This window comes from Rhinoderma darwinii, chromosome 1 (genome assembly GCF_050947455.1).
Source record: "Rhinoderma darwinii isolate aRhiDar2 chromosome 1, aRhiDar2.hap1, whole genome shotgun sequence".
Lineage (NCBI taxonomy): Eukaryota > Metazoa > Chordata > Amphibia > Anura > Rhinodermatidae > Rhinoderma > Rhinoderma darwinii.
Genome location: NC_134687.1, coordinates 336,737,618 through 336,809,706, shown reverse-complemented (window position 1 = coordinate 336,809,706; position 72,089 = coordinate 336,737,618).

Below are 72,089 nucleotides of genomic sequence, written 5' to 3'. Positions count from 1 at the left end.
GGGATAATAGACTTTCTATTTAGCCCATACTCCGATACATTGATTTCCGGAAAAGGCCGAACAGTAACGAAGCTGCTCAGCGCTCACATGAGCACTTCTGCCACTTCATTTTAGCAATTGGCGGGGGTCCAAGTGCTCGGACCCCCACCAATCACTACTTCTGACATGTCACTATTGACGTGTCAGAAGTCTGTCGAAAGTTTAGTTACACTTTAAATGTTCCTAGAAAGTACATTGAAAATTGTGTAACCTTTAATTATACAAAAAAAACATTAATTTGCTGAAACCGGACAACCCCTTTACGTTTATTGCTTTTATATTGATATAGTGATCATTATTTTGCCACATAACTCGGTTATGCCGCAGCTTCAGGTTAAAGACAGATAAACACAAATTACCCATACAAATATTCTGTTACTGTGATTCATAGTTCCCTATATAATGGAAAATTGTCCAGCTCCTGAGACACTAAAGCATTCCTATACCTTTACACTCCCAGCACCAAATTAGACTGTTGGCATGAAGTTCTTATTGTAAAGTATCGTACAGTGAAGTTCCAAAAAGTCTGAGGATGTTTTCAGCATAGAGCTGCAATATAATGTGGAATGCAAATATGGTAATGAGAGTATATACTATACCTAAATAATTAAAATGGTTAAACTATCTATGGCCATGTTCACAGCAGCATCCAGATGTAACATGTATGTGAGTGAGATTTGTTAAAATCCCATTCACATTCTGCGTTTGAAAACCTTGCTGCTTTTAGGGCTTCACAATGTGGTACCAGGATCATGGTTTTCCATAGAAGCAGTTTTGGTAGCATTTTCTTGAATTGTTTCTTAAATGCAATGGCAGCAACACCAGACACTTTCCACACTTATTCCAAGGCTGAGGACCTGTAGAGCCATTACTCAAGAGCAGAGAATAGGGGTTGGGTAGGATTTACAGCAGAGGAGCCGAATACCACATGTAGCATGTGAGGATTAAAAGTTAATTTCTCTAGTGTGGTTTGCAGTAGGATTGCCGACATACTGTAGGTATGTAGGGGCGTAACTAGGAAACACTGGGACGCATAGCAAACTTTTGACTGGGCCCCCTCACCTGGGTGCCACATACAGCCCACACTTGTAGATAGTGCCCCCGGTAGATAGTGCCATACAGCTCCCGCTGTAGATTGTGCCATACAGCCCCCCATTAGACCACAATCCAAAAGAAGAGGCAGCACTCCAATGATATAGAAAAATACAACATTTATTCACCCAACATAAAGGCAACGTTTCACCTTCCCATTGAAGGCATTTTCAAGCAATGAATGTGTGTGCTCAAAGCATTTATATAGTGTGCAAAAGTACAAATAGGCAATGTAAGATAATCAAACATGATTCATAATAAGTGCAAAGTGCAATATAATAATACAGAATAGAAGTATTGCAATTAATACAAAACATGTGAAAGATATGTGAATCAACAGTTAAGTATCAGATATAAACATATTACAAATACATAAATATGCAATAAAGTGTCAATTATAATAATAAGAGTTACAGCTGGCACCCTCAGTCGCCACGAACAACATACCTGTTCTAACTAGGAGAATTAAGGTAATATATTATCACCGTCATGACGTGCCGAAATCTCGGCGTTGTGAAAACGCCCTGTAGACAGTACTATATAGTGTCACCATACAGTGCTATACAGCCCCCTGTAGACAGTGCTATACAGCACCCCTTGTAGACAGGGCTATGCAGTCTCCCCATACAGTGCTATACAGCCCTCCTTGTAGACAGTGTTATACTTTCAAGTATCACAAAAAGGGACAACCGGTGGGGCGCGAAGCGCGGCAAAACTTTTTTCTTTTAAGCCACGCCTCTAATGCCACCCAATCCTTGCTCATACACACCCGGTTCAGCCCACACAATATCATGCTCTCATAGTGCCTCCAACACAGTATAATACCAAATAGCTGCCCGAGAGGCGTAGCTAGGTTCTCCTGCACCCGAGGCAAAGATTCAGATTGGCGCCCCCCCCAACTTATTTCCCGACATCTCCTTCCCCCTCACCATGTTTGCTTTCTCTACCAATCAATGAGGTGTAATTGTTTTTCACAATTTTTTTAATGTAACTCGAGTATAAAAGCATTTCTACATTTTACAAGCGATATAGTTCTATAATGTAATTAACATAAAAATAAATTAAAAGAAAATAAATTAAAGAGGCCACACACATCCCCCTGTAGTTTGTGCCACACACAGCCCCCCTTGTAGATAGTGCCACACACAGCCCGCTGCCCCTTTGTAAATAGCGCCACATTTCCCCCCCTCTTGTAAATAGTGCCACATTTCCCCCCTTTTAAATAGCGCCACACTCCCCCCTTGTACTTAGCGCCACACTGTGAACAGACCGGTGAGCGGTAGCCTACCGCTACCACTCTCCGCTCTGCCTGGTGTGACTTACCGGAGGAGCCGAGGAGGTCATGCGGCGCAGGCAGCGGCAGAGTTCCTTCTGACTAGGGTTGGTGACAGCCAGGGCCGGCCTTAGCTTGGATGGCGCCCTGTGCGGGACTCTTGATTGCCGCCCCCTACACAAACCAAAAATTAACCACATATATGGACATGCTGGAACATATATACTGTACATACATAAAGACACAGATATTTAGACCTACAGGCAAATATACATACACACATTCTGGAATACATACATACAGGTAAATATATAGACATACAGACACATATACGCACACACACCGGCAGATAAATACACAGACAGGAACATATACAAATACATAAAAGGCACATATATACAAACACAAAGACACATTCACATGTTGCCTGCAGTCCTATGTAACACCACAGATAACACAGTGATAACTCTCTAAATACAGATGGTAGTGTTACCTGCAGTCCTATGTAACACCACAGATAACACAGTGATAACTCTCTGATTACAGATAATGTAGTAATGTTACCTGCAGTCCTATGTAACACTACAGATAACACAGTGATAACTCTCTAAATACAGACGGTAATGTTACCTGCAGTCCTATGTAACACCACAGATAACACACAGTGATAACTCTCTGAGTACAGATAATGTAGTAGATGTAAGAGACAAACACATGCAGAGACACAGAGTCACACACACACGCACACACACTGTAACACATACACATACAAAGACAGAGACACACACTGTATACACACTACACACACATATACACACAGACACTCACCATGTCTCCTTTCTGACAGGTCAGGACGGGCTGTGGGCGGAGCTTCCTCTTCTGCTTGTCGGCTGTGTGTGACAGCAGAGCACAGAGCACAGAGCACAGAGAAGAGGCAGATGCTGGGTGGGTGCAGCACGGGAGTGGACCTGTCCCCTGACCTGAGTCATCTGACCTCATGTCACTGACGTGAGGTCAGATGACCGGTAAGGTGACTGGACTGGTCCACTCCCTGGCCATCACAGACCCCAGTCAGAACGCCGCTGTGTAATTTCCTGGCTCTTCCTAAAGCTGCTGCAGGTGTCCGACATATGGGGCGCCTATCAGCAGTTATCAGCTGCTCTTCGGCGCCCCCCCCCCTTCCCTACCAACTAGTTGCGCCCGGGGCACATGCCCCACCTGCCCCCCCCCCCTAGCTACGCCCCTGAGCTGTCCCCACACAGTATACTGACCCATAGATGCCCCATACAGTATAATGCACATACAGATGCCCCAAACAGTATAATGCCCACAGATGCCCCCACACTGTTCAATGCCCACACAGAGGTCCCCATGCAGTATAATGCCCAAACAAATTCCCCCATACAGCATAATGCCCCATAGCTGTCCCCATGCAATATAATGCCCCCATAGCTGCCCCATACAGTATAATGCCCCATAGCTGCCCCCAAAGCTGAATCCATAAAGCATAATGTCCCTATAGTTGCTGCCATAGGGTATAATGCCCCCTAGCTGCCCCTAGTGCCAGTGCCCTTGTAGATAGTGACACAGTGCCAATGTAGATAGTGCCCTTATATAGTGCAGCAGTGTTTATGTAGATAGTGCCACACCACCCTTAAAGATAGCGCCATCCAACACGTAGATAGCACCATTGGGACTCCCGCTATGAGCAGAATCACCAGCCAGAGCATAGGCCGGGGATTCTTCTCCTAGACGGAAGCCCTGACGTCAATGTCCATATATGGACAGTGACCTCAGGGGTTTCCTCTAGGAGCGGAATCCCCGGCCAGATCATCGGCAACAGGGATTCTGCTCTAGGAGTAGCTACTGACGTCACTATCCATATATGGACAGTGACATAGAGATTAAAGTAGCGCTGTACCCGGGGAGACCATGGCGAGCGGAGGAGCTCCCTCTGCTCCTCCGGTTTGAACTAATTCTGAAGATGGGAGCTGATGGTTCCCTGCTTCAGAATTGAGTTCAACTGTATCTGCATCCTGAGTTACAGTTGACAGCGGGACATACCGCCGGCCGGATTGTTGGGAGGTATGTAGCCCATGGCAGAGCAGGGAGATACCTCCCTACTCTGTTATAGCATTCAATAGCATCTGCGTCCACATTGAATGTGGAGTCGCAACCAGTAGCGGAGCCTCCAGGCACGGGGGTCCCGTAGTAGCCGCTATGGCTGCTACAGCGGTAGTTATGCCACTGTATGTATGATTAATCTAGTCTCCTCTACTCCTATCTAGTTGTGTTAGTGTTAGCAGTGTGGGGGGCCAAAGTCGTAACATACTACCTTTAAAGTTAATGTCCTGTTATGAGCTCAGAAATCATATGTAAGTCAGTGCCTGTAGGAGCTAATTGCCTGCTATTTATTTACCACACTGCTTGCTGCTTGGCTGGTTTTTAAGCTCTGCTCCATCAGGGCAAAGTTGTGAATTATGACTACAGCTTAGCTACAGCGCCTATAGGTAATCAGAGGCAGTCTGATAGCCACTACCTGTCTCATTATTGGTTCAGGGTCCTGTTCTCTTCCTCCATACTACTGCTCTGTCTCTTCAGATGAGCGGCTATGTGTAAACATCCATGATAAATTCCCCGGGAAGTCAGTGAATGTAGAGATAATTTCTATTACAGCAAGGGCAGAATGATTATAAAGTACAGACAACTAAACCACCAGTGACAAAAATAAATATTATCTGGTAAAAACCAAACTGACTGAGTCAAATTAGTCTTAGTAGGAAAGAGCATGGAGAGTTGCTTTAAAAGAGTCAGACTCTTGGAACCCCCATTGATCAGCTGACTGAACTTCTAGTCCTATTCAAGTTAAAGAGGCTCTGTCACCAGATTTTGCAACCCCTATCTGCTATTGCAGCAGATCGGCGCTGCAATGTAGATTACAGTAACGTTTTTATTTTTAAAAAACGAGCATTTTTGGCCAAGTTATGACCATTTTTGTATTTATGCAAATGAGGCTTGCAAAAGTACAACTGGTCGTGTTGAAAAGTAAAAGTCCAAGTGGGCGTGTATTATGTGCGTACATCGGGGCGTTTTTACTTCTTTTACTAGCTGGGCGTTGTGACGAGAAGTATCATCCACTTCTCTTCAGAACGCCCAGCTTCTGGCAGATCACGCTGTGACGTCACTTCCCCAGGTCCTGCATCGTGTCAGACGAGCGAGGACACATCGGCACCAGAGGCTACAGATGATTCTGCAGCAGCATCGGCGTTTGCAGGTAAGTCGATGTAGCTACTTACCTGCAAACGCTGATGCTGCTGCAGAATCAACTGTAGCCTCTGGTGCCGATGTGTCCTCGCTCGTCTGACACGATGCAGGACCTGGGGAAGTGACGTCACAGCGTGATCTGCCAGAAGCTGGGCGTTCTGAAGAGAAGTGGATGATACTTCTCGTCAGAACGCCCAGCTAGTAAAAGTAGTAAAAACGCCCTGATGTACGCACATAATACACGCCCAGTTGTACTTTTACTTTTCAACACGCCCAGTTGTACTTTTGCAAGCCTCATTTGCATAAATACAAAAATGGTCATAACTTGGCCAAAAATGCTCGTTTTTTAAAAATAAAAACGTTACTGTAATCTACATAGCAGCGCCGATCTGCTGCAATAGCAGATAGGGGTTGCAAAATCTGGTGACAGAGCCTCTTTAAGGGGACTGAGCAGCAATCCCTGGCACAGTCGCTACGGATGTGTACGACGCTGTGCCTGGGAATGAAGCTCAGTCCCATTCACTTGAATGGGAACTGCAATTTAATCTATGAAGGGACCGCAGTGTTTGTCACCACGGCCCATTCAGTTAGCCTCAGGATACGCCATCAATATAAAATGACCGGAAAACCCCTTTAAGGAATATGGATGAAAATTTGCCCCAAGTAGTCCCTCCTATTTGTTTGGTGGAAGACTATGTTGTCAACATATCTATACGTTCCAAAAGATTTACAGAATTGTCCATTGACTTAACACTGAATTTTTAAATATAAATGTACAGTATATTAAAGTATATTAAAGCAGAATCAGATTCTTCAGAAAATGTTAGTTGACGACACTAATCATTGTCTTATTGTCCTGACCATTTATTGTCCTGACCATTTAATTTACACTTTACCTACCTTAATAAGGCTACATGCACACTGTGCAAATTTTACTGCGTAAAATACGCACCAAAACCGCAGCAATTCGCAGGTATAAATCGCACTAGATCGAGTCTTTTTCAATGCGTTTTTTAGTGCGGTTTTTAAATTTTGATGCGTAAATCGGCGTGCTTTCATGCTGCAGGTTTTGTTGTGATTTTCCTCTGCACTAGTCAGATAGAATTCGCAAGCGGAAACACAACATAAATTGACATGCTGCGGATTTTAAACTCTGCACCACAGGTCAATTTCCGTCCCGAAAAGTACCGCAGCATGTACATGACATTTCCTGGAATCTCATTGACTTTGCTGGTTCTGTATTACGCTGCAGATTTCCTGCACGTAATACGCATTGCGTGCATGGACCCTAAAACTTTAGTGTGAAAATATTCTCCAGGACTTTAGAGTTAAGTTCCATTTTGACAAAACTAGAATATTATAAATTAATTTTCTCAAATCTGTGTTCAAAGATTTATTCTTAAAATTTACGCTATAGTGACACAATCTCCATTTTATCATTCAAATTGTTGAAAATTATGTTCAAAATGATACATTAAGCCAACGAATCAAACTTCACAAGGACAACAGAGCTAAAGCTGGCTCTCAGCACAATCCTTCCAACAAAGGATTTGTGGCATAATCATATACTGTTTTATTTGCTAAATACAATTTTCTAATACAAGGTCATAATAACTATACATATTGCGGTATATAAAATTTGTACTTTAAACCATTAACACCATGTCTTATGAGCATAATGCATCCTGATGCATTTAGATTAATAAAGTTAAAATCTACAGTCTAATGACATTTCTTGGCAGCATGTCCTAGTATGATTTGTATGTGTTGGTACATAATTATATTAGCCCTTGGCTTTCTAAAGTATACACGTGTTCGGCATTATCCCCTCCCTTAGGCCTGTAATTTTCCATTGTGAGCTTCAATGCCTGTCTATGTTTCCTCAATATATGATCTCCCCACCAAGATTTAGGGTCAGCCAAAGTTTAGAATGAGATACTTGTAATGGCACAGCTAAAGGCTATATATATTGTTTGATGACATGTTTCCTTTCTGTACATGTGTAATTACAATATAACTACATCTAGATATCATACATATAGATATTTAAATGGCTAAAGATTACATTCCAGGTGTCTGATGAGTCTAAATATGTTCCTTTGTTTTACTGAAGTTAAGGCTGCATATTTTTCCTTTTGAACCTAATTCTGTTTAACTTTTAGTAGGTATGTTTTTGGTTGGACTTTTTGGCACATAAAACTGGGCTGTACAAACACCAGGAGCTACGACTACATGGCTCTTTAAGAGCAAGTACAAGCTCCACTTTTTGACACATAAATAAAAAAATTACATTTGTTGTAAATTTACCAGATAGATGAACTTTAATGCCACATCGGTTTTGTGCTGACTAACAAGGGACCCCCATGTTTCTCACCCTAAATCAAGCCCACATGGAGATATGGACTTTCCAGGTTACATCTCGAAGGAGCGGTCGCTCGCTTGAATAGTCATCAATTGATCACATGCTGCTAAGGGTGTCAGACAGGAAAGAGGCAATGTTATTGATGAACAGGTCAGGATAACCAAGGGTCAATACCAGAAAAATTCAAATCTAGCCAGAAGATAGAATTGAGGTCAATATCAGAGAGTCACGTTCAGATGAGGTTTTGAGAGTAGGGAGAATTAAAAAAGTATTGGTGCTTGCAGACCAGAAAGAGGCACCAACAGGGAGGAGGAGAACAACACCTAGTCGCAGTGAGTAGAGAACAGACAGATTGTGCATATATAGCATAACAAAAAAGTAAAAATAAATGTTCAAGATTTGCACCATTTATACATACTGTACCACTTATGCCTACTGTATGTCCACATGCACGTATCTTCATAAAATCACCAGAACTAAAGAGACCATAAATATGGTTTTAAGGATTATTTTTTTTTAAATAATACACACAAACAATGTAAAAATAATAGATCAAAGTGTACAAAGTACATATAGACCACAAGCAACTGCATCAACAAGAGCTTCTGCTCTCAAAAATGCTGAAACAGAGGCCATGTAATATTTGACCACCAACCACGAATGTGTTAAAAATATATACTGCACACAACAGACAGCTACTATGCTACCAATATCTACATTTTTGGAGAGCGCAAAACAAACCTATTTATACACACAATCACCTTTCTGCAGCTGTGCATCAAACAGTGATTATTAACAAAAATTGCATGAATATTCAACTTTGCAACTAAAATGGCGTACTCAAACAAATGTGAGTAATTTATACATACCACACATGTCTATGTTTACAGGTGCGTGTGTTAAAGGCTATAGACAACTTTGGTGCCTTTTTTTTTTAATGTTGATCAACTTTGATTTAATTAGTATTAAGTTTAGATTAGGTCCAGAGGCTCACAGGAGCCACTGTAAGCCTAGCCGTCAAACAAGCTCACTGATAGATGTATAAACTTTATTAATGTTTGTGTGTGTGCAAGTGTTTAGTGTGACTTATTTTACACTGCGATCCAGACAATGAGAGGTGATAGGATGAGCTACTGCTCATCTTCTTTTCTGGAAAAAAAATACCCCCCATATCTGACAAATATGCTCTGTGACTGATAAGGGGGGTAATTACATGAACAACAGTTTATGTTACCACTCCCCCTAGGGTCACCTTAATCCATACAGGGAAAGGAGGAGAATCAGAGATTCTCCTCCTCTCCCTCCATGCTGTAAGCACGTCCCCGACTGGGCCGCTCTCTCTTCCTCCACACTGGGTACTCTAACTCAGGCTATATCGCAGCTAGAGCTAAGATTCTGAGCTTTAAAATAACACCTACATTTCAGCTCTATCTGCGATACAGCATGAGTTAGAGCCATTAGAAGCAAGTGTATGCAGCTCTGACCAAAACCACCTCTAACTAAAGCTAAAATCGTTATAGTCCAGGATGTACCAGATAGGTTCTTGGCTACTGAAGTGCTTCTCTGTCAGGACGAATGAGCTATATCCTTAGCAGGGAATCTATAAAAAGATTGAGTATCTGTCATTACAATTAAAAAAAATACTCCCTGTCCCTCCTTACGCAGCTATAGATGCGTATTAGATGTCGTACAGCATGAAATGTTGTGTCTAGCCTGCATATTTAGGGTTTTCCTCGCTCTCCATCATTCCTGAAAATGTTAATTTTCTCTCTGGGCTCTTCCTGTTGTGAAGCTGGAGGGTTGTGCTGTGTAACCAATCAGATGCTTACACGTCGTACCCCAGGGTTTTTTGCTTTTCTTTATAAATAAGCAGTTCACATACCTCTCAACTTTTTGGATGGTCAGAGAGGGACATTAATGGTTCATTGTGTAAAAGATCCATTTTGTCATGCATACTAGTCCTTCTCAATTAATTAGAATATCATCAAAAAGTTGATCAAACAGTGGACCAACACCAGCAGATGACATGGATCCCCAAACCATCACTGACTGTGGAAACTTCACATTGGACCGCAAGCAACTTCGATTGAGTGGCCCTCCACTCTTCCTCCAAATTCTGGGACGTTGATTTCCAAATGAAATGCAAAATTTACTTTCATCTGAAAACAGGACTTTGGTCCACTGTGTTATATCAAGTCCAGAGTCAATGCAGCGTCTAGCAGGAAATTTTAGAGCACCTCATGCTTCCCTCTGCTGACAAGCTTTATGGAGATGCTGATGTCATTTTCCAGCAGGACTTGGCATCTGCCCACATTGCCAAAAGTACCAATACCTGGTTTAACAACCACAGTATCACTGCGCTTGATTGGCCAGCAAACTCGCCTAACCTAAACCCCATAGGGAATCTATGGGGTATTGCCAAGAGGAAGATGAGAGACACCAGACCCAACAATGCAGATGAGCTGAAGGCCGCTATAAAAGCAACCTGGGCTTCCATGACACCTCAACAGTGCCACAGGCTGATCACCTCCATGCCACGCCGCATTGATGCAGTAATTCTTACAAAAGGAGCCCCGACCAAGTATTGAGGGCATATACTGTACATACTTTTCAGTAGACCAACATTTCGGTATTAAAAATATTCAAATTTTCTGAGACACTAAATTTGGGGTTTTCATTAAATGTTCCCATAATCATCAACATTAAAAGAAAAAAATGCTGGAAATAGATCACTCTGTGTGTAATGAATCTATATAATCTATGAGTTTCACTTTGTGAATTGAATTACTGAAATAAATAAACTTTTTGATGATATTCTAATTCATTGAGAAGGACTAGTATCTATATGATTGAATGTTGTTTTTTTGTTTTGTTTATTACCAGAAAAAGCTCTGAATTTGTTGTAGGTTCAAATTGCATGAATTATTTAAATATAATCTAAGTTGGGGTCTAATATGCACTTAAGAAGCAGACAGATGCTTTCTGGAGTTATTTAAAAAATGTACTATTGCAAAACTACTTCTTAGGCCAAAAACAGGGACACGTAAAGAGCAAAGTGGGACAGAGGGATTTGGGTCAAAAGTAGGGACTGTCACTCCAAGAGAGGGACACTTGGGAGGTATTAGTTCATGTGAATAGAATAAAACGTTTCAGTACCCACTGTACAAGATAGAATTTTCCCAAGTAAAAGTAGACATGTATTCGATTACAAAATTTCAATCGACCTCACAAGATTCACATGAATAACCTTAGCCCTACCTCTGTGTCTCTCTATTTTAATTTCATTATTTGATTGGAGTGAGTCATTTATCATGTCTGTTGTCTTACCTTTAGGCCTTATTTACACGAGCGTGTGCGTTTTGCGCACGCAAAAAACGCGGCATTTTGCGGGCGTAAAAGGCACTTAACAGCTGCGTGTGTCATCAGTGTATGATGCGCGGCTGCGAAATTTTCTCGCAGCCGCCATCATTTTTACACTCCATTTGGATGTTTGTAAACAGAAAAGCACGTGGTGCTTTTCTGTTTACATTCAGAGAATGACAGCTGTTGCGCGAACCACGCAGTTCGCACGGAAGTGCTTCCGTGAGACCTGCGTGGTTTTCACGCACCCATTGACTTCAATGGGTGCGTGATGCGCGAACAACGCAGAAATATAGAACATGTCGTGAGTTTTACGCAGCGGACTCACGCTGCGCAAAACTCACGGACTGTCTGCACTGCCCCATAGCCTAATATAGGTGCGTACGACACGCGTGAAAAGCACGCGCGTCGCACACGCGTATATTACGCTCGTGTAAATTATGCCTTAAGGTGTTTTTTGAGGTTAGAGAAACATGTCCAGAAACAGTGCCACTGTTGTGCATGGGCTGTCTGTTATTGCAGCTCAGCCCTATTTGCTTGACTTATTGTTTATGTAATATGACTCCCACTTCTCAATTCCAAGAAAATAAATGCTTTAATGTTGAAACCACTTCAGTATAGTTGGTTCCATTGGTTCATGATGACTTTCTTTACTGCTTATATAATGAATGAGACAATCTGTAATTTTTAATACTTTTACCCCAAATATCTGTCTATTGAAACGGAGAAGGTTTAATAATGGATAGCCCATAGACAATGCGCCATGTGAGCTTTCTACAAGACACTTTTAATACTTTGTTGCTTAAATTCAGTAGAAGTTTTATGCAACAGAGGACAATCAAATGCTTTTACCACTGAATGTATTATTGTCCATTATACCTCCCTCTAATTCTTTGAGATCATATTTTTTCTCGCCTTCATATACCCACTCAGAGACCTTATCACAACCTAATTGCATTCTATTATCCCATATCGATTTCTCCCCAGTAAAGGGGTATTCCCAGAATCAACAATTATCACCTATGCACAGGATAGGTGATAGTTGTCTGATGACTGGGGCTAATTGCAGGAACGGTTGTAACACCCCACTTGTTCCTCCTCATTGCGATATATTCGGTAGTTTCCATCATTCCCATAGACTTTGAATGGAGCGTCAGCACACATGCTTAATCGCTGCTCTATTCAATGTCTTCCTCACTGCTATTGAGCAGTGAAGAGGTACCTTAGGGTTCAAGAACCCCGTTCTCACGTTCGTTGGGGCTCCCAGCAATTGAGCCCATAGCGATCAGACAATTATCACCCATTCTGTGAGTTTGTACAAGCTGTTGTTGCTCCTAGACGCTTCCTGACTTGTGCCAAAGATGGCATCTTATGTCAGTACCACACAGCTCTTCAGTATGATACATACTACTATCAAGGTTTGTTTTTTAAGATTGCATGGCTGTGTGCTTGACTTTATGCTTCTGTTTGCAATAAGTGTGGCTTAAAGGTAATCTGTCAGCAGTTTCGACCCCTCTGCTGAAAGTATGACCATACTTGTGGTCATGCAGGTTGCATGACCAAGAAATCTACACTTTCTGCTCTGCTCTGAATGACGACTAGAGCAGTTTCCTCATTGGATGCAGGAAGAGACTCTGATGCACTACACATGAAGGGGCCATCTCTGTGGCATCTGCAATCGGGCTGCTGGGGGCATTGAAATGTAGATTTCCTGTTAATGCAACCTACAAGATCATCACCACAGGTATGGTTATGCCGAACATATGCCCCATTATACTGACACCCTTTTGGAAAACATCTAGCTAATACTGGCCCAACTCTATGGGCATGTTTTACATCTAAAACCTAAAAATATGCCATCTTTTATGCAGCCGTTTTAAAGCAAAGGGAATCTTGCATGAAAGATAGCATAGAGGCACGGTACTGCTGAAATTAACTAGATCACATGATTCTTTTCATTTTCCAACCGTCACTTACATAATGCGATTTGATTAACCAGTTCAGGACCGGGCTATTTTGATCTTTCAGGACCAGACACCATTCAGCCATTTTTAGCACGCGTTAGTTAAATGGCTATAACTTTTTTTATTTGTTGGGCTAGCGACGTGATTTTTGCGATTGTTTTTCCCGTAGACCATGCAGGTTTCTTTTTTTTATCATTTTTATACACATCCTATTTGCTATTTTAGACTTTTTAGGCTTAAAGTTTGAAAATAATAGTAAAAAAATAAGCTTTTTACTTTTTAGCAATTTTTTTTGTGTAATAACCTAGTTTTACCATAAAATAGACCTTTTATTTGTGATCGGGTATTTTATGTGTATTTATTATTAATTTTTTTTGCACTTTACTTTACTTTTATTTTTTATTACTATGGTCTGTCCCTCAAAGGTCAGAAAAGAACTTTGAGGGACTTTATATGTCAGAGAAGCCTCGCAAAATGCGAGGACGAGCATTTACGTCTGAAACGAGGCAGCTGTTTTCTCCTGAAAACAGTCTGTCTTTTTAGACGTAAAAGCCTGCTACAGTGTGCACATACCCTTATTCTTGCATAAAAATGCCCAAACTATTGTAATAGAAACAAACAATATGGTTTACAAGGCTATTTCATGTTTAACCCTTTCAGGACCAGACTAATTTTCATTTTTATGCTTTTTATTTTTTCATTGACACAGCCATATGAGGGCTTAATTTTTACGGGAAAATTTTACTTTCTGATGGTACTATTTAATATTACGTGTGATGTACTGGGAAAATGGAAAAAAATGCAGAATGGGGTGGAATTTTGAAAAAAAAACAGCATTTTCTTATGGGTTTCGTTTTTACGGTGTTCAATGTATGATGAAAATGACACATTACCTTTATTCTGCAGGTTAGTACGATCACGGTAATGCCAAATGTATATAGTTTTTGTTAGATTTTAGTACCTTTAAAAAAAAATTAAAGGTTTGAAAGAAACAAAATTTTTGGGGAATCGTCATATTGTGACCCCCCGTAACTTTTTAATATTTCTGTGTACAGAGTTGTGTAAGATGTCTTTTTGTACATGGAAAGATGTAGTTTTTATTAATACCATTTTAGGGAATGTCTGGCATTTCAATCACTTTTTTATGAAAAAATTTTGGGGGGTTGATGTGGCAAAAAAACTCCGATTCGGCCATTTTGACCTTTTTCCCCGCTACGCCGTTCACCGTATTGGAAAAATATTTTTATAGTTCGGGCATTTTTGGACGCGGAGATGCCTAATGTGTTTGTGTTTATTTTTGCTTAATTATTTTTCTATATCTGATCTAGGGAAAGGGGGGTGATTTAAATTTTTATATTTTATTTATTTTTTAATTTTTTTTTTAACATTTTCAAAAACGTTTTAAAACATTTTTATTACTATTTTTTAGCTCCCCTAGGGAGCTTGAACCTGCAATTATATGATCGCTTATAACAATATTGCACTCTATGGCAAAAATAGTGCATTGCTATTGAGATACAGGCAGGTCTCAATAGCAATCTTCCTCTAGCAGGGCTGGGAGTGTTCACAAGGCTCCCAGCTGTTATAGGAGTACACGACTCCCGCGATCTCGCCACAACGGACACCGGCATCTGAGGGGTTAGATGCTTGCGATCAGAAATGTTTCTGATCGCAAGCATTGCCGCTGGGTCCCTTCTATGCAACACAGCAGAGACCCGGCGGATATTGCGCCCGCTCGGCCGCCATTTTTAAAAACCCCTTTCCCGACATAAATCTACAGATTATTGACGGGAAAGGGTTAATTGACAAATATATAAATAATGATCTTTATATAAGAGACTCATGCATTGATACTCTCTAATCCATTTAATCATCAATATATAATGTACGGATGCAAAAAAAAATAAAAAAATATATAGCTGTAATTACTAAATAGTATATTCAATGCCTAAAAATACAGAAACTCAAAACATACAATTCTCATCTGGTTTAAATCCATTAGCAAAAAAACAAACAAACAGTCCATTTTTTTTTATCAGGTAAAACAAAAGTTACATGACACTTACTGAAGTAACCAGGACCAGGTTCTAGCCACCTCCATTCATTGGTTAACTCAACACATCACCCAGCTGGTGATGTGCTGGGTTTGGCTTTTTTTTAGAAGCAGTGGTTTATATTTTGTATCTGGCACGTGGCACCTCAATAGTAGCATGCATATTACATCTATAGCACTACTGTTACACTTATAGCACGCATGTCCCCTGAGGAATCTGATAGTAGTGTTAACTGAAATGCGTTAGGACTTGAGGAATAAAATTAGCTTTTGATACTGTATAGCTATTATTTTGCTCCGATCTGTGCACATCTACCAGGTATTAATTGGGTTTAGTTGTCTTTTGCGATTAGAATTCTTTTTTTTCTCTATTTGCATGTTGCTCATTGTTTGAGGGGGATATGTAAGGAATATAATCCTATGAGGGGTCGCCCTTGTCAAGGCAGGCAAACCATTTATTTATGCCATATGGTTATTGTACAACTAGGGACAGCCTTTGTTCCCCTCCACAGTCATACTCGGCCCTGCTTTGATTTATTTCTTGTTTTTTTCTATATTCAACTTTTGGAAAAAAAAATGTGAAATTGTTCTTACATATTGTATGTGATCCTATTTCATGATTTTAAGATATATTCATTAAAGTAATACAGTATGGTCTAAGGCACTTGTAGGCCACTTAGGTCACAAAGAGAGGCACCAAAAGCAACGGCCTGCGATACTGTCTGGATCATTCCCATTTGTAAAGGAAGCAATTAAACCAACCGTACATTTCAAGGAAATCTGTAATCGGTGGGAGTCTGACCCCTTGGACCCCCACCAGTCAGCAAAATTAATTCAAGTGAATGGGATTAAGCTGCTCTGTTACCTAATAACTGTTGTGTGAGGTGTCTATTCTAAAGGTCCATTTATAATGCATTTTCGTCCACTTTTAAATACCTGCACAATCCAAGAAATAGGTGCAGTGAGTATTTTCATGTATAAAAAACTAAATGAAAGATAGGTATCTCCTGGATTGTTCCTGGTCTATATGTATATTTAAGAGAATGCAGCATAACAATTCTTGAAGAATCAATTACATTAACAAACGTACTTTTTTTAAAGAAAAATTGCTCTACTTTATACTGTGCATAATAAACCAACAATACGTCTCAAATATATTTTAAAAACATATGATGCATAAACTTCCAACAAAATGTGAATATTAAAAATATAAAATATTTAAAAGCAAGGTTGATGGCAAGCCTTTCTTTTCTCCCATGTATACTGACTAGACCCTTAAGCTGCTGTCCATGGTGCTGAGTGTTTAATATATTACCCGTGTCTCAATATCGTGTCGCAGCAGGCAAATACTTAAACCTCAGAGTTCGTATACTCCAATTGCTTTATTTCTCAGGAGATATTGATTACAAGTAACAGGTTACAAGTAAATCATTCATCTTAGATAGACATTATTGGAAATGGAGATAAATGGAGATGAATAAGTGGAAGCTCCTTAACAGGAAGATGTGTGTACAAATAGTCATTTTCTGCAAAATCATAGTATCCATATCGATTTCAATCCTCCTGCCTTTGGAAAGTCCCATAAAGGCAAACATATCATGTTGCTTATGTTAACGCGGATATTATGGAATATAATGTTGATTTATTCATGTATTACTAGCCCACATTCCACATGAATTACACATTCTGAGTACTTTCTTAGTTACAAATATTTTTTTCTTGTTTCTATTAATACAAGCATTCCCTAATATCATTAAGAGGTCTCTAGAAGTGTTTTTCTTCTGATCAAGAACCCCCAACATGTCATGTTTTCAGGATTTCCTTAGTATTATATTATCAAAGATAATATAATTATTGTCAGTGCATCAGCTATTGCCACAAGTATTCACTCTATGGGATATCCTCACCTTTTGAGGGTACTTGAGGACAGTAGTTGAGAAACACTGGTCTATGGGATAAACTTTTGTAGTGACCCACTATTAAGCAGTAACTGAGGTACATATGTAAACTGAATATTGTAATAAGAATGTGAGTCTAAAGTCAGCATCATTTTGGATAGGTCTCATTATCATCATGGTGTATTAGACCAATGGGTGAGTCTATAATGATGGTTCCCCCGATCCTTTACTATATTAAGAAGCTATGATGAATATAACTTAAAAAATAAAATTGACTTGTACGTAATTCTGTAAATACTATACAATCCATAATCTAAACACATACTTTTTGATACAGTTATGGTGGTATCATAAGACATTATTAACACTAGTGTACTCTTTGTACCCTCTATGTACCCTTATACAGAGAGATAGCAAACTGAGTGTATCATTGTCTTTTACTGCCAACAACCTTTGTTATAGTGGGTATTTGTTATCAGTGGTTATTCTCAGATTTTTTTCCTTGATTAATAAGTATCCCTATATGGATTCTTTAGCTGTCCCAGACCCTTAAAAAGGTTAAATCTCTCTGGTTTGTGTTCACATCAACTAATTCTAGCTAGTGAAAGTCATGCAGCCAGGATAGTGAAGCCTATTTGAGTTTTGTGACCCAGATTTTTAACAAACAACACTACAATAAGTGAATTATGTATTAGGCTAAGTTCACACAAGTGTTAGTATACGTTTACCTCTCTTCCGTCAGAGGAAGAGAGGATCGAAACATTAAACGGAAAGGAACGGTTCCGTTAGAGTTACCATTGATTTTAATGGCAATTCTTTTGTTTCGGTTGCTTTCTGTTTGTCTCCGTTCGCTAGGTTTCCGTTTTTTTGAATGGAAACAAAAGTGCAGTCTGCATAGCTTTTGTTTCCGTTAAAAAAAACAGAAACCTAGCGAACGAAGACAAACGGAAAGCAACTGAAACAAAAGAATTACCATTGAAATCAATAGTAATTCTAACGGAACCGTTCCTTTCCGTTTAATGCTTTGATCCTCCCTTCATCGGACAGAAGAGAGGTAAACGTATACTAACACTTGTGTGAAAGAAGCCTTAGGCCGAAGTCACACAAGCGTGTTCGGTCCGTGATATACGGTCCGTATGTCAGCAGTATTTCCCGGACCGAACACACTTCAGGGAGCCGGGTTCCTAGCGTCATAGTTATCTATGACGCTAGGAGTCCCTGCCTCGCTGCGTGAAAACTGTCCCGTACTGAAAACATGATCACAGTATGGAACAGTTTTCCTGCAGAGAGGCAGGGACTCCTAACGTCATACATAGGTATGACGCTGGGAGCCCGGCTCCCTGAAGTGTGTTCGGTCCGGGAAATACTGCCGACGTACGGTTCGTATATCACGGACCGAACACACTAGTGTAAATACGGCCATAGTGTTTTACCCTTTTAGTTGATTTCTGATAAATCATGTATTGATTTTTTTTTGTATCTTTTTCCAATTGTATCTGTGATATCAAAATTGATCTCTAGTTTGTCTCTCTAAGTCAATGACACTTTGGCCACATTTTATTTTATATGTGCACATGTCCGTTAATGTTAAATAAACAACAATCATAGCCCTTCTTAAAGTAGAAAAGGGTGTTTTCCTAATAGTTGTTTCATGTACTCATCTAGGAACATAGCGTACAATTTTTCACTGTTTGCCAATGGCTGCTATGCTAACAGGAAAATTATATTATTTTATATTTATGATAAGAAAAAAATCTGTGCTTCATGTCTTACACTGATGGAGGCTTAATCGAGTGAAAGGCAAGAGCTGCAGTTTAACAAGGAAATCTTGTCATTCCAATGCATTCTTGTGTAAATGGAACCAACTTCTGAATACAGTCCAAATAGAAGCTTAAGAGCAGACACTTGGGTCATTATGAAATTCAACAGGTGCATTTGGATTCAGCCAAGAATACCATTCATGGATAAAGAAAGTATTGTGTCCATCTCTGTACAAGCATTTAGTTTAATACAAAGTTACAAACCATGTTCTGAAAATTTGCAGAGTTTCCAGGTGAGATTTTATGCCGTTATTCTGGTTAAGAAGGGGCTCATCCCTTATTAGTTAACTCATAGCTTAACATATGTAAATATGTATTTAGCAAAACATACCCATGTGACATATTATATAATATATTAAACAAGATAAACATACTATTCCCCTGATTTTGAGGCTGAGACTATGCAGTTAGAATATAAGGCTGGGATCACACTGAGTTTTTTGCAGGCGGAAAATCTACCTCAAAATTCCGCTTGGAATTTTAAGGCAGATTTTGCTCTGCCTGCACGCCGATTTTCGCTGCGATTTTCGCCCGTGGCCATTGAGCTCCGCTGGCAAAAAACGCTGCGAAATTATGCTTTGTCTGCCTCCCACTGATGTCAATGGGAGGTCAGAGACGTAAACGCACGATGATAGGGTATGTCGCTTCTTTTTCCCGCGAGATGGTTTTTCCGCTCGCGGGAAAAAAACGCCTCCGCTTCCCATTGAAATCAATGGGAGGCAATTTCGGCCGTTTTTTGACGCGTTTTCCGACGCGGTTTCCGCATCAAAAAACGTCAAAAGACTCAGTGTGAACTGGCCCTAACAATGGTCTCACAAAAGTGGTTTTCCAGCAGTTGTGAAAGCCCTGAAACCTGTGTGTATCAGAGCTTGCTGTGGGTTCTATTGTAACAGTTATTGGAAAGCCAGAGGTAGTAGACCACTGGACTGGAACATTCAAATAATTGTATTTATACTAAATACAAGTATGTTTATTTCAATTATTTTTTTATTTTATTAATTCTTTTTATTATAGATTTTGTGAGTACTTTGGTCACGAGAGGGCAGCTTCAGTTGCTGCACTATTACCATCTGAACATATATCAGCTTTCTTTCAAGATAAACAACTAGGAGCCTTGTAATGTTCTTACATATTTCATAATAAATTAGCAAAATCTTTATAAAAAAATACAAATTTAAAGGTGACATTCCCACTAAATCTTGGCTCCTTTCACATGTATATACAGAGAAGACGCTGAACAGGTTGCCAATTACCAATTTCCTTAGTGAGCAGGGGTTGTCGCTATAGGGGGTGTAGTGGTAGCTGTATTAAAATGCCCCTCTGCCACATAGGAAGACAGCAAAAATTATAAATAGCACATGGTAGGTAGGGCCCTGTTATAACTTTTACATTGGGGCAAGGAGCTTCAACTTACTCCTCTGTTACTAAGTAGTGTTAGCTCCCATGGGAGAGGTCCTATTAGGGTGGATTCGCACGCAAAAACAGATTTTATTGACGAAATTTCTGTGACTGAAAATCAGTTTCATGCATCTGAATGGAACATGTAGAAATCCATGCACCTGCTGCAGATATAACCCCATTCAGATGCATGAAACTGATTTTCAGTCGCAGAAATTTCTGTAACAAAATTGGACGCATGTGACTGCATCCTTGGGCAAGGATTTGACATAGGGCACTAAAATTTCTGCTGATCCCTGCGCAGAATAGCCCCGTTGTAATTCAATGGAGCTAATCCACAACTTTTTTGCACATAAGTGGTGTAAACGGAGACTCAATCACAAGGCATTCCTCTAGTGCTCCATTAGTAGGTATTGCCTTTATAATGTTAAAATAATTCTTTCATTTTTATTAGTAAGCAATGAGTAGAAAAAAATGTAACTCGGCAAACAACTTGTTGTCAGACAGATCACTTACTCTGTAAATAATGCAGCCCTAGTGACCTAAATGTTTCATTATAGAATAAAGAAATAATCCTATCCTAATATGATCCACAAGCTCTATTACATAGTCTAAAGGGTGGGGTGGAGTAATATGTCCTTTGGGGAATTTAATCTTAAAAATGACTGGATAAATTGCAGCTATGAAAGTGCTTATACTTTGCCAAATTACTGTTAAGGGTTTAGGTTTCTATGTTATCAGTGTTTGGCTGAAGTTATGAAATGTTTCTCAGTTTTGAACATGTAGAGAAGAGAGATACAACTCAGCTACTGCACATTTATCATTTTTCCTCCATTTCTCTTGGCAAGCAGAATTATAAAGACTGTTCTGTTTACTTACCAATTATCATGAGCTGGAAATGGAAATAAAGTGGTTACATGAAGTTCTTGCAGTAGTTGATATGGGTGTGGAGATAAAAGGGATTTAGTTTAATAGCTGTGCTAGGGAGTTGGAGTAACTGAACCCTGCAAGTAAACAGTTGAGTTTGTCAAGACTTTAGAATTTCAATTAAAATGTGATTTATAGTTCACCATCAATTTTTAAAGAAAAATCCTTTCCGGAGATAAATGGTTTTTGATAATGTAAGATGCGGTGAAGAAGTTGGAGTATATGTATATGTATAAGTATATGTATATAAAAGAAGGCTTTTTTATACCATATTCTAGTATCTAAACATTTTTCCAGAAGCTAATATATGAATAATAATAAAAAGTGAATGTAAACCATGCCTCCATATCGTTCATGATGACGTGTTTATGAAAGGATATTTCGTATGGAAAACACAGAATATGAGTGGCATTCAGAGGTGGCTTCTGAGTTAATGAGATGTCCACAGATGCTTAGCTTATCTTATAGTGTATTTGGCACTTTAAATTAAAGGCATATTTTTACATGCTTCAAGAAGCAATATGACTAGCACAATAAAGAAATGACCCAAAACGGTGAAAAAATTATTGTCAAATACATGTGCAATGTAAGCAACGTGACATGACATGACATCCTGTCATGATGTCACACAATGGGGTAGATTTACTACTGTGTCTGGGTCTAGCATGTGTCCAAAAATATGCCAATGTTTGCACCTCACTAGACACTTAAAATGAGCCAAAGTGGACCAGAAAAATGCAAAAAGACTGGCACAAAATTATGGCGCAAAATAAGTCTTATCACAGGTGGTATAAGGGAAAAGAATGTGTCCAAAATTATCATACAGCATGCCCCACTGTAATAAATTTATGAACAGTAGAGAGAAAAACAGGTCCGGAGATATCCCTTGGCGCTGCCCAATGATGTATCAGTTTGTGATAAAATATCTAAAAACACTTGGTAGATAGCAAATCATTTATTGAAAGATGGGCCAAAAACGTGTTTCAAAGCCGGTTATGGACTAACATGGTATATAATATTGCATAAGGAGGTAACAATGGGTAGATTGCTAGGGAAAAGGTATAGGAGTCTAATTTATTAATCAATAATCAATACCCCAAACTAAATTCAATTTTTCTCATTTAATTACATACTCTACTTTTCTGACTACTAATGTTTGTGTTTTGTAATGCTGGACTAGCACCCCGATCTTCAAATATTAACTTTTTAGACTAAAAAAAACAACTTTCTTATATTTAGATATAAAGTTTGCATTCCAAGGAATTTCCTAATATGCTCTAGTTGCTAAATTGATCCTTGTTGTAGTACAAGTAATTATGCTGCTAAGAGTATACAGAAATGCAGGTACCTCAAAACTAAAGTAATGCTATAACACGTAATATCCTTTTTCTTACAGGTTGAACACCTTAGACAACTCCATTCTGTTGCACATTTCTTTAGGAAACAAAAAGCTTGACCTTTGTTAAACCACAACCATGTTGTCTTTTGCCAAGTGAGAGCTTGTAAGGAGAGGCAGATTGAAATAAATTCAAGAAGATCTGTGGGAAAGAAAGAGCTACAGTTGATGTTAGGCAAGCCATATGTCAGTGGATAGACAGAGTGGCTTCATTCTTTCTCTCTGTCCCTCTCTAGTTCTTTCCATAGGCCTCTATTTCTTGGCTTTTCAATAGATTTTTTTATTGTCTATTTACCATTTGGTCTTTGATGCAGTAAATGGACTATAACATTTAGAAAGAGTACATTGTGTTATTTCTGAATTTAGCCAAGCTTGGTTTTATTGGATAGAAAGTACAAACAATTTGTTTTCTAATAAACATCTTCTTTTTTTTTTGCAGAATGTTGATTGTGTTGCATTTTAGGACACATATATAAAAAGTATTCTATTAGTAAAATTGGAATATTTTTATTTAATTTTATGGGATATTTTCACCAGCTTTATTATAGTAGAGTTCTATTAGTATTATCATTAGAGTTCTATTATAAAAAGTATATATAGGTATACTTGCCTTTAAGAGTTCATAATAATTATAAATTATTAGAGCAACAAGCATAAAGATACATATATGAAACACTGAGTTTCATTAACCCTTTCAAGACCAGGCCAATTTGAGTTTTTCATTTTCGTTTTTTCCAAACCCGCCTAAAACCCATAACTTTTCTATTTCTTCGTCCACATAGCCATATGAGGGCTTGTTTCGTGCGGGGCAAGTTGTAGTTGTTTATTTATTGTACCGCATAATGTACTGGGAATCTGAAAAAAATTATTTGTGGGGTGTGAAATTGGCAAAAAACAGGGATTATACCATATTTTGGGGGTTTTGTTTTTACGGCGTCAATCAGGCGGTAAAAACAAAATATTCACCTTATTCTACAGGTTGATACAATTACGGAGGTACCAAATTTATATGTTTTGTTTTATGTTTTACCACTTTAAAAAAATAAAATAAATATTTGCTAAAAAAAAAAATGTTTTGTGTCGCCATATTCTGAGAGCCATAACTTTTTTATGTTTCCATCAATTTAGAGGTGTGAAGGCTTAAATTTTGTGGGGCGAGCTGTAGTTTTCACCGATACCATTTTAGGGTACATGCGACTTTTTGATCACTTTTTAAACCTTTTTTTTTTGGAGAGCTAAGGTTACCAAAAAAACGCAATTTGCAGGTTTTATATATATATTTTTTACGTCGTTCACCAAGCGGGTTAAATAACACTATATTGCAATAGTTTGGACATTTACGGACATGGCGATACCAGTTATGTTAACTTTTATTTTATTTTTTAACATTGCTTTAGGGAGAAAATTGGAAAAGGGGTTATTTTTGAACTTTTAATATTTTCTTTTTTTGGAGGACTATAAAGATCTTTATTTAACAGTTTTTAACTTTTTTTATTAGTCCCCCTAGGGGACTTGAAGCAGCAATCATTGGATCGCTTGCAGGATATACTGCAATACTAATGTATTGCAGTATATTGTGATTCTGACAGTCTCCTTTGAAGCCCTGCCAGAGGCAGAGCTTCAAAAGAGTACAAAGATGGCATATGCACTCAGGCTGCCATAACAACCACTGTAAATGGCCGATCGTGGCACACGATGGCATATTTGACAGGGCACCACCCTGATTCTAACAACTTAAATGCCGTTGTAAAGGATCTGCCAGACACAGCTTCTGTGTCGACGCCCGTGGTTAATCAGTCTGCATCTGCTCCTAGGTCTGATAGAGTGACTCGATCTTCTACCACTCAGGCTGGTAGGCTGAGGAGTGGGAGAACCTATCACAGCCTGGCCAGACGGTTCTAGCTCCCACCCTCGGTCTATTTATACCTTCATTTCCTGCTCTTCCTTTGCCTGTGATTCTGTCTTGTTTCCTGGCTCTGCTGTTCCTGCTAGCTCTATTGACCTCTGCTTCAAATTGACCCTGGCTTTACTGACTACGCTCCTGCTCTACGTTTGGTACCTCATACACTCCTGGTTTGACTCGGCTCGTTCACTACTCTTGTTGCTCACGGTGTTGCCGTGGGCTACTGCCCCATTTCCCTTAGCTTCTGTGTACCGTTGTCTGTTTGTCTGTCGTGCACTTATTGAGCGTAGGGACCGTCGCCCAGTTGTACGCCGTCGCCTAGGACGGGCCGTGCAAGTAGGCAGGGACTGAGTGGCGGGTAGATTAGGGCTCACCTGTCTGTCTCCCTACCCCGACATTACAGCCGTGGTCGCGATTGACCGCTGCATTTTAGGCAGGCGGAATCAAAGTGATCTTTGATTCCGCCCGTTGCAGTGAGGTGTCGGCTGCGTAACACAGCAGTCACCCGCTAAGTATGGAGCGAGCTTCGCTCGTGAGCGTGCTCCATACTTCCCCTTAATGGCTGTCACGTACCAGTACGTGACATGTCGTTAAGGGTTTAAAAGACTATTCCTGACAAAAATAAGGAAAATGGCTATATAGGATATTCTTCTATATTAGTCAAGAGACATTGAAAGCCGTACAGGAGCTACTGAAAAGTTTAGTGAACTTATGCAGAAGTTAAAAAGCCACAAGCAGTTTTTGTATGGTACGGGCATTCAGACAGGCAATGTACTCATAGAAACATTTGATTTCTTCCTGGTCATAAAACACCTTTTAATTCATTTTGAATCATGTATAAGGACAGTAGCTTCACAGATCAATGCCTACACCAAGTTTTTGATGGGGCTCCAATATTTTTCACAGCAAGTTTAGTCCTGTATGTTTTATTTCTTCCCCCACCCCTTTTCTTCTTCTCTACTTTCTTACTTGTTTCTTTTCTTCTCATAAAGTTCGGTTATAATTTCTGACACCTGGACACTCCCTAAGCCTCATTATTATGTGGTTTGACAGCTAGAGGATCCAACCACCAAGGGATTTCATTGTAAACTCACAGAACCCTTATAGGGACGGGAAACAGATGATCGCTACTGTTCAAGCTGAGCAATGAGGGTTTGCTAGTTCGGAGCATCACAGATGTACAGTTTGATTGTTATCTTTTTCATTGTTTTTCCAACGTAGGAAAACGTGAATTTAGGAGACGTATAAGGGATCACTGTGGAGGTAGCGAGGATGCGATATCAATGGGAGGAAATTGACGAAGTAGCGCTCATATCTGATTGGATATCCGATGACCGAGCCCCCAGAAGAGGCGGAGCTAACTCACATACAAAAAGAACGTGTCTTCAAGCGCTCGCTGCCTTTGCCACATTATCTGTCAAGCCGTTATTCTCAACATCTCCCTGACGAGCCAGTATTTAACTGGCGAAATGCGTAGGATCTGGAGCTCTAGTTAGGAAAATTGACTTTATAATAGGGACAGGTTCCGGAGACAACAGGGTCATTCTTTTCAGAACGAGTGCCCGGTGTGTTGTCAGTCAGGGTTTAAGAATAGACTTAAGGGACAGGTAGAATACCATTGAGTAACTCCAATGATCCTGAGCAACCCTGCTGTGCTTTTCAAGGAACGTAAACTAAGTATTCGCCAAGTTGAATACCGACTGCTGTGTATGTTATATATCATAAGAGTATAATTTATACTAACATTGTTATTCCATTTTACATGGGTCAAATTAAAAGTTACATTTTATACACTATTCCTTCCTTTACATATTTGCTTTAAATTTGGAAGGTATAACAGGAACCAGCCCATTGATTACTCACTGGGAATAAACAATCAGGACTCTAGCTGGGCCACTCAAGGACATTCACAGAGTTGTCCCTATACCACTCCTGTGTTGTCTTGGCTGTGTGCTTAGTATCATTGTATTGTTGGAAGGTGAACCTTTGGCCCAGTCTGAGGTCCAGAGCACTCTGGATCAGGTTTCATTAAGAATATCTCTGTACTTTGCTCCATTCATCTTTCCCTCAGCCCTGACCAGTCTCCCTGTCCCAGTCGCTGAAAAACACCCCTACAGCATCCTGTTTCTCACAGTCTGAGAGTCCTTTAGGTGATTTTTTACAAACTCCCGATGGGCTTTCACGTGTCTTTTACTGAGGCAAGGCTTCTTTCTGGCCATAAAGCCCAGATTAGTGGAGTGCTGCAGTGATGGTTGACCTTCTGGAAGTTTCTCCTATCTGCACACAGGTTTTTTGGAGCTCAGCCACGGTGACCATTGGATTCTTGGTAACCTCTATTACCAGGGCCCTTCTCCCCGATTATAGTTTGGTAGGGCGGTCAACTCTAGTAGAGTCCTGGTTGTTCCAAACTTCTTCCATTTAAGAATGATGGAATCCACTGTGCTCTTCGGAACTTTGTACCCTTCTCCAGATCTGTGCCTCCACTCAATCCTCTCTGAGCTCTACAGGCAGTTCTTTGCTCCTCATGGCTTGGTTTTTGCTCTGATATGCATTGTCAGCTGTGAGACCCTATATAGACAGGGGTGTGGCTTTCAAAATCATGCCCAATCAAATGAATTTACCACAGGTAAACTCCAATCAAGGTGTAGAAACATTTCAAAGATGACCTGGAGAAATGGGATTGCCTCCAGAGCTAGATTTCAAGTGTCATAGCAAATGGTCTGAATACTTATGTCCATGCAAAATTTGAGATTTCCGTTTTAATACATTTGCAAAAATTTCTAAAATTCTGTTTTCACTTTGTCATTATTGAGCGCAAAATGATGGGAACAAAATTATATATTTTTTTGTTTTAGTACAAAGGCCTCAACATAACAAAATGGGGAAAAAATGAAATGGTGTGAAGACTTTCTGAATGCACTGTACACAAAGCAGCATAACAAAGTTTGTGTGTACCTTTTGTTATATGTCAGTATGTATTAAGTTTCTACAAAATTTCATATATAAATTCTGGCATTTCTTTTCTTCAATTTAATCCATAAGTGTACGACCGCAAGACTGTATCTTCATGTCGGCGTCTCCCTCCACGGGAGACGCTGACACACACTGCTGCAGCGCTCTCCTGTGTCCCGTAGGGTGCGCGTGTGCTCTCACTCCCGGCCTTAAAGCCTATCCAGCCTTCTCTGCCTCAGTCACTCTCTGGACTACCTTTACATTATGCGGGCTTCTCGGATGTCTTCAGCAAAAAGGAAGCTGAGGTTCTTCCTCCTCACGATCCTACGATTGTCAATAGAACTGCTTCCAGACGCCTCACCTACTCGTGTACCGGTATATCCTCTCTCCTTGCCAGAGACCCAGGCCATGTCGGCTTATGTCAATGAAAATTTTGAGAGGTGGTTAATTTGGAAGTCTACTTCTCCGGCCGGAGCCGGGTTCTTTTTCGTAAATAAAAAATATGGATCTCTTCGGCCCTTTATCAATTACCAGATCACGGTCAAGAACAAGTATCCCTTGCCACTAATCTCGGAGCTCTTTAATCAAATACGTGGAGCCAAAATTTTTACTAAGCTGGACTTACGACCCCTTGAAAAAGCTGACGGCGAAACGTACGTCGTGGTGTCTTGTTGTGGTTTGGGGCTGATCTATTGAGGGGCAGGCATGCACAATACTGGTTGGTATCTGAAACGAATTTGATCTTGGCTTTTGGATCTCGGATTACTCTTTTGACTTCTTCACCTGTACTGTATATCCAGTGATTACATATTCATGTATCGATACATTTTTGAAGTGTTCTCTGTACAGTGCTGTTAATACTTAGATATTATACTGCCCAATGTCACAAGGCAGGGTGTGGACCCACTCTGCCGTCCCGCGTAGCGGGATGGCAGCTGGCCAAACAGGTATGGTACAGAGTCTATAGTCCAGAAAAGGGTACCTGAGGCAATGTAGACAGCAGCAAGGCAGGCTCGGCTGGGACCAGGCAGCAGGCAGACGTCAGGCGTGGTGCAGTAGAACAGGCGTGGAGATGCAGAAAAACACGACAACAGCTCAGCACGGCAGTAGACCAGGATGGTACAGTTAGCACGGGATACAGGATACAGGTATGGGGAACACTGGGAAGCTGGAAGACACTTAGGAGACCATTTGCAAGACAGACTAAAGGAAACAACAACACTCAGGCGAGGATAAGAAGGGCGGTGACCCTCTTATAGTCCAGGAATTCATGAGTTGATGATGATTTTCAGGTGCGCGCGCTGGCCCTTTAAGAGCTGGTATGAGCATGCGTGCACCCTCCGGGAGACAGGCTCGATACCCGGAAGTGTGTGCCAGCGCCTCACAGGGGGGACGCAGCAAGCAGCAGGACATCCATGGCCGCGGTCGTCGAGGGGTAAGTTAGAACGACAGACCGTGGCCATAGATGTTACACCCGATCACATGTATATGTAATGTGATGCATTTTCTGATTCCTCATACCACTACCACACTTTTATTAAGTGTTGTTTTATAGTGTGTGTGATGGTTTATGTATGTTTTTATATAAATACTTTCTAAATAAAGATATTTTTTGATAAATTGGTTAGTGCTTTACTTGTACTACTGGTGACTTACATTTCTAGATTTGTTGTCTATATATGTCTTGATAGGTATTCTATCTCTGGACTTACGTGGGGCTTACAACCTGGTCCGGATTCTTCAGGGTGATGAGTGGAAGACCACATTCCACACCCGAGACGGACACTACGAGTATCTTGTGATGCCCTTTGATCTATGTAATGCTCCAGCAGTATTCCAGGAATTCATGAATGACATCTTCCGGGATCTCCTCTGTCTGCGTGGTGGTGTATTTGGATAACATCCTGATCTAGTCATCAGATCAGACAACGCATCGGAAGCATGTTCGTCAAGTCCTGTTGCGGCTAAGGGAGAATTGTCTATATGCTAAACTAGAGAAATGCTTCTTTGAGAAAAATTCCCTGCCTTTCCTGGGCTACATTGCCTCTGATCGAGGTCTCAAAATGGATCTATGGAAGGTGAAGTCCGTCTTAGAGTCGCCACGTCCTCAGTGCCTTCGGACCATACAGCAATTTCTGGGATTCGCAAATTTCTAACGGCTGTATAAACTTCTCGTTGCTGACTGCTCCTTTCTCTGCTCTTACTAAGAAGGGTGTGAACGCTAAAGTGTGGACACCAGAGGCAGAGTCAGCATTTAACAGCCTCAAGAGTGCCTTCACTTCAGCCTCTATTCTCCATCATCCGGACATATCCCGACAGTTAGCTTTGGAGATTGACGCTTCCTCTGTTGGTGCAGGTGCACATCTGTTCCAGAGAAACTCCAAGGTTAAGGTAGTGGTGTGTGGCTACAACTGGAGACTTTTTTTCCCCCGCTGAGCGCAATTACACCATTGGGGATCGGAAGTTACTGGCCATCAAATTGGCCTTGGAGGAATGGAAACATTTGCTGGAGGGCGCCATACATCCTATCCTCATCTTTACCGACCACAAGAACCTTACCTATCTCTAGTCTGCTCAAGCCAGGGGGTTGCTGTTCTTTGCCCGATTCCAGTTTGTGCTCCACTTCCGTCCCGCTGAGAAGAATGTGAGGGCCGATGCTCTGTCTCGGTCGTTTGAGATGGAAGACTCTGAATATATTATAGATCCTTCCAGTGTTATTCCCGTCAATCCTCTGCAAATAAGAGACATTCCTCCTGGGAAGACCTTCATCCGTCTTGCAGAAAGGAGAAAGATTCTCTGCTGGGGACACAGCTCCAAACAGGCCGGGCACTCCGGCGTCCGTAAAACTCGGGACCTAATTGCACTCCAATACTGGTGGCCCACGCTGTCTAAAGATATTGTGGACTTTGTCTCCTCCTGCTCTGTCTGTGCCTCTAAATAAGCTGTCATTCCAGACATGCTGGCCTGCTCCAACCGCTACCAGTGCCCGATGCTCCCTGGCAGCATATTGCAATGGACTTTATTACGGACCTTGCTCCTTCGGCTAGATGATTCTTCATCCTTTACAGCCAACATCCACGGCTTCCTCTTCCAGTTCCTGCTACATCTCAGGCACCCGCTGCTAACTCTACATTTGGGGACTTTCTTCACATCTGGCAGCTAACTATGTCATCTATCCTATAGGCAGTTGAGTGCATGAAGAGGAATGCTGATAGGCAAAGAGGAGAACTTCCATCAGTTTCCCCCGGAACCAAAGTCTGGTTATCTTCTAAAAACATCTGCTTAAAAATTCCCTCCTACAAATTTGCTCCCAGTTTCCTCAGACCTTTTGAAGTCCTGCAACAAATAAACCCGGTGTCCTATACACTTCGGCTGCCTGCTATCCTAAGAATACCCAACTCATTTCATGGGTCCCTCCTGAAACTTGTGGTCCTGAACTGCTACATTAAATCTCCTCCTTCTGCAGTTGCTCCCAGCAGTTCCAGGAAAAAATATTCTTTCTGGTGGACTGGAAAGGGTTTGGACCTGAGGAGAGGTCCTGGGAGCCGGAGGAGAACATCAATGCCCCAGCTCTCATCCAAAAGTTCCTCTTATGCTCTGCAACTAAGAATAGGGGGTGTAAGGGGGTACTGACCACGGGCACGTCCCACTTGCCGGCAGCCGCGACCGCGGAACTGTATTTTAATGTCGGCGTCTCCCTCCACAGAGACGCCGACACACACTGCTGCAGTGCTCTCCTGTGTCCCTATGGTGCGCGCGCGCTCCCTCCTGGCCTTAAAGGGTCAGCGTGCACCTCTCTAAAGTTTCCCAATCAACCCAGTGGCACCGTGGACTTTAAAAGTGGCTCTGCCCTTCCTCTCCGTATCTGAGCGTTGTTTGTATTCCTGTGTTCGTCTATGCAAATGGTCCCTTAGTTGTATCCTGCTCCCAGTGTTCCCATATCCTGCTTCCCGTATCCTGTTTCCTGTTGCTGTGTTTGTTCCTGAGTCTAAGCCTATTGTTGGAGTCATGTGTGCCTCATCTGCCACGTCTGGTGTCATCTGCCAAGTCCGTTGCCATCTGCCGTGTCCGGTGTCATCTGCCACGTCCGGTGTCATCTGCCATACCAAGCATCATCTGTGCCTGCTTCACCACGTGTCTGCTACTTCGAGTATCTGCCTGATCATCTACCCAGGTGCTCATATCCGAGAGACTTTTATTGATTGTTGTTTGGCCAGCTGCTTCTCCCCTACGGCGAAACGGCCAAGTGGGTCCACATACCCTACAGCCGTGACAACTACATGTGCAAACGTTTACTTTTTGTAATCATTTGGAGGTAGAAAATTTACAAAATATGCTATATTTCATTAGTAAAAGTAAATCATATTTCTAATTTGTTTATGTGATATATAAAGTCTTGTGTTTTATAATATTAATTGGCCAGTATACAAATCAGGTTACAATCTGTTTAAAGCAAAAATTAGATAAAGTTCTCTCCTTTAGGCACACATGCTATATTCTTGATCTTCTAACTCTCTATCCCTTTTTTATGAGAACTCCACTTTTGACTTACATTGGTATGATCGATTCCTAAAAGAATTTTCTTTCTTGTGACGCCCTCCATGGTATCACAACAACTTAAATTGAATGCTTTATATGGAACTACAACTTCCCTTCGACAAACACACACATCAACCTCCACCCCTCTCCCCCACCGATATATTTTCTTGTTACTTATTGTTACATTTTATAGACAATTGTGTAACGGGGGGGGGGACATAAAAAAAAGACTATTACAATGTGAATGTAAATGGCTTTGGCGACTCAACACCATACAACCCAAAGGACTCAATGAGGCAATGGGTTTTGCGGCGTTTATTTGACCATTGGCAGCTATACGTTACAATTTAATAATTGTTTGTAATTATTAGTTGGATTTTTTGCAATTTCTGTGCTTTTTAATTATTTGTGTTTGCAATTTAATCTGTTTAGGTCCTTTATTAGAATACCAAAATTATACCTGATATAAAAATAAAGTCAATAAACAGCAAAAATGACAAATATAAATATCTTTATTATCCCATAAGGGAAAAATTACCCTCAAAATACATACATTTAAAACACAAGAAATTAAAAACACCCCGGATTGGAATGTCTGACATATCCTATTATAATAGCCTTAAATGTTACAATGTGTGAAGCTATAAGATATTGCCTGAAGATCAGAAGTCTAGAATGATCAACTACCTATGGCATAAATATTTCACAATTGTGGATATATAAAACCACGTCAATATCTGAATTGGCTATTTATTTACCTGGGGTGGACATGATGAAACTACCCGATCCGAGGACCACCTCGACGCGCGTTTCGCTTCCTTCGTCAGGAGAGAAATATGCTAGTTGTTTCCCCTCTATAAGGGGACCCACTGCTGAAAGTAAAGGGAATTGATCGTATCTATGCTGGAAACCGTGGGGGGGATATTATGAAAAACCTTCTAAGAAAGGAAATGAAATGGATTGTTACGCTAGATACACTGTCCCCAAAGGGTTTGAACGAATCACAAAGTTTTGCATCCTTTTTGTAATAATTTTGTTTAAGACTAATGCTGTTTTTATTTGTTGCTAGTGTCAAGTGATTGGATCCTTGTAAAAAGCGAATATCGAAGATCTTGAATTAAACGGAACTATGTTAAAGACAGAATATGCAGGATGATATGAATTTCTGGAATATGCACACAGTTGTTCATACAAATATATGTATGTATTTTATAAATATGTCTCTCTGTGTATAGGGATGTAGTGATATGGGGAGTGTATATATGTTTATATACAGATATATCTCTTATACTGCCAGTTTATGATATAATACGGAGACTGTGGAATATTTATATATGTATATATGTTTAATGCTGATAGAATTGGGTCAATATATATATATATTTATAATTACTTTGGTTGTATGTTAATAATGAGTTTGTCTGACCCTATTTATTTTAGGTTTGGGTTTTTGTATTAATGCAGAATGTAATTTTACTCTATATTATTGTATATTTGTACAGTTTCTATATCATGTATAATTTAAGTATACACGGTGTGTTTAAATTTTTTACATATTAGTGTTCTGATAGTATGTATTTAATTTTTTAACACATATTTATATATTTTTATATTATGAACTGTAATATTGTTCTAATCTCACTATATAATTACACATATAATTATGTTTATGACAATTTTATGTTATGTGTATAATAATATATTCACTTTATCAATGGACCCGGGATGCTAATCTTGATTGGAGACCATAATTCCTGTTGGTAGGGTGGCTCTCTGATCGGGATTATCACCCACGAATCCATTGACTTACACTTGTGCAATTTATAATTATTATTATGATTGTGGGTCTGTCCTGGTGTTTTGATGATCCTCTTATTATTATTTTTGGTTTTTATATATACACGTTGTTATGTTTAATATTGGTATATTTATGGTAAATTATTCATATTTCATGGAACAATAGGTGTTGTAGTGTTTCATAATGGTTTTAGTCATGTATATAAAAATTTGGATATATTATTTATTTACTTGTACATTTATGAATTGGATATTTATTTATTCATTCCTTTATTTATGTCTTTTTCTATAGCACTTTTTAGTATCCCTATACTATGGGTAGATGTATTTAGTATTTCTGCATATGTTTTTTTTTGGTGCTTTACAAATTGATATCACAATTGACATTTTCCCTCTATTTATAATATGCTTCTTGTTCTACTCACTGGGTACTTGATGGGAGCGCGTGCGGGTCGCGTGATCTCTTATGCGCCGGACCGGAAGTTGTCAATAGGTTTGAGAACGAGTCCTGGTTTCCAGGTACAACTGCCGGCCATGACGCGGATGGTCTGACGCATGGAGATGGGCGTGATCTGTCATGCGCCGATCAACATCAGCTCATTTGAGCTTGTACTTATAGAGGGGAAACAACTAGCATATTTCACCTCCTGACGAAAGAGGCGAAACGCGCGTCGAGGTGGACCTCGGATCGGGTAGTTTCATCATGTTATATCAGGTATAATTTTGGTATTCTGATGAATTGATAGCTATACCTGATGGTATAATGCATGCTTAAGATACATTTTTGTTAAATAGGTCCTTTATTAGTATACTTTTGAAAAATTTATTATTTTTTTCAGAACCACGTGTATATATATATATATCTACGTCAGAAATCGACAAACAATATCTGAATGAAGGTAACGTAATGTCATATTGGACTATTGTGTTTTCATATTATACTGTATGCATAACAACATTTTTCTAGTTTGTTGAATTTCATGTGTTATTTCACATTACTACATACTCTATATGGTCTATAAGACTCTACATGGACTCTACGCATATATGAGCAGATTTTGGCACCGCATATTATAGTCTGCTTATATATATTTCTTTACCTTTCACACACATTCTACCCTTTAACACATTTTTTTCTCACCTTTTCACCTTTCCCTGTACAACTACAGGAGCGGGCATAATTATCACAATCCTATGTATATAATTCTTATTTATTTTTCGCACATTTTTATATATTTCATACACCTGGTAGAATATGTGGTATTTATCTTATACCATAAACACCCTTTGTTCGCACGCATCGTCTTTATAATTGTCGCTTTATATTATGCGCTCCATATACATATATGTGATAATTGTAATATTAATCCTTTCTGGTATTATGTGGTTTCAAACGCTGTTTTTATTTATAAAGCGTATATACACACATTTGATTATTATCATTTTTTTCATTTTCGCACTTATTTCTAGCTTCTACATTCACACTTTGATTTTTATACTTTTTCACTTGCACTTATATTCCATATGGATGTACAATTGCCTCGAGCATATGTATTTTCAATTGTTGCGAACTTTGTATATATATATTATATATATTATATATATTTATTTGCATTGTGCACAGAGAAATAAGTATTTGATCCCCTACCAACCATTAAGAGTTCAGCCTCCTCCAAACCAGTTACATGCTCCAAATCAACTCTGTGCCTGCATTAAAGACAGCTGTCTTAAATGGTCACCTGTATAAAAGACTCCTGTCCACAGACTCAATTAATCAGTCTGACTCTAACCTCTACAACATGGGCAAGACCAAAGAGCTTTCTAAGGATGTCAGGGACAAGATCATAGACCTGCACAAGGCTGGAATGGGCTACAAAACCATAAGTAGGACGCTGGGTGAGAAGGAGACAACTGTTGGTGCAATAGTAAGAACATGGAAGACATACAAAATGACTGTCAATCGACATCGATCCGGGGCTCCATGCAAAATCTCACCTCGTGGGGTATCCTTGATCCTGAGGAAGGTGAGAGCTCAGCCGAAAACTACACGGGGGGAACTTGTTAATGATCTCAAGGCAGCTGGGACCACAGTCACCAAGAAAACCATTGGTAACACATTACGCCGTAATGGATTAAAATCCTGCAGTGCCCGCAAGGTCCCCCTGCTCAAGAAGGCACATGTACAGGCCCGTCTGAAGTTTGCAAATGAACATCTGGATGATTCTGAGAGTGATTGGGAGAAGGTGCTGTGGTCAGATGAGACTAAAATTGAGCTCTTTGGCATTAACTCAACTCGCCGTGTTTGGAGGAAGATAAATGCCGCCTATGACCCAAAGAACACCGTCCCCACTGTCAAGCATGGAGGTGGAAACATTATGTTTTGGGGGTGTTTCTCTGCTAAGGGCACAGGACTACTTCACCGCATCAATGGGAGAATGGATGGAGCCATGTACCGTCAACTTCCTTCCCTCCACCAGGACATTAAAAATGGCTCGTGGCTGGGTCTTCCAGCACGACAATGACCCGAAACATACAGCCAAGGCAACAAAGGAGTGGCTCAAAAAGAAGCACATTAAGGTCATGGAGTGGCCTAGCCAGTCTCCAGACCTTAATCCCATTGAAAACTTATGGAGGGAGCTGAAGATCCGAGTTGCCAAGCGACAGCCTCGAAATCTTAATGATTTACAGATGATCTGCAAAGAGGAGTGGGCCAAAATTCCACCTAACATGTGTGCAAACCTCAACATCAACTACAAAAAACGTCTGACTGCTGTGCTTGCCAACAAGGGTTTTGCTACCAAGTATTAAGTCTTGTTTGCCAAAGGGATCAAATACTTATTTCTCTGTGCACAATGCAAATAAATATATATAATTTTGACAATGTGTTTTTCAGTTGTTTTTTTTAAATATAATCTATCTCTCACTGGTAAAATTAACCTGGCCTAAAAATTCTAGACTTTTCATGTCTTTGACAGTGGGCAAACTTACAAAATCAGCAAGGGATCAAATACTTATTTCCTTCACTATATATATATATATATATATATATATATATATATATATATATATATATATATACACGTTTTGTGTTGTTTTATATTATTTTATTTCATTCTTCCAACCCCTTCTTTCCTTCCCCCTTTTCCCATCCCCTTTTTTCTTTTCTTTTTCCCCCTATAGTTTTCTTTTTACGTTCTGATCTCTACAACGATTACGAGATATAGGCTTTATGAGTACCTTCAAATACATTAGCCATTGTTAGCTTTTTTGAACATAATTTGTTCTCTCCAGGTTGTCGTCATCCACCTTATGCCGTTTTTCTCGGTGTAACTTGTGATGCATGTCCACTCTGCATCTCCGGTGACACATTTGGAGTTGTGGAACTTCCTCCCCACCTCTGGGTTGTTGTTTGTGCTGCACCATGGCAACGGCGCACGTCACCGCGCTAACACACGCTCGCGTGCCCCGTGCACATGCTGCGGCTCTTTCACGACTTCCGGTTGGTGGGCCGGACATGACGCGGCGCACATGCGTCCAATAACTATACCGGTAAGCACATTTTTATTATTATTCTGGACAAACACCTGGTTTCCTATAATATCATTGGCTTAATTCTCTTTAAAAAGCAGTCTGTAAGTGTATGGCGCCACCCCCAGATGAAGGCAAGGGCGCCGAAACGCGCATCGGGGTGGACGTCCATCACATTTCTCCAGCAGCTCATGGGTCAGTATGGTGACATTCTATTACCTATTTTTGCATATAGACTAATATTTTATATATATATATATATATATATATATATATATATATACACATATACTCTACACCATTTTGCATTTTGGGCTTTGTTAATACTTTAGTCTGTCTGTATACGATATAATCTACTATCTGGCCTCTATATACATGCGATGTACCACTCTCTAGCAGGAGTTTATGTGATGTCCGTCTCTCTGTCAGTGTGTCTGTGGACCTTTTTATATGTTTTATTTTAACATGTTCAATAATAAAAATATATTTTTTTATATCTTGATATAATACACATGCATTATTGCATCTTTGTTCGTTTCTTGGTCTGTATATCTAGTGTTGATGCAGGCAAATACTAAGTGTCTCTGATCCGCCCACCTTATGGTACTATATTGGTCTGATATATAAATTATTTGTAAATGGTGGGGGATCACTACTACACCGTGTTCCAAATTATTATGCACATTGGATTTAAGTGTCATAAACATTTCATTATTAGTTTTTCAATTAAACTCATGGATGGTATTGTGTCTTAGGGCTCTTTGGATCATTGTAATCAATCTCAGACACCTGTGATAATTAGTTTGCCAGGTGTGCACAATCAAAGGAAAACTACTTAAGAAGGACGTTCCACATTATTAAGCAGGTCACAGGTTTCAAGCAATATGGGAAAGAAAAAGGAACTCTCTGCTGCCGAAAAGCGTGAAATAGTGCAATACCTTGGACAAGGTATGAAAACATTGGATATTTCAAGAAAACTTAAGCGTGATCATCGTACTGTGAAAAGATTTGTGGCTGATTCAGAGCACAGATGGGTTTGTTCAGATAAATGCATAATGAGGAAGGTTTCTGCCAGACAAATTAATAGGATTAGGAGAGCAGCTGCTAAAATGCCATTGCAAAGCAGCAAACAGGTATTTGAAGACGCTGGTGCCTCTGGAGTCCCGCGAACCTTAAGGTGTAGGATCCTCCAGAGGTTTGCAAGTGTGCATAAAGCTATTATTCGGCCACCCCTAAACAATGCTCACAAGCAGAAATGGTTGCAGTGGGCTCAGGAATACATGAAGACTAATTTTCAAACCGTTTTGTTTACTGATGAGTGCCGTGCAACCCTGGATGGTGCAGATGGATGGAGTAGTGCATGGTTGGTGAATGGCCACCATGTCCCAACAAGGCTGTGACGTCAGCAAGGAGGTTGCTGAGTCATGTTTTGGGCTGGAATCATGGGGAAAGAGCTGTTAGGCCCCTTTAGGGTCCCTGATGGTGTGAAAATGACCTCTGCAAAGTACGTAGAGTTTATGACTGACCACTTTCTTCCGTGGTACAAAAAGAAGAACCTTGCCTTCCGTTGCAAAATGATCTTCATGCATGACAATGCACCATCTCATGCTGCAAAGAATACCTCTGTGTCATTGGCTGCCATGGGCATAAAAGGAGAGAAACTCATGGTGTGGCCCCCATGTTCCCCTCAACCCTATTGAGAACCTTTGGAGCATCCTCAAGCAAAATATCTATAAGGGTGGGAGGCAGTTCACATCAAAACAGAAGCTCTGGGAGGTTGTTCTGACATCCTGCAAAGATATTCAAGCAGAAACTGTCCAAATACTCACAAATTCAATGGATGCAAGAATTGTGAAGGTGATATCAAAGAAGGGGTTCTATGTTAACACGTAACGTGGCCTGTTAAGTTTTTTTTTGATTGAAAGAGCTTTTGATTTCTGTAAATATGACCTCCTGATGCTGCAAATTCAACAAATTACCATTTTAGTTCTCTTTACAACCTTTAAAATGTTTTGATCTCTGTTGTGCATAATAATTTGAAACAGTGCATTTTGAGTTTTTTACTTCTAAAAAAAATCTGTTATCATTAGGAGATTTGTTCAATAAAATTCGCATTATACTCCAACGGTTGATGGCTTGAAGATTATACTGACTGTCATTTGCATCGACTATTTAGGAAAATCAGCGAAAAATAACATTTACATAATAATTTGGAATGCGGTGTACATCCCTTTTTCGGTTATAATTGTGTAATGGTTTCCACCACTACTTTAATAAAAATTGCATTGTTAATTTGTGTTTACTACTTAGACCTAATAAAAATATATCCTAAATAAATATTAAAACTAAAAAATACTTATAGCTCATGATACAAAAGAACCAAAAATTCAAAATGTCTGCCAGCTAACACAACCTTTCAAAGTGGCTGTGACATTTGGAATGGGCTGACATTTTAAAAACAAAGGTCTGCAGTTCTACCACAAAAAAAAAAGAGGATATAAAGTCTGGCACAGAAATAAATTGCTATTTCTAGCTACATTCTGTTTGTATTCACGGAGTAATTTAAACCACAATATTTCATGGAGAAGATAATTTTTCTCTGGACAGCTTATATTTTCTGCTAAATTCATTACGATTTTGTGAACACCAAAAGCAGCAAGGTTAAAAATCTGACATATTGGGGCGTGGCCTAGAGGTGAATGTGAGAGGACGTGTGTGACCGGAGCTCCTGCTGTACTCATCCGTTAAAGTACATATATCCCGTAAAACTCGGGGAAAATAGCTTCCCTAGGGGCTTACCAGAGTCTGGAGGTGGAGGAGCACGAATACCCGCTCATAATGACGCGCTCTAAGAAGCAGAAGTCGCCGCCAGCGAGTCCCGGGTCCCGCGCTCAAGATGGCGCCGAGGAGAAGGAAGGCCGCAATAGAGGCCTCCGGCAGGAAGTGGTGGAAAAGCTGGAGAGGTTCGCCCGCACGCCGAGAGCAGGGGGGGCGGCTGCACAGCAGCGAAAGTCGGCTGGAGATCAGGCAGCTGGAAGCTCATCATATGGATCCAGGTATTCTCCTTTAGCGGGGGACATGAGAAGTGAGGAGGAGGAGGAGGAGGAGGAGATGAGTGGCGCCATGCAGGATCAGCCAGGTGCTGGAGGGAAAAGTGGAGTAGGGAAGGAGGAACCCTCCCTAAAGGACATTTTGGCAGCGGTGAAGCAGAATTCTATGGTCCTTAATACCTTAGCAAATCAGATGGGTGGATTGAAGGAGGACATTTTGCTGCTCAGGAATGATTTGCAGAAAGTTGCGGAACGCACCACTGCCGTGGAAGGGAGAGTCTCAGACATGGAGGATGCGATTCCTCACATAAAGCAGGATGTACAGGCACATTCGCAGGCAGTGGCGACATTGATGGCTAAGACAGACGATATGGAAAATCGGCTGAGACGAAATAATGTGCGCCTTGTGGGGGTTCCGGAAAGAGTGGAGGGAACGAATCCGGATGACTTCTTCGAAAAGTGGCTGATAGACACATTTGGTAGAGAGGAATTGACCCCTTTATTTGCGGTGGAGAGAGCGCACAGGGTGCCGACCAGACCTGGCCCTCCCGGAAGGCCGCCGAGACCGGTGCTGATAAAGATTCTACATTATAAAGATAGAGACAAGATCCTGAGGAAAGCTAGAGAACGTCAAGACATCTCCTTTAATGGGGTGAAAGTGTCCTTCTTCCCGGACTTCTCTTTGGAAGTACAACGGAAAAGATCACAGTTTATGGATATAAAAAGACGACTAAGGGCATTACAAGTGCAATATTCGATGATGTATCCTGCCCGTTTGAGAGTGGTGGCGCTGGGCACAACTTCCTTTTTTGAGACACCGAGAGAAGCGGTTAGATGGTTGGATAGCCATGAAAGTCAGCTGAGACCGGCAGAGGGACGGCGTTGATCCGGAACAGACCGGCTGGCAAAAGGAGGCTGGGGATGCAGGACTGAACCAGGTGTCGTAGGAAAAATTGCAAGATTTGGCATTTGATTGGACTTGGAGTTGGAGGGCATGGTTGCGGGGACCGCGGAAGACCGGAAGAGGAGGAATGTGTTTACGGACATTGAGGGGTATTGATATGCTGAAGGGATGGTAGTTTATTTGAAAGAAAATGGCAGCGGGAGGGATGGTCAGTTAAGCGGGAAAAGCACATAACGAGTTATGGCATTGTTGAATGTATGGTGGGCGGAGTTGACCTGCCGATGTTTGTTATGGGTAATGGCAGATACGTTCTGTTGCCCCAACCCTTGGAAAGGGGTAGGTTTATGGGGGAGGTTGCAGGGGGGGGAGGGGAGGGTGCAGGGGGGGGAGGGGAGGGAGGGAAAAAAGACCCAGCCGGTCGGATATGTAAAATTAAGAGAACAGGATAGGAGGAGCTGTGATATGTGGAGGGATGATGGGATCACTTAATTGTTTGTCCTGGAATGTACGGGGCCTGCGGGAAGCCAGAAAACGACAGGCGGTATTTGATTTTATTAGGAAACAGGAGTCGAGGGTGATAGGACTACAGGAGACACATATGACTAGGTATTCAGTTTCCATGATGCATAGGGCCTGGGTAGGCCATAGTTTTCATTCTTACCATACTACATATTCAAGGGGGGTGAGTCTTCTCATACATAGGGCAGTGCCATTTGTATGTCACGACTCCTTCCAGGATGGGGAGGGGCGGTATGTGGGGGTACACTGTACTTTGTATCATTGGAATTGTGTGTTGGTGGTGTTGTATGTACCCCCTCCGTTTTCTAGTGGATGTATCAAGAAAGTGGTGGAGGAACTGGCTAGGTACCCGGAGGTGCCGTTACTAGTGATGGGGGATTTTAACGCAGTATTGAATACTAATATGGATAAATTTGGCATGACAGGGGGAGGTGTAACAGCTTTTGGCCATCTGGTTGCGGAAATGGGCTGGCGGGACATATGGAGGGATAAACATCCAAATAGCTTTCAGTATTCTTGTGCGTCTTCCACATATCAGTCTTTATCCAGGATAGACTTAATCTTGTGCTCACCGACAGCGGTACCATTTGTAGCTCAGATAGAATACTTGCAAAGAGCGTTATCGGATCATTCTCCTGTGTTAATGAAGGTAGAGACGGAGGAGAGGACAGGGCGGGGGCAAGGGTGCTGGAAACTTAATTCCTTTTGGCTAAAGCTGATAGACAATAAACAAATTTTAAACCTCATAAAGGAGTACTTTCAGTTCAATTCAGGAACGGTACCGCAAGAGATACTGTGGGACGCGATGAAGGCGTGGCTGAGAGGGGTGTTCATCCAGCACATTTCAGCAGTAAAAACACGGTCTAGACAATTAGGAGAAGCACTGTTGGGAAGGGTAGAGGAGACAGAAAGGCTGCATATAATAGATAACACAACAGACACATTGAAGCATTGGGTGGAGGCGCAGCGGTTGTTAAAGCAACATCAGTTGGAGAGGGCAGATAACAAAAGGATGTTTTTAAAACGCCAATACTATGAGGAGGGGGAAACCACTGGACGGTTACTGGCAAGGATGGCGCAGGCTCAGAGGGAGAATAATTACGTACACACCATTAAAGGGGAGGGGGGGAAGTTGGAGACTGATACAGGACAGATTTTGAAAGTGTTTCAGCAGTTTTACTCAGATTTGTATGCCTCTAGGGCAGAGCACACGCCTCAGCAGCTGGAAGAGTATATAGGGGAGATAGAATTTCCTAGGTTGGGGGGGGAGGAGAGAGGGACATTGGAGGAGCCAATATCTCTGGAGGAAATACAGGCGGCTATAGGGATACTAGCCAGTGAAAAGGCGCCGGGGCCGGATGGTCTTCCGGTGGAAGTTTTTAAGGAATATGGGGAGGAGCTTGTGCCGCAGTTACTGGCCACTCTTTTAGACAGCTTCAATAGGGGGCGGCTTCCAGAAACAATGTATGAAGCGACTATAGTAGTTCTGCCTAAAGAGGGGAAGGATCCTCAACTCCCGGGCTCTTATAGACCAGTCTCACTGCTGACGGCGGATATTAAAATCATGGCGAAAGTATTGGCGCTTCGACTAGCTAAAGTAGTAGCTGGGGTGGTACACGGAGATCAGGCCGGTTTTATGCCATCCAAATCGACGGCGGTAAATCTGAGGCGGCTGTTTTTGAATCTACAAGTTATGCCGGATAATCGTGGGGGGAGAGCCATAATATCCTTAGATGCGGCCAAAGCATTCGATTGTGTGGAGTGGAATTATTTGTGGTCAGTTTTGGAAAAAATGGGATTTGGCCCTAATTATATAAAATGGGTAAAATTGTTGTATGTAGCCCCGACAGCAAAGATAAGGGTGAATGGGGTGTTATCGGATCGGTTTGCGCTGGAGCGGGGAACGCGTCAGGGATGTCCATTGTCCCCATTGTTGTTTGCGTTGGCGGTGGAACCCTTGGCGTGTGCAGTGAGACAACATGAACAAATTCAGGGGTTGAGATATGGGGGGGTGGAGGAAAGAATTGCATTATACGCAGATGATATGCTGCTATTCATGGCGGATACCGAACGCACATTACCGTTAGTGATGGCCCTAATTAAGCGGTTTGGGAAATACTCAGGACTACTCATTAATTGGTCAAAATCGGCCCTAATGCTCATGGACCCGGGGGATGGTCAGAATGGGGAAGAGGAGGTGGAGATACCTGTGGTGAAGGAGTTTAAGTATTTGGGGGTGAGGGTGACGGCGAAAGTACAGGATTATATGTCCCTTAATGTAATGCCACTGTTAACAAAGATAAAAGCCAAAGTAGAGGCGTGGAATAAGTTGCCCCTATCGGCTCTGGGTAGGACAAATTTGATTAAAATGATCCTTATGCCCCAGGTGTTGTATGTACTACATAACTCACCGGTATGGATCCCCAAATATTGGTTCAGGAGATTGCATAACCTTTTTAGGGACCTAGTATGGAAGAAGGGGGTACCTAGGATTAAACTGGAGAAATTACAGCTGCCAAAGGAGGAGGGGGGCCTGGCTGTTCCCAATGCTTGGGTGTATTATTTAGCTGCCCAATGTCAGCATTTCTGGGGGTGGGAGCAGGAAGAGACATGGGGGTCCAGTGCGCGCATCCTATCATATCTGGGGGGGGGGAGAACCCGCTGGCAGGACTGGAAGCGCACAGATATAAACAGATGGCGAGTACCAGACCCACTCTGCTTCTCATACATAAGGTGTGGTGGCAGTGCAAGCAATTGCTGGGGATAGGGGAGTGCACTAAATATACACCGCTTTGGAGAAATGCTTATTTGGGGGAATTGGGTAAATTGGAAGGGATGCAAGGGTGGGAGCAGCAAGGCATAATACGGTTGAATCAGTTGTATGAGGGAGACATACTCAAATCTTTTCAGCAAGTAAGGGAGGAGTTTCAACTGGACTCCCGCATGTTTTATCAGTACCTGCAGATTCGGCACGCAGTGCAGACACAAGCAGTTAGTGTGGACCTGACGATGCATGCCGCGGGGGTGTTGGAGCATATTGCAAAGGCAGTAACATCAAAAGGATTAATCTCATTAGTTTATCGCAGGTTGTTGGTGGAACATCTGGGAGATCCTATGGCAACAGTGAAAGCAATATGGGAGAGGGATGTGGGTCCTATTACAACAGACCACTGGGAGGCGGTATTGGCAGCAACATGTACCTTGTCCATTAATGTAGCACAACGAAGATCGCAGTTGTTTCTGATACATAGGGTGTACAGGACCCCGTGGGTGCTGAAACAAATGGGATTAAGAGCGGATGCAAAATGCCCTAGGTGCCCGGAAGAAAAAGCAGACATCCTTCATATGTTCTGGACATGTGGGAAGCTGGGGAGTCTGTGGACGGAAATATTGGAACTAGTGGGGAGAGTGTTTGAGGTACAGATCCCATGGGATCCTGTAGTAATGCTGCTAGGGTATGTTGGAGATTTGGGGGGAGATAGGATGTCAGGGTTGGCAATTGCTAAAATACTGTATCAAGTTCGGAAAGGAATTGCAAAGCACTGGCTGGATGCAGAGCCACCATCAAAACAAGAAATCATAGGGGCACTTAACTCACAGGTTCTGATGGAGTATAGGATATACTCCAAGAGGGGGTCCAGGGTCAAGTTCGACAAACAATGGGCTAGGTGGATTGATCAATCTGGGTATGCTTCTGTGGAGCTAATGACACTAAGGCAACAAGTGCAGGTATAGGGCCACTGAGGGGAGAGGATTGGAAAAGTGGTACTGAGAAGATCGGCTGGGGGGGATACAGGGGGGAGTTGGGGGGAAGGGAATGTTTGGTTAAATGTAAAGAATTGGGTCTGTTGAAAATTGCTTGTACACTGTAAGAGAACGTACAATGACCTGTAATAATGTGGAGTTTTGTTGAATAAACTTGAACTGATTAAAAAAAAAAAAAAAATCTGACATATTAAAGAAACAAGATTCAGAAGATAAAATGCAAGCCTGATTTAATATATGCTGTGACAGACATGTCTGTCACAGCAGGAGCCTGGTGGTGATTGACAGCTGGGCTGTTGTAATGGCCGGGATCAAAGAAACCTCTGATCCCAGCTATTAACCTCTTAGGCTGGATTTACAGGAGCATGTTCAGTCCGTAAAGGACGGAACATATTTCGGCCACAAGTCCCGGACCGAACACACTGCAGGGAGCCGGGCTCCTAGCATCATAGTTATGTACGACGCTCGGAGTCCCTGCCTCTCCGTGGAACTACTGTCCCGTACTGAAAACATGATTACAGTACGGGACAGTTGTCCCGCAGCGAGGCAGGGACTCCTAGCGTTGTACATAACTATGATGCTAGGAGCCCGGTTCCCTGCAGTGTGTTCGGTCCGGGACTTGCGTCCAAAATACGTTCTGTCCTTTACGGACCGAACATGCTCGTGTGAATCCAGCCTTAGATGCTGCGGTCACTAGCGTATACTGTATCTAAAGAGCTTGACAGAGGGATGGGGCCCCCTCTGTCTGCCCATCGGCGCTCATTGATGCGATTCATTTGGTACCGATTGGTTACCATGACTACCAAAATCTAACAAAGGCCCCCAGATATCTGCCTAGTAGGCCATGCTACAGGCATTTACGCTGTCAGTGATACACTGACAGGCAATAATGTATTATACAAGTAATCAAACAAAAAAGTGGGATATAAAATAGTTAAAGATTAATAAAGTTTAGTAAAAAAAAAAAATTGGCTCAAAAAAAAAAAAAATTAATTTTTTTTTAATGAAAAAAAAATATGCACTGCTGCAATCTTCACCCTTTCAGGACCAAGCTCATTTTGGCCTTCAGGACCAGCTCCATTTTTAAAATCCAACATGTGTCCCTTCATGTGATAATAACTCTGTTTTTTTATAACATATTGCTATTTATGTTAGTGGAAAATTTTGGTCAATATATTTACTCATTACTTATTTTAACAAAAATTAAATGTCAAGAAAATGTTGAAAAATTAGCATTTTCCTACATTTGAAATCCTCTACTTCTAAAATAGATATTAGTACCACACAAACTAGTAAACAAATAGGGTTTATTATATGTCTTCTTTATGTAGGCATCACTTTTTAATTTAATTTGACTTTTTCATGACGTTATAAGGCTTATAAGTTTACTAGTAGATTTTCAAATTCAATATTCAACAAACTTTTCAAAACATTTTTTATGCCCTACTTCAGTTTTAAAGTGGGTTTGAGGGGTCTATATTAAAAACTCCTCATAAGTCACCCCATTTTAAAAACTGCACCCCTCAATGTATTCAAAACAGCATTTAGGAAGTTTGTTAACCCTTTAGGTATTTCACTGGAATTAAAGCAAATTTGAGGTAAAATTTACAAATGTATTTTTTTCTGGCAGATTTTCAATTAACCCCTTCAGGACTGAGCCTGTTTTGGCCTTCAGGACGAAGCCGATTTTTCAAATCGGACATGTGTCACTTTATGTGGTAATAACTCCGGAATGCTTTTGCCTATCCAAGTGATTCTGAGATTGTTTTCTCGTGACATATTGTACTTTATGTTAGGGAAAAAATTTGTTCGATAAATTCAATATTTATTTGTAAAAAAAACACCAAGATTTAGAGAAAATTAGCAAAAATTTGCATTTTTCTAAATTTAAATGCATCTACTTGTAAAACAGATAGTAATACCACACAAAATACTTACTATTTTATATTTCCCATATGTCTACTTTATCTTTGCATCGTTTTTTGAACATTCTTTTATTTTTCTAGGACGTTACAAGGCTTAGAACTTTAGTAGCAATTTCTCATATTTTCAAGAAAATTTCAAAAGCCTATTTTTTCAGGGACCAGTTCAGTTCTGAAGTGGCTTTGAGGGCCTTATATAATAGAAACACCCCATAAATCACCCCATTTTGAAAACTGCACCCCTCAAAGTATTCAAAACAGCATTCAGAAAGTGTTTTAACCCTTTAGGCGTTTCACAGGAATTAAAGCAAAGTAGTGGTGAAATTTACAAATTTCATTTTTTTTTTTCTAAAATTAATTTGTAATACATTTTTTCTGTACCACAGAAGGTTTTACCAGAGAAACGCAACTCAATATTTATTGCCCAGATTCTGCAGTTTTTATAAATATCCCACATGTGGTCCTAGTGCGGTAATGGACTGAGGCACAGGCCTCAGAAGCAAAGGAGCACCTAGTGGATTTTGGGGCCTCCTTTTTCTAGAATATATTTTAGGCACCATGTCAGGTTTGAATAGGTCTTGTGGTACCAAAACAATAAAGACCCCCCAAAAGTGACCCCATTTTGGAAGCTATACCCCTCAAGGAATTTACCTATGGGTATAGTTAGCATTTTGAACCCACAGTTTTTTTGCAAAATTTATTTGAATTAGTATGTGAAGATGAAAATCTACTTTTTTTGTGAAAAAACGTAAAAATTGTAAATATTTACAAGGAATAAAGTAGAAAAAACACCCCAACATATGTAAAGCAATTTCTTACGATTATAGCAATACCCCATATGTGGTAATAAACTGCTGTTTGGACCCACAGCAGGCCTCAGAAGGGAAGGAGCACCATTTGGATTTTGGATTTCTCATTTTGCTGGAATAGTTTTCAGTGCCGTGTCACGTTTGCAATGCACTGGAGGGATGAAAACCGTGGAAACCCCCCAATAGTGACCCCATTTTGGAAACTACACCCCTCAAGGAATTTTTCTAGGGGTAAAGTTAGCATTTTGACCCACAGTTGTTTTGCTGAAGTCATTGGAATTAGTCTGTAAAGGTAAAAATCAACTTTTTTTCTGTAAGAACTTAGAAATTTTTAATTTTTACAAGGAATATGTAAAGGATCTGCCAGGCACTACTTCTGTGGATACTCCCAGGATTAATCAATCGACACCTGAGGACGGACCTCTTAGACTGACTCCGGCTCCCACCAATCAGGGTGGCAGGCTCAGGAGTGGGAGAGCCTATCGCGGCCTGGTCAGTCGGAGTTAGCTCCGCCCCCTGTCCATTTATTCCTGCCGTTTTCTCTTCCTCATTGCTTGTGATTCTTTCTGGTTTCCTGCCCTGCTACAGCCTTGCTCCAGCCTGCTACTGCCTTACTTCAGCCTTGCTACAGCTTCCGCTTATCCTGCTTCGCTCTGACCCCGGCTTGCTTCCTGCTCCTTGCTCTGCGTTCGTATACTTCGTGACATTCTGATTTTGACTGGCTCGTTGTCCACTCTGGTTTCCACACGGTGTTCCGTGGGCTACTGCCCCTTCCCTTGCTTGTTCCCTGTTTGTATTTCCTTGCACTTAGTCAGCGTAGGGACCGCCGCCAAGTTGTACCCCGTCGCCTAGGGCGGGTCGTTGCAAGTAGGCAGGGACAGGGCGGTGGGTAGATTAGGGCTCACTTATCCCCTTCCGCGTCTTCCGGCCATAACTGAATAAAGGAGAAAAAAGCACCCCAACATTTGTAAAACAAGTTCTTCTGATTACGTAAATACCCCATATGTGGTAATAAACTGCTGTTTGGACCCACACCGGGGCTTAGAAGGGAAGGGGCACCATTTGGCTTTTGGAGCTCAAATTTAACTGGAATAGTTTTTGGGTGTCATGTCGAATTTGCAAAGCCCCTGAGCTACTAAAACAATGGAAACCTCTCAAAAGTAACCCCATTAGGTAAACTACACCACTTAAGGAATCTATCTAGGGGTATAGTGAGCATTTAGGCCCCACACGTCTTTTGCAGAATTTATTAGAATTAGGCCGTGAAAATTAATATCAACATTATTTCCACTAAAATGTTGAATTTTTTCAATTTCACAAAGGATAAAGGAGAAAATGCACCCCAACATTTGTAAAGCAATTTCTCCCGAGTACGGCAATACCCCACATGTGGTCATAAATGTTTTTTTATTAGAAAATAAATTAACCCTTTCCGGACTGATCCATGTTTTTCTTTTTCTTTTTCGTTTTTCCTCCCCGCTTTCCGAGATCCACAACGTCTTTATTTTTCCGTCAATAGAGTGGTGTGGGAGCTTATTTTTTGCGGTACGAGCTGTAGTTTTTATTGGTACCATTTTTTGGTACATAAGACTTTTTCAACACTTTTTATTAAATTTTTTGGTAGAGCGAAGGTGACCAAAAAACTGCGATTTTGCCATTTAAAATTCTTTATTTTTCACGGCGTTCACCGTGCAAGTTCAATAATGGTATATTGTAATAGCTTGGACTTTTACGGACGCAGCGATACCAATTTTGTGTATTTTTTTTATTTTTTGACATTACTTTAGAGAAAAAATATGAAAAGGGTTTCTTTTTGGACTTTAAATATTTATTTAATTTTTTCCACTAATAATAACTATTTACTTTTGTTTTTACATATTTTATTAGTCCCCATAGGAGACTTGAACCAGCAATCGTTAGATCACTGGTAGAATACACTGCAATACTAATGTATTGCAGTTTATTGTGATTTTTACAGGCTCCTGTAACAGCGCGATCGCTGTTTCTGTCCGTTAGTCCCGGGTATCAGCTGTAATACACAGCTGACACCCGCAGCGTATGGCACGGGCTCAGTGCGTGAGCGCTCCATATATCACCCCCCCCACACCACGACATGCTATTAAGTCATGGTGCGCTAAGGGTTTAATTCGCAGCCGATGGTGAAAAGTGAAAATTAAAATTTTCCACTGATGTGCCATTTTAGTGCACTATATGTTGTGCCCAGTTTGTACCACAAATAAAATATTAACAGGGTTCTCCCGGGTATGGCGATGCCATATCGGTGGACATAAACGGCTGTTTGGGCACGCTGTAGGGCTCAGAAGGGAGGGACGCTATTTGGCTTTTGGAGCGCAGAGTTTGCTTGGTAGAAGCTCTGGCGTTTTGCTGGTATTTCAGTTTATAATGTGGGGGCAAATGTAGGCTGAGCAGAGTATATCAGGGCATAATAAGAGGGTATAATAATGGGGTAAATAAATAATAATCCGCAGATATGTGGCCAGTGTTGCACTTATATTATAAATGGCGCCCGATCTTATCCGCTTTTGGAACACTCTGCACATTTTGCATCGCCATAATTTGGGATCCGGAACTTTTTTTATTTTTTCACCACCGGAGCTGCGTGAGGGCTTATTTGTTGCGGGACAATCTGTAATTTTCATTGGTACCATTTTGGGGTACATGCGATTTTGTTGATCACTTTTTATTCCATTTTTCGGCAAGCAAGGTGACCAAAAACCATCAATTCTGACAATGATTTTTATTTATTTTTTACAATGTTCACCCTGGGCTATAAATGACCGTTATATTGTATTCTGCGGGTCGGTACGATTACGGCGATACCATATGTATATAGGTTTTTTTATGTTTTGCAGCGTTTGCGCAATAAAATTACTTATTTAGAAAATAATTTATTTTCTGTGTCACCATATTCTGAGAGCCGTAACTTTTTTATTTTTCAGTCAAAAAAGCTGTGTAAGGGCTTGTTTTTTGCGGGACGGGTTGTAGTTTGTACCAGTACAATTTTGGCGTACATGCGACTTTTTGATCACTTTTTATTGTATATTTTGTGAGGGGTGGTGACCAAAAAATAGTGATTCTCGCTTTGTTTTTAATTTATTTTTTTTGCGGTGTTCACCGTGCGGGAAAAATAATATTATAGTTTTATAGTTGGGGTCGTTACGAACGCGGTGATACCAAATATGTGTACTTTTTTTTTACGTGTTCATTTTTTTTCCTATAATAAAAGACTTATTATAGGAAAAAAAGCAGTTCATGTTTATGTCACTTATAACTTTTATTTTTACACTTTTTTTAAAACATTTTTATTCTTTTTTTTACTTTTTTCACTTGTCCCACTAGGGGACACTTAGACTTGCAGCTCTGATCGCTGCTGGAATACATTACACTACACACGTAGTGTAGTGTAATGCATTCCAACTGTCATTGTGACGTGACAGTCACACTGACAGGAAGCCTACGACGACCACCCTCCGGGTGGTCCTCATAGGCTTCTGTACATGGCAACCCGGAAGCCATTGTCTGGCGTCCGGTTGCCATGGGTACGATCTCCAGCCCCCGTGATTTCACATGGGGGCTGCCGATCGGCGCTAAACACCTTAATTGTGGCGTTCAAATCTAACGCCGCAATTAAGGGGTTAACTGCCGAAATCAGCGGCAATAGGCCGCTAATCGGCAACGGGGAATGCAGGGCAGACGCCCTGCACAGTTACCGCCCGCTGCGGTGTAGCGCCGCGTGGCGGTTAACTGTCAAAGCACAGACGTAACTGCACGTCAAGGTGCGCGAACTTACTGCACACCTCGATGTACAGTTACGTCAAGGTGCGGGAAGGGGTTAAATCCATTTATTTCCGTAACAGAAGAACACAACTCAATATTTATTACATAGATTCTGCAGGTTTCAAAAATATCCCCTATGTGGCCTTAATGTGCTACCAATTTATTAGAATTGGGCCGTGAAAATTAAAAATATATATTTTTTCCAATAATATGTAAATTTAGCTAAAAATGTTTCATTTCCACAAGGCATTCAGGAGAAAAAGCACCCCAAAAATTGTTAGGCCATTTCTCATAAGCATGGCAAAACTCCATATGTGGTCATAAACTGCTATTTGGGCACATGGTAGCGCTCATACAAGAGGAGTGCCTTTTAGCTTTTGGAGAGCAGATTTTGTTGGAATGGTTTTCTGATGCCATGCTGTATTTGCAAAGCCCCTGAGGTACCAGTACAGTGGAAACCCCCAATAAGTGACCCCATTTAAGAAACTACACTCCTTAAGGAATTCATCTGGGTGTAGTGAGAATTTTGACCCCCACAGGTGTTTCAGCAAATTTATTAGGAATTGGACTGTAAAAATGAGAAAAAAATATTTTTGCCAATAATATGTAGTTTTAGCTCAAATTTTTCACTTTCACAAGTACCATAGTAGAAAAAGCACCCCAATGTTTGTGGAGCATTTTCTCTTGAAAATAAATTACCCATATGTGGTCATATGCTGTTTGGACACACGGCCGGGCTCAGAAAGGAAAGAGAGCCATTTGGATTTTGCAGCGCATATTTTGCTGAATTGGCTTCTGGGGGCCATGTCGCATTTGCAGAGCCCCTGAAGTACCAGTACAGTAGAAATTCCCCAGGTGTGAACTCATTTTGGAGACTATACCCCTCAAAGAATTCATTTATGGGTGTAGTGAGCACTTTGACCCCTCAGGCGTTTTATATATTTTATTAGAATTGGGCCATGAAAATGAACAACTATTTTTTTTCCTATAATATGTAATTTTAGCTCATAATTTTTCATTTCCACTAGGAATACAGGAGAAAAAGACACCGCAAAATGTGTTAAAAAATTTCTCCTGAGTAAGGAAATACCCCACAAGTGGTTGTAAGGGAAAGAGTGCAATTTCGTTTTTGGAGTGAAGTTTTTACAAAATAGTTTTTAGACGCCATGTTGCATTGCACTGAGGTACCAGTACAGTGAAAATCCCTGAGAAGTGACCCCATTTGGGAAACTAAACCCCTTAAAGGAATTTATTATATCGGACTTCTGGGATGGTAAAAGACCCAGAATTAACTGTTCTACTTTACAGCTACCTCGGGAACAGGGAGGAATGGAATTGAATAATTATTTTTTTTCTATTATCTCTCTTCTCAAATCTAATATTTGGTTGACTAGAAAAATATCACATTCAATGTATATTTGATTGATGTATGGTCAAAGGGGAGATACTGGGGCGTTGCTAGGGTCTTAAAAGATCAGGGGCACAAGCCCTGAGACATATATTTACCCCCCCCAAAAATAAATATATTATTACATACATATCGGAGATAGCATATCTATAAGACTGAGGCTCCTATAGCTACACCGCTAGATAGAATTGGATGCATTGTCTCAGCAGACAGTATCATACTTGAGGCTTGAAAAAAATCATTTTTTGTTACAACTATTGGAGTGCTTTCTCTATTTCTATTTTTTTTATACATGAGGCTTAGATACAGGGTCCCAGCAGACTGTATCAAACATGATAGACTTAGGGCTCATTCAGACGAGTGTGATTCTCATCCATGTGCTGTGCGTTCAAAAAACGCATAGCACACGCACAAATTGATTTCTATGGGGCTATTCACACATGCTTGAGTATTCACACAGCGTGTCCGTTGTGTGAAACTCACTGCATGTCCTATATTGGTGTATTTCACGCACCTAGCCGCCCATTTAGGTCAATGGGTGCGTGAAAACCATGGACAGCTCATGGACGACATCCGTGTGATCTTCGTGTTTCACGCATCAATTACACTGAAAAAAAAAAAGTCCTTGCAATTTAGGCCTCATGCACACGACCGTAGTGTTTTTCTGGTCTGCAAATTCCAGGACCGTGTTCCGTGAAATGTCCTCCGCAGTTCATCCGTATGTAATCCGCAGTTCATCCGTATGTAATCCGCAAAATGCGGATAAAAAAAAAAGTCTAGGTAAAACAGGATGCCGACAGAACTCATTCCCGGTCGTCGCCTAGCAACACTTCCGCAAATCCGCAAACTGCGGTTGACACACGGAGGTGTATCCGCATTTTCCACGGGCCCATTGACTTCTATGGGCATGTCCGCATCGAATTTGCGGGCCGTAATAAGACATGTCCTGAGTTTGTGCGGCACGGATTTGCGGACATGCGGAGACCCGTGAAAACACGGATAGTGTGTATGGGCCCATAGAAATGAATGGTCCGCAATTCTCCCGTGGATTTTCGGGGGAATTGCGGACGCAAAAACACGTTCGTGTGCATGGGGTCTTAGTGAAAAACACATACCACACACAAAGCACACTGATGCAAAAACGCTACGCACGCGGACAGATTTACTCGCGTTTTTTACGCTCGTAAATCTGTCACGCTCTGTGAATGTAGCCATAGATACAGGGCCCCAGCAGTAAGTATCCTTGTACTAAACCTTAGGGGCACAATTTTTTCATTTCTGGGGCCCCAAACAAAGTTATGTCTCGGGGCTCTAATCAAAGACACCTGTAGAGCGTTCCCCGCACAATGCCCCCTGTATATAGAGTCACGAACCCCCCTGTATGGTTCCACACACAGTCCCCCTGCCATACATCTCCCTTGTAGACAGTGCCATGCAGTCCCCTGTAGGTAGTCCCACATACCCACCTTGTCTCAGCAGACTGTATCATACATGATAGGTTTAGATACATGGCCCAGCAGTAAGTATCCTTGTACTAACATATCTTCATCCCCCCAAAAAAAATGTGTGTGCGTGTATGACAACATATCTATAAGAAAAAAGGGAAGAAATGATCCAGCGCTGTGTCAGGGTAAAAGGGATACTCTGTTCCCACTTTTATTGATAGAAAAATGATTTAAAATAGAACAGAGACGCAGTCTCAACTTGGTTAATGATGCGGGCAGATGCCCGAGCCTACGCGTTTCGAACACGTGATGTTCTTATTAATGGCAGAAATGTAATTGCCGTGTGTGCCTGTCTCGTCTATATACACTGTCAGTGATTGGGGCGGGATAATGCTGAAACACCTGTGGTCAGCAGGAGTCGTGAAGGGAGGAGTAACCCTCTCGTTGCCAAACAGCAATAAGGCAAGTAAAGTATGTATACAACCGAAAAACAAAGGCCAATATAGTTAGTATATCCCGAGATAACCCGCAAATCACGAACTACACAAAAATAGATCAATAAATGAAAATCTAGTGTAGAGAAAGGAATTTGTCATAAAACAAAAGCACTGTTACTTTTGTAGCCTTTCATTGACGGAACATGGACAGAGCAAAAGCACACATAGCTAAAAAATCTCTTTGATGTACGACATAAGAATGGAACACAGAAAAAACAGAAAAAAGCAGAATATAATGCAATGATTTGTTATATGATTTCTCACAATAAACCATTATTTGTATATCTAATGTTTGATACTTATGATATTGGGTGTATGTGATTGCATATGTAATGACAAGATTTCCTGTGTTATCAGCAAGATTAAAAAAAGGTGAACAGTTTAAAAACAAGAGATCAAAACATATATAACAGCTTGAACAAGAAATATATGTTCATTTCAATAATTTTATGATGTTATGTTGCATCACATGTATTTGCAATGTATGTGTTATATATATTTTCATAATCAGTGCATAAATCTACATAGGTGAACAAAATCTGCTGGATACTAATAGTGATGCGACAATAGAAATTTTCAATGTCAGTGTCAATACTTGTAAGTAACATTAATGAAAATGTGTTTTGGTTTGATAGCCATGAATAACACATCCACTGACCAACTGACAAGGACCCCACTCAGAGATGAAACCGCAGGACAAGAGAAAATCCAAAACCGGACGTCCCAGGCAGAGACCAACACATACACATGGTGAGTAAAAGCATAGTATCTATTTCCATATACATGAGGGTATATTGTAATGGTAAATTCTAATGAACAGTGTGTAGACCTCATATTTATGTATTTTACAAGATGCAATTTAGGTCAGGTGTAACAGCTAAGTTTGATTAAAGCTGAAATAAGTAATGTAATATGATAATATGATAATATTTTATCTGACACGAAGTCATGACTGTCACATGAGTATACAATTTTATCTCTTGCCCGTAATAATTATTTTAAACATGTACAGAGCTAGTAATGAAACATCAGCTCTTTTTTAAGGTTTAAACCAGAGGGGAATCATGTCTTCAGGTTATAGATCCAAAATGCCTCTCTGGTTAATAAACAGTGTTTGAGATCCCCCCTCTGATGGACCCCCTAATTTTCTCAATAGCATACTGTATGTATGTATGTATGTATGTATGTATGCATGTAAATGCAATTGCGACCGTGCCCCGAAGGCATGGGGGCTCACAGCCCCCCACACCACATCAATAAAAAGTTACTATAGTAACTCGGCCGGCGGGCCCCTGTTACTATAGTAACAGACTGTACTTACCTTCCTGGTTCCGGATCGCAGCGGAGGTCCTGACGTCAAGCGCTGTGCACAGCGCATGACGTCACAGCGCTATGCGCCGCGCACAACATCGAGAGGACAGAACTTCCACCGCGGCTGAAAAGGAAGGTAAGATTAGTAGCCCTGACTGGCGGGGTCCGACTCCCGGGACCCGCCAATCAGCTGTTTTGAAGGGGCCGCAGCACTCGTACGAGAGCTGCTTCCCCTTCATTCCGGTCACACTGTGAATCGGTGTCGGCGATTCACAGTGTGAGCGAGTAGTGAAATGAATGGGAAGCAGCTGTCGTACGAGTGCTGCCGCCCCTTCAAAACAGCTGATTGGTGGGTCCCGGGAGACGGACCCCGACACATCAGCTATTGATGTCCTATCCTGAGGATAGGCCATCAATGTTTAGGGACTGCACAACCCCTTTAAGCCTACGATGTAGCAGGCTTAGAGGGCCCATGAGACAGGATCACAGATTGTGTGATGCTGTCTGCTGGGCCCTGTATCTAAGCCAATTACATGGTAGGCTTAGATACATGGCCCATGTGTGATCCTGTCTGATGGGCCCTGTATATAAGCCTACCACACTGTAGGTTTAGATACAGGGCCCCAGCACACAGTAATCTTATACTGTATAAGATTACTGTCTGCTGGACCCTGTATCTAAGCCTACATTGTGGTAGGCTTAGATACAGGGTCCCACAGACAGTATCACACATGGGCCCTGTATCTAAGCCTAACTCATGTGTTACTAATCGTTTTTTTGTGTGTTTTCTTACAGGTTCGGTCATTGGACTACGTTGGATTCCAGGACTACTTAGATGACGACTATTTTTTTATTATCAATAAAATGGTTAATGAGGGTTGTGTGTTTTTTTATTTTTATTTCAATAAAATATTTTTTCTATGTCTTTGTGTTTTTGTTTAAGCTATATTACTACCACCTTAGTAATGGCTGCCGGCTGATTGACAGCATCCATTGCTAAGGCGGGGCTTAGTGTTAGCCGGTGCAGAGGCCAACACTAACCCCCTTTATTACCTGGGAAGAGCCGGGTACCATCCAGTACTTGACCATCTGTAGTGATGGTCGGCCACTGGGGTGGCCGCAGGCTGGTATTATCAGGAGGGGAAAGGCCAAAAACAGTGGCCCTTCCCACCCTGGTAATGCTAGGCTGCTGCTGCTTTATTGTATCTAGCTGGTTATGAAAAATGGGGGGGTACCCCAAGTCATTTAAAAAAAAAATAATTGGAAAGAACGATGTCGGGTCCCCCCCAATTTTCATAAACAGCCAGATACAACACAGCAGCAGCAGGCAGCATTACCAGGGTGGTAGGTGCCACTGTTTTTGGCTTTCCCCAGACTAATACTACCAGCCTGCGGCCACCCCGGTGCCTGCCCGTCACTACAGATGGACGGGTACTGGTTCGTACCCGGCTCTTCCCAGTACCCCTGGTGGCGGTGTAATAATGGGGGTTAGTGTTGGCCTCTGCACCGGCTAACATTAAGCCCCGCCTTAGTAATGGAGGTTGTCAATCAGCCAACGGCCATTACTAAGGCGGTGATAATAAAGTTTAAAAAGATACAAGCAGATAGAAAAAATATTTTATTGAAATAAAAAAACACAACTTTCATTAACCATTTTATTGAGAATAAAAAAACGCCGTCATTGAAGTCCTCGTATCCGAAGTCCAACAACCGAACCTGTAAAAAAACACAAACACACAAAAATAATCAGTAACACATAAAGAAGCAAAATTATTATTCTTACCTTTCCTGGGTCCAGCGCTGGAGCCGCAATGTCAGCGAGCTGAGTCCTGTATCTAATCCGATCATGTGTGATACCGTCTGCTGGGCCCTATATCTAATCCAATCATGTGTGATACTGTCTGCTGAGCCACTGTATCTAATCCTATCATGTGTGATACTGCCTTCTGAGCCACTGTATCTAATCCTATCATGTGTGATACTGTCTGCTGAGCCACTGTATCTAATCCTATCATGTGTGATACTGTCTGCTGAGCCACTGTATCTAATCCTATCATGTGTGATACTGTGTGCTGGGCCCTATCTCTAATCCTATCATGTGTGATACTGTCTGCTCAGCCACTGTATCTAATCCTATCATGTGTGATACTGTCTGCTGAGCCAATGTATCTAATCCTATCCATAGTTTATAGGGTCGTAGTGCTATAGATATGCTATGCTGTCTTCTATACACACATTTTTTTGGGGGCGGACACATGTATTGGGGCTATTTCCCCATACATTTTAAGTCCTTAGTGACGCCCCTGGCTGCTAGTGCTGCATTGTTAGGTCACTTAGGAGACCCAGCGATGCAGCAGCTGAAAGCTGTGGACCGTCGGCCATGAGAAGTTTGCGGGGGGGGGGCCCAATAAGAACTTTTGCATCGGGCCCATGAGCCTTTAGCTACGCCCCTATGTATGTATGTATGTATGTATGTATGTATGTATGTATGTATGTGTGTGTGTGTGTGTGTGTGTGTGTGTGAGGTAATGTGTACATATATATATATATATATATATATATATATATATATATATACACACACACACACTAGTCCTTCTCAATGAATTTGAATATAATCGAAAAGTTAATTTATTTCAGTAATTCAATTTAAAAAGTGAAACTCATATTATATACAGTACATTCACTACACACAGAGTAATCTATTTCCAGCATTTTTTTCTTTTAATGTTGATGATTATGGCTAACAGTTAATGAAAACTCAAAATTTAGTCTCTCAGAAAATTAGATTATATAAGCCCAATTTCAAAAATGATTTTTAATACCGAAATGTTGGCCTAATGAAAAGTATGTACAGTATATGCACTCAATACTTGGTCGGGGCTCCTTTTACATGAATTACTGCATCAATGCTGCGTGACATGGGGGCGATCAGCCTGTGGCACTGCTGAGGTGTTATGGAAGCCCGGGTTGATTTCATAGCGGCCTTCAGCTCGTCTGCATTGTTGGTTCTGGTGTCTCTCATCTTCCTCCTGACAATACCCCATAGATTCTCTATGGGGTTTAGGTCAGGCGAGTTTGCTGGCCAATAAGCGCAGTGATACTGTGGTTAATAAACCAGGTATTGGTACTATTGGCAGTGTGGGCCGGTGCCAAGTCCTGCTGGAAAATGAAATCAGCATCTCCATAAAGCTTGTCAGCAGAGGGAAGCATGAAGTGCTCTAAAATTTCCTGCTAGACGGCTGCGTTGACTCTGGACTATGGACATGGGCCCTGTATCTAAGCCTACCACAAGGCAGGCTTAGATACAGGACTACAGGACCCAAGCAGGCAGTAATGATGTTATATCAAAAGCATTATGAGAAAATAGATATGGACCACACAATCCACAATGTATACGTTGATCAATCGGCGCTAGGCATCATTTATAAACATGAACATGAGGTTCTTAGTTAACATTTTGATCAAACTGTATAAGCCCGCTTGCCACTTCACAGCGACCTCTTTCAAAGTGGGTCCCTACTCTATCGGTTGCAGCACCACATGGCGGCCACCGCCACCGCAACACCTGTCTTGCAGAGGGAGCAACCCAGGGGCCCAAAAGCACCCATTCTATCAGGCTGTGCCAAGCCTCCTTGACTCTTGTCCCCCCACAAATGCAGCAACACAGCCACAGGCGCCACCCCACAGCACCACAACATGTGAACAGATGGAATAAGCTCACTTTACCATGCGCCCTCAGTGGCCAACTAAGAGCACAAGCAAGAGCAGGAACACTTATGAGGGCATTCCTGGATTAAAATCAGCTGGGTATTTTTTCAAATGTGTGGAGTGCTGGTACCAAGTAAAACAAAGAAATTGAGGAGGATAGACTATACTTTATTAAAAGCATTATGAGAAAATAGACATGGACCGCACAATCCACAATGTATACGTTGATCTGAGCCGCTAGGCATAATTTCTAAACATGAACATGAGGTCCTTTGTTAACATTTTGATCAAACTGTATAAGCCCACTTGCCACTTCACGGCGACCTCTTTTAAAGTGGGTCCCTACTCTATAGGTTGCAGGACCGCATGACGACCACCGCCCCCGCAGCATAGCTCCTTATGATGTTACACTTACCCAGCCCTTTGGTGCAGCTAATGTCCCGACACCATCCAGCGTCGTGACATCATGCGCGGCGCACAGCGTCGTGACGAGAGAAGACCCTTGTAGAGGGAGTCGCCTGGGGATCCTGGGCACCGGGCCAAAGATCCGAGGCCTGGGCCCCGGAGGTCCGGTGCTAGCGACGCCCCCGCTGCAGACACACAATAATATCTTTTTTTATATGCCATAATAGTAACAACAAACTGATACTTTACATAACATATTTATGAACATTTTAATGACACAATACCGGCATTTCTATTTACTTGTAAAACATATCATAGTGGAAAATATTAAACAAGTTTGGCATTTATCTGGAAAACTTTGGGCACCCTGTCATTCAATATTTAGTAAGGCCCCATGCACACGGCCGTAGATTTCGTCCGTAATTACGGACCCATTCATTTCTATGGCCAACAGATACCTTCCCGTATATTTACAGGAAGTAGCCGTGCCATAGAAACCTTCCGTAAAAAATAGGACATGTTCTATTTTTTTATTTTACGGACCATGCTCCCATACTTTATAAAGGGAGCAAGGCCCGCAAATGCGGACAGCTGTCCGCGGCTGGCCATGCCCATAATCACGGACTGTGGTTATAGGCACAGTCGTGTGCATGGGGCCTTATACCCCCTTTGGCAGATATAAGCCTCTAAAAGGTTTTGGTAGCCAACTAAACAGTCTTTGACCCAGATGTACTAAGAATGGAGTTTTTTTTATGGCAGTCTTAGGGCCAGTTCACACTGAGTTTTTTTGGCGCTGGTTGTGACTCGGTAACCACATCGGAATCAGCGCCAAAAAACGCCCGAAACTGCCCACCATCTATTTTAATAAAAGGTGGAGGCGGTTTTCTCCCGCACGTGCTTTTAGCCGCTCGCGGGGAAAAGAAAGCAACATGCTCTTTCTACCCACAGTTCCGTCTCTGACCTCCCATTAAAATCAATGGAGAACTGTTTTTCGCTGAGTTTTTTGCCCGCGGCACTCAATGGCCGCGGCAGGATCGTGCAGGCAGGTAAAAATCTGCCTCAAAATTCCTGAAGGAATATACACATGTATGTTAGAGAACTGTATCATTTCCTATTCTATAAATAAATTATTAAAACAACAAAAAGTGGATAACCTTCAGTTCTGTGAAATTTAATTTAAGTTGTTCATACTGTATTTATAGAAGGCCTTTGAGGAAAGTCTCTAAAAATATTGTATTAGGGTATATTCACACTGGGTGGATAAGCTGCATATTTTCCGCAGCAAATTTAATTGCGGAAAATCAGCAGCGTATTACAGTAGAAGCAAAGTGGATGAGATCTGAACAAATCCCATCCACACGTTGCAGAAAAAATCAGCTGAGAAAACCTGCATAAACTTACCCCCGGGCGTTGTCATAGCGACAGCTCCTTGTTCCTCCAGTTGTTCTCCAAGCAACTCGGCCTCCTAGCGTTATCACAGGAGGCCGGACTGCACGGAGAACAGAGGGATGCGTTGCTATGGTAATGAAAGTGAAGGTAAGTATTGGCTTTTTTTTCCGCTGTTTTCCGCAGCAGTGATTCTGGCCAAAAATCTGCACCACAATTGAGTGTGGTTTTTCGGCTGGAATTCCCTGCAGGTTGTAGGTCAGATACACTGTGTACCTTTATGCCCCCTATTCGACCTGTGTGAACATACCCCTAATGTCCTGTAAGGACAACAACCTGTCTCTACCCATGAGGTTTCCCAAGTTGGATATCAAGCTCTTTTTTTAATGGGTGATATTTAAAGGGGTTGTCTCACCACAATGTTTTTTTTTTTTTCAAAGTCTCCCTAGTAGTAATATAGCAACATCTAATGCACTGTCATGTGTTTTGTTTTTGCTTTTTTTCAGTATAGCTCTCTGTGATCTCTGTAATCCCTCCCCATAGCAGCTTCTTGTATCTTCCTGGATCATGGGTGCAGTGGCGGATTAAGTAGACCATGGGCCCTGGGCTGTTCCACAAACTTTGGCCCCCTTCTCCACCCACGCCCTGCCATGCCGTGTCTATATTAAACACCACCTTTCTGTATGAGCATTGACAAATGAGTGCTACTATTCCCCTTGTCAAAGGGCTGTGTCCCTACATACTGACAGTCTCCAAACATCGCTAACAGTATCACACTGTGTAGGGACACACCCTCTTGACAAGGAGAATGGTAACATGCATTTGTCTATTAGTCCTGGGCACACAAAGACTTTATGTGGAATACAAGGATTTCCGATAACAGACATGTCAGGAGAGGTGACATATCTATAAATGTAATGACTCACAGATGATGTCTTCACTGAGGGGTCGTTCTCTTTTCTTCTCCATCTGACACAGATTATTATGGCGACTTCTCCTGATGACTGCAGAGTTTCCTGATGAGAAATCTTTTCCCCTTGATTCTGTAGGCATTTTCAGCGTCTATAGCAACGTAAAAATTCAGAAATGAAACAACCTAAATTGTCTTATACCTCAGACCCCTAAGCAAATTAAGACCCCAGGCCCATACATTAACACAAACCAATAAATTCAGTCCCCAAGGGGCAACTAAAGAGTGATATGTCAGAAGTTTTGATCGATGGGGGTCCCAGCATTGAGACCACCACCGATCACTAAAACAAAGCAGCAGGAGTGCTCGGGTGAGCGCTGTTCCACTTAATTTCTGATTGTCTTTCCTTGGCGCGGTGTACGGACTCATAGACTTTCTGTTGTGCCCATACACCGCTTGCTCTGCTATCAGAGGAAAGACGATCAGAAACAAAGTGGCACAGCACTCACCTGAGTGCTTCTGCCACTTTGTTTCAGTGATTGGTGGGGATTCAGTGATTGTCTCAGTGCCCGGACCCCCACCGATTAGAACATTTGACATGTCACTATGACGTAATTTAAAAAAAAAGTTTAGATAGTTACCCTTTAAGCAGCCCCACACCCCTCCCCAGTGCATCTGACTGACTGCTGAGTGCTCTATGGGAGGGTCTAAGCGTCTGACGCTTATGGCTCTGGGGGGGGAAGGAGTTATCCCCCTATAGAACCCTCAGCAATCAATCAGATGCTCTGACCCCCCCTTGCAGTATAATAACTACTGAGGGCTCTATGGGGGAGATTATACTGCAAGGGGGGGGGGGATTCTGAGCATCTGACTTACTGCAGAGGGCTCTATGGGTGGAAAATAATTTCACACACAAAAAATGTGAAACTAAACACCCTATATACAATTCACACTAACATCACACACTATATATTCAAACCACACACACTACACGCACACACTATATAGACTTACATTATAGACACTATAAACTCTATAGACACAGCACACATCATATAGACTATACACAAAGCACATACTATATACACAGTGTGAAAGAAATTATTTAATTCCACCATTTTGTCTTCTATTCTATACTTCCATTTTAACTTCAATATAAGAGTGATATTTTGAGAGAATGTATTTCTGTTTTTGCTGTGTTAAGGAATTAAATCAGCAAGAATAAAGGCTGAGAGAAAACTGATGACTCAAGACCCCACCCTCTACGCCCTCCTTACAGAATACAGAAGATGATAAGGACTTACCATTTTCTGACTTGATAGGAAAATATTGCAATGCTAAGAAAATATTGTGAATGTAATTTGTTTTGTGCAAACTCAAGAGAATATATTACAGCTGATGTAGTAAAAGTTCAGTCTAAAAAACTGTATATAAGCCCACTCATAATGTATGTAAAAGGCCGTCTGCCATCACTTGCTGAGTGACATCATTATGACACTGCTGTGAAACCTTCTCATGAGGAAATAAATATGAATGAATCTGGAGCAACTGTTTGACTTTGAATTATCCACAACAATTTTGGTGCCGAAAAGTCCCGGGAACCGAAAGCGGCTGCAACGGAACCAGGATGGGAACCAAGGACAGGAGACCGAAATGGCGCCATCAAACAGGTGAGAAACTTTTTTCTCATTCGCTCTCTCTTCCTTTGGTCCCCAGTCCCTCTGTTCTCTGTCGTGAGTACGGTTGCCAAGAACCTCAAACAGTTGTTAAATGTACTAACCTCTTTTTGATATGTATGTGAATGAATGAATGAGGATGTTGGTGCACGCCACATCAGCGTGAAAGAGGCCTTTACGGCGGAGTGCTTGAAACTGCCTCAAGACGCACCTCTACGGAGAAGGCATGGTGGGGGCAGTGCTGTGATAAGTAAGAGGACCCTACCGTCCTCAGACACGATTGTTGTTCTATTTTTCTGTGTTTGTCAAGTAAATTGTTATTAACCACTGCCTGAGCAGCAGAAGGACAAAAAAAGTGCGCGTGTCCTGAAGCTGCTCCTGGCTTGTCTCCCTCATGAAAAATCATACTGCTTAGAAGATACCTTTCTTAGATTGTTTGATATAGATGATATAATGAGCAGATCCTGTGTGGGATTATTGTTTAGTTGGTTGTAATTTGGCTCAGTTGGAATATTTGTGTAGTGTATACAGAGTGTATACGGGTACGTAGGAGATACGTAGTGTGGGACTTTCCCTAACAGCCAATAGCCATAGCGTTTGTTAGTGAAAATAAAAACTGAGAGAGAAGGGTAGGAGTCCCCTCCATCACAGCAGGGCTATGGGCAACAGTCACGGCAAACGAGGGTCTGGCCGATCACCAGATTACAGAGTAGGGCGTCCGCAGGCTTCTCTGACCCCACAGGAGAAGATGAATTTTGAGGTATGGCATATGGGTGAGCAAGCGCCTGTTAAAATGGTGTAAGCTTACTAGGGGATTGTAAATCCAGAATCACAGAGTCAAATGACAAAGCAGATTGGAGTAGATGGATTGTAGCATCTTTTAGAAAGCAACAAAGAGCCCAATGTATCTTTATAGTAGTCAGTATAGAATATATACTTTCATAATTTCAGTTATTTTGTATATTCATTATCTTCATAGATCTTTTTAGCATCTTTTAGTGACAAATGTATGTAATGTTAATACACTGAAGTAAAAGTGCAGGAGGTTGTCAGAGGAAATTCATATTTTATAAAGTAAAGTTTAAAGCAAAGGAAGTTATAGAAGTAGTAGTTGTTTTAAAGTTGCAAGTGACCTTATAGTAAATTCCCATACGATATAATTTAGAATCAACTAGTGTGATAAGAGAAGGGGGAGGTGGAGAACAGCTGCTAGTGAGATTAGAAATGTAATATTATTCTTGAAATGAATGGACACAACATTAAATGCTGATATAGATATTTTGTATGACATTGCAGAACAACTTTGTGTCATTTTGTAGATTGAATCCGGAAAAGTGATAAATGTAATAATGTATAAGCAGTCCTTCACAGCCAAACCACCAGACACCTCTGTTTTATACTATGAGACCTTTGATCCTGTCATACATTCTGCACAGAGTGCAGAGTTGCTTGTCCTGATCAAGGCATGTAAACTGGCAGAGGGAAAGACTGTAAATATATATACGGACTCCCGTTATGCTTATGGAGTTGTGCATGATTTTGGTTTTCTGTGGGAGCACAGAGGTTTCTTAACTTCATGTGGGAAGGTTGTGAAGCATGCAGACCTCATACAGCAGCTGCTGGAAAATGTAAAGCTACCTAGAGCTATAGCGGTTATCAAATGTCAGGCACATCAGCGAGCAAAAGATCCTATCACTGTGGGTAATAACAGGGCAGATGAAGCGGCTAAAAAGGCTTCTCTTCTGATAATCCAAGAGTCCCCAAAAGATGACCAAAATCTGACAATGGACACTCTCATAACCTTGCAAAAACAGGCAGGTCCCCAGACACACAGTAAATGGAGGAACACAGGTTGTAAGCCAGATAATGGTGTTTGGAAACATGAGGATGGTCGATTGTGTGCCCCTCCAGCTATATATCAGTTTTTAACAAACTTATCTCATCTTCCATCTCATGTTTCCAAAGGAGGAATGGTTTCTATTGTAAGTAAATTTTGGTTTGCACCCGGATTCTCACAATTTGCAACACAATGGTGCAAGAAATGCATGATTTGTGCCAAGCACAATCCAGGTAAAATGACCAGGGTACAGATGAAACACCTTGTAAAACCTGATTACCCATTCCAGAGACTGCAGATAGACTACATTCAGCTATCCAGATGTGGTGTCTATGAGTATGTCTTAGTATGTGTGGATATGTTCTCCTCTTGGGTAGAAGCATGGCCTGTTGCTAAGGCAACAGCTGTAGTGACAGCTAAGAAAATAATATCTGAGATTGTGTGCAGATACGGCCTACCTGAGACGGTAGAGTCTGACCGTGGGACACATTTCACGGGGCAGGTATTTGCAGAAATGTTGAAAGGGTTGCAAATTAATCAACATCTACACACTCCATATCATCCACAGTCATCAGGGAAGGTTGAGAGAGCAAATGGCATCTTAAAAAATAAGATAGCTAAAATCTGTGAGCAAACAAAACTTACTTGGGTACAAGCCCTACCGTTAGCTCTATTTGCAATGAGGCATACACCAAAGGGAATGCATGGACTTTCACCGTTCGAAGTGCTGTTTGGCAGGCCACCGCTGACAGGACTTTTCTTTCCACAGGAATTACATGGACAGTATGCTTCTCTAACTGACTATGTTGTCCAGCTCCATAAGCAGCTGACTAATTTGCATGGCTTAGTCTTTTCTTCTTTACCAGACCCAGAAGGCAAAACTGGAACTCACCACCTCCAACCTGGAGATTGGGTCGTGATAAGAAGATACGTGAGGAAACATCTAGAACCCAGATTTGATGGCCCATACCAAGTACTACTGACCACTTCTACCTCAGTGAAAGTAGAGGGGAAACCCAACTGGATTCACGCTTCTCACTGTAAAAAGGTGAACTTTCAGGTCAGGTGATGCAGATCTGTGTAAAAAGGGTGAGGCCACTAGGAGACAGGAGGATTGACTATAGGAAAATGTCAAAAATGCATTTGCTGTTTTGCCTGTTCCTTTGTATCTTATGCTATTGTACACAGGTGAATGGAGAACGGCGGAAGAACTCTATTTAGCTTCTACATCAACAAACAGCCAAGCAGCTGAACATAACTGACTGTTGGATCTGTTCTCATGTTCCTTCAAATCATAAAGGAATCTCTTTAATTGGTGTGCCAATATCTATGAATGATCTCAATCTCACAGACTATAGCTATGATGTTGAAAAAGATGTAAATCACACTGCTCACAATGCTCTCTCAGACCAAGGAACATATTTAGAAATTGCTGGCCTACTAAATACACCCACTATGTGCATAGGGCCTATGTATGCTGATCACATAGCCAGAATTAATGGGCGCAAAGTCAATTTACCTAAGGTAAACAGATTGTAAAAATGCCACATTACTATTCAATATGAAATATGAAGTAAACTGTGATGAGGTACATGGTAATTGTAATAACAAATGTTGGTGTGCAACTATGACAGCGTCTTGTGCCCCCAGGTGTTCCTGTCCTGACCAAAGAGATGATGACGAATGGGACTGTAAGACTAAAGTGCATGACAATATGAGATGGTTTCAAAGTTGGTTGGGGAATCATGGTAAAATAGTTCCTAGGGTAATAACACCAGGGCTATATTATATTTGTGGTAACAGAGCCTATTCTTGGCTTCCTATGGGAGCGTGGGGTAATTGCACTATAGGAAGAGTTGTTCCAGCCATCAGACAACGTCCAAATATCTCAATTGCTGACATTTATGAAATGTATTCTAAGGAGACTAGATATAAACGAGAGTTGTTTACAGAAGCAGATAAAGCTTGGATGTGGTTCCCCTCTTCGACAGGCTGGGGAATCGAACTAGCGAATAAGTTAAACAAATATGCTAGTATTATGGATGGGGTAATTAATGAGACCTCCAGTTCTATCCATGCTATCCATGGCCCAAGTTAGGAAAGTCGCCCTCCAGAATAGAATGGCTCTTGATTATCTGTTAGCAATAGAAGGTGGAACTTGTGCTATAATAGGTGAAGAATGTTGCACCTGGATTGAAGACTCACATGACCCCATAGAGGCACACATGAATAGGGGAAAGGAATTGCAGAAAAAAGCTAAAGATATATCTAAGGAGGGATGGAATCCCTTTTCTTGGATGGGATCTATTGGTGTTTGGGTTAATAATATGCTTTCTGGATTGCTGAAACCCATAGTGGTAGTGATAGGACTGATTTTAATGCTATTAATTGCCTGGAAATTATGAATGTGTTGTGTTTCTCGTTGCAGTAAAGATGTGGATACATCTATTCTCTAAACATGATGACAAAACAGCTACAGAGTTGATCGTCTGACAGCCCAGCTCGACTACCCGCCTCTCCTGAAGACCCCTCAGCTGTTTGAGAGTAGGGTGGAGGACATCATCTCTGAGAAGAGGGTCCCACAGATGCACCCCAGCAGTTTGAGCACCACCTTTAAAGAAGAGTTAATGCTCTGAGAATGATTTCACCGGGGATTTCTCCGGGGTGGTCCTTGTGATGTGATGCATCTCTGGCCGGCTGTTGTCATCTACAATAGTTAGAAAAGAGTTTGTGTGTGTGTTTTGCTATCAATACAACATATTGACGATTTAGTGGAAATTGCTACCAAGAAACAGTCAAGAATAGATGTTTGACATCTCATGGTCTATGCATGCAGCTTATCTGTATACTCTGTGAAGTACGGACTGTCTCGGGGGTGGTTCCCAGGATAGGAAGGATGATAGTTAGTGAGGATAATATTAATATATATATGTGTGATAATGATATTATCAAAAGGGTGAAATGTGAAAGAAATTATTTAATTCCACCATTTTGTCTTCTATTCTATACTTCCATTTTAACTTCAATATAAGAGTGATATTTTGAGAGAATGTATTTCTGTTTTTGCTGTGTTAAGGAATTAAATCAGCAAGTATAAAGGCTGAGAGAAAACTGATGACTCAAGACCCCACCCTCTACGCCCTCCTTACAGAATACAGAAGATGATAAGGACTTACCATTTTCTGACTTGATAGGAAAATATTGCAATGCTAAGAAAATATTGTGAATGTAATTTGTTTTGTGCAAACTCAAGAGAATATATTACAGCTGATGTAGTAAAAGTTCAGTCTAAAAAACTGTATATAAGCCCACTCATAATGTATGTAAAATGCTGTCTGCCATCACTTGCTGAGTGACATCATTTTGACACTGCTGTGAAACCTTCTCATGAGGAAATAAATATGAATGAATCTGGAGCAACTGTTTGACTTTGAATTATCCACAACAACAGCACACACTATATAGACTTACATTATGTTCCCTATATACACACACACACACACACTTACCAGAGCCTCTTCCTCTGCGGTGCTTGTGCTCTGGCAGGCTTCAGGACCTTAATCATGTGACTGTGATGTCACCATAGGTCCTTCACCTTCTAGTTGCAGTTTTGCCATTATCAGGCAGCTGCTGCAGGTTTAGACAGGAGGGACATTGTACAGCTGCACAGAGGAGCAGACTGTCAGAGAGACTGCAGCACTTGCCCATCACAATCTCTGACAGTCTGCTCTCTACAGCTGATGTGCTGTGCCCCTGTTCCCTGGCCGCAATTGACTCCCCCTGCACATCCCCCCTCCTCCTTTTCATCAGCACGTGGGACCGATGACCGCTAGAATGCGGCCGGCAGCAGCCCTGTATAGTTTTTTTTAACTTGTGTGCGGTTTGGGCGGCCATGGGCCCCCTAGGAGCCTTGGACCTCGGGCGGCCGCCCAAACCGCCCATATGAGGATCCGCCACTGGTTGGATCTGGTCTTGTATCTGGCTGGCTGACATTTTTATGGAGCACAGTGGTGGTCTGTAAATTATTCTAACAAAATACATACTCAAGAAAATATTGATAGAATGTATTGGCTTATTATACACTAACTCTTTTACAATTACAAAGACAAATCTTAAAGTTCTCCTTATATTGTGCAACGTACATTATTTGCTTCTTATACAATACAACAAAAGAAAAATAGTTCTACAAAATAACATGCCACTATTACATATGTCTGTACTGTAATATAAAAAAAATAACCCTAAACAATATTTAGCTTCATAATCTACCAAATATGCAATACATTCATGGAATTTTTTATTATTTCACATGCATTTGTAAAGTAGTATTTAACATGAAATCTAAAGGTCATTTCAGCAAAACACGCAATGAAATACTGATAAATGACTTGAGGTTACAATTTAATGAGCTCTACACACCTAACTCTAACGTTATGACTTACAATAAGAGATGCCTAAATGAAAAACATGTATGTAACATTTCTACAGTCAGCCCATGGCACAATCAATGTGAAAAATATGAATGTTATAGTTTAGGATTTATCTTTAGTGACTACTGAGTGGTACAAAAAGAATATCAAAACGTGTCAGAAGTCTATCAGGATTGTAATACTGTTTTACATTATGGTCTATGACTTGGTTAAGAGTGTTGCAGAGGTAGCAATCACAACCGTTTCACAACAACTTGGAGGCCCATGGAAAGATGTGATGCCATTTTGTAAAAAAAATTATCTTGGACAATCCCCTTTAAAGAGGCTCTGTCACCAGATTATAAATGCCCTATCTCCTACATAATCTGATCGGCGCTGTAATGTAGATAACAAAAGTGGTTTTTATTTTGAAAAACAATCTTTTTTGACCAAGTTATAAACAATTTTAGATTTATGCTAATTCGTTCCTTAATAGACAACTGGGCGTGTTTTTGCTTTTTACCAAGTAGGTGTTGTACAGAGGAGTGTATGACGCTGACCAATCAGTGACCAATCAGCGTCATACACTTCTCATTGTTCCAGCCCATTGTTACAGTGTGATTGTGCAGTGAAAGAAGCTGGGCTGGAACAATGCGAAGTGTATGACTGTAGAAGTGTATGACCGTTTTTCATTGACTTCAATGAAAAACAGCTCCAATTACATCCGTAAAAGACGCCGCGAAAAACGCGAGTACGTGCAAA